Here is a 72,089-nt window from a genome sequence, read left to right on the forward strand (position 1 = left end):
GCGTTGGCCTGGCGGCCTGGGGCACTGGAAGCATCCGAAGGTCCCGGCAAAGCATGAGAAGACTGGTAACAAAACAACTTGTTTATTCTAACATAGCAAAGGAGCGGCCGGTCAGGTCGACCGAAGTGGAGAGACGGGAGAGCACGTAACTCAACAGTACAAATCGGAGCCTCTCCTCTGGCGTCCGGGGGCAGCTGCTCTTATACTCCCGGCGTCGCGGTCCAAAAGGGAAGGAGGGAAGGTCACGGGATGAAGGTCACGGGACGGCGCAGCAGGGGCCCACGACGGCGCGAGCGGTTGAGCCGAGAGACCTCCAGGCCCCTCATTCGGGGAACTCCGCTCCCCGGCTGCCGCGCTTTGACAAGCGAGGGCACACACACACACACGCACACACGAAGACACGTGGCACTGAAACACGCCTGGACACGCTTGGCGGGTAGGCGTTGCGGCGTCGTTGAACGGGCCAAAATGTCCGCCGCTTTGAACAAAGCCCCGGCGTCCGTTGCATCCGCGCCGGCATTACCGCGCGTTGTAGGCGAAACGTAACAGCCCCTTGCAATCGAAATGCCCTGTGCGAGGAATAGTACGGTGATCTTCCCAGTTATCGCATCACCATGATAAGGCCTCTCACTAGATACAGACACAAGGCAGAAGGTTCGCTGCGGTATCGTCACGTCGTACGCTAGTCGTAAACGCTCGCGCTGTCCATCATTGTCGCCGTCTTTGAGCGGACTCTAAATGTTAACCAATGTTTCGATGAGGAAGTTGAATTGGTCCTGTGAAGGCAAAGAATTTAGGTGCGTCAATCGATGAGTGCTTCGTTGTCCTTACATACAGAAACAAGTCCAGGAATCCGGGACATCGACTACTGCGGCGAAGCCGACTCTGGGGCAATGCGGTCGGCGTAACTCTATGGGAAGCATTTTTATTTAAAGATCGATTGCTGAGCTATCCCTCATGTATCGCAAATTGCACTTTAGGCGCTTAATCCCGACAATGGTCTCACGCTATATGGGGTGTCTAGTTGAATTTCACTGGCTGGATTTCTTTCCTTGGACACTTTTGTACACTCGTTGAATATACATAGGCTGATTTTTTAAATGCTTATTACAGCGCAGCGAGATTCTAGTAACACATACTCTAGGTCTTCCTCTATATGTAGGTCCAGTTTTGTTTCATTTCGCTGACCAAATGTTTTTCCTGAGGAGCTTTTGTATGACTACCGTTCGGCGAAGCAGCACTGCAGGGGCAAAATAGTCGTCCGTCGTTGTATTGGAGGGAAAGCGTTCGTCGATGATGTCAAAACTCATAAACTAGAATGTGCAGCGTTGACGCGCATTCGTACCCAGATGTACAAGGAAAGATGACACTACCGGACTCTGCGACAAGCGGTGGGCCGAATGGCTTTATGGAATGACATCCAAGCATTAAGCCTGGCTACGCGAGCTATTTCTTTCTCAAATGTGGGTGCACGGCAAACTGTGTTATTCGGTATTTAGAAAGATAAACATTACGTTCTTGCTTAACTTATGAAAACCAATGAGTAACTACACTGAAATAACGCGCATATAATTAAGTAATTACATAATACAGGTAATTAAAAACGCTATAGTCACTAGTGTACCTTAGTCATTAACATGCTAAGTTCTCTCAGTTTTACCCACCTGTAATGCCATGGATATCAAATTAAATATCGTAAAACGATTAATTCAACAATTAGGCCTGCTGGGAACTGGTATGACGATGTCAATAGTGATAATGAATCATTTATTCTACTGGTACAAAGGTTGCTTTGACTCGTCACTTCATCATTTGGGTCATGACACGTTAATTAAAAAAAAAACAGTGCTAACTGATAACGCTGAGTCTACCTTTCATACAGCATTTCGTCATGGATATCAAATGAAAAGTCACTACAAAAGTGACGCAATTATGATAACTAGGAGTGGCAGTCCTCAGTTACCAGTGATCACGAACCACTTTCTTTAGTATGACAGGGGTAGCCTTTGTTCATATACATCGTCATTGATATCAGTCCGAAAGTCGTTAAATAAGTATTCCTTTGGTTGCCGCTGCTGATCGACTACGCCCGGTAATTAGTAACCACTAGTGATACGCTGAGTTTGATGTTCTCGTATTTTAGATAGTATAGGTTAAAGGATATCAAATGAAAATTCATATGAACACTGATTCAATTATAACAACCAGGAGATGGTAGAACGGAATCACTGGCAATCACCAATCACTTTATTTATTATGACAGTGGTAGCCTTGATTTGTGCACGTCGTCATAGGCATCAATCAAAAAGGGATTACTCCAGCATTTTTGGCTGCCACTATTAATTGATGCCGAATCATTAGTGATCACTAAAGGGAAAATCAGACATCCACCCGTTTGTGGCAATGATCGCCACAAACGGGTGGATGTCTGATTTTCCCTTTATTCATTACTTCTCTCCACCTTGCGGATTCCCGCAGTACTACGGCAAACACTTGCCTTTGCTTCGTGTTCTCGCCAAATTCGACTTTGCCCTGCCATCTGCTAGCCGCCTGGTTAGCTCAGATGGTAAAGCGGCTGCCACGGAAAGGCGGTGGTCCCGGGTTCGAGTCCCGGACAAGGACGAATTTTTCTTCAACTGTGAGGCTTTTCTTTCTAGGAATCCGTATGGTTTCCTTTGTAGCAATTGCCACAAACGGGTGGATGTCTGATTTTCCCTTTATTCATTACTTCTCTCCACCTTGCGGATTTCCGCAGAACTACTACGGCAAACACTTGCCTTTGCTTCGTGTTCTCGCCAAATTCGACTTTGCCCTGCCATCTGCTAGCCGCCTGGTTAGCTCAGATGGTAAAGCGGCTGCCACGGAAAGGCGGTGGTCCCGGGTTCGAGTCCCGGACAAGGACGAATTTTTCTTCAACTGTGAGGCTTTTCTTTCTAGGAATCCGTATGGTTTCCTTTGTAGCAATTGCCACATACGGGTGGGTGTCTGCTTTTCCTTTTATTCATTAGTGATCACTCGTAACACGTTTCGTTTGATGTACTCGTTATGGATATCATACGAAAAGTTATAAAAATGGTAATTCAAACAATATAACTAGGAGATGATAGGCGTGAGTCACTATTGATCACTAATCACTTTGCTTTGCGTGACAGTGTTAGTCTTCATTAATCCATTGTTACTTCTATGAATAAGTTTCATTAAACTTTGATTTTCTGACATGGCCGAAATACTGCTGATAACTACTTATTAATTCAGTGTTCTTAACTATTTAGAAACCTTAAATTTATAGATATAACATAAAAAGTTTTTTAAAGTGTGGTTCAACTGTGATAATTAAGAATAGAGAAGTCTGAGCCACCAGTGATTACAAATCTCTTTTTACTATGATTGCGTTTATTTTCCGCGTAGTCATTGGGTAGGATTAAAGTGTCAATAAACAAACAGTTAGGTGATCAATATGAAAAATACCTAGAATGACTAGTGATGGTGATCTTTCAAGGTTGGTGCAGTCGGGTACATACAACCCGTAACTATAAGAGTATCAATGGAAGAGTTATTGGCAGGGAAAGTCACATTTCTACTGTGGCGCCTATAGCCGTTATTGGTCCGCATCGCCAGCGGAAGATATTGAAGCGACAATGAACGAACGAGTAGCTGAAAAATACTGCTAACAACGCCGAGTAGCTAGTGATCACTAGTCATTTTGAGCACTTCAATATCCTTGGATTCTTACCCAACGTAGTTTATAGACATCATTTGAAAAGTCACTCAACGGCTGGTCCATTTCATATAAAAGGAAATGGCGTGAGGAGCAAGGATACGCAACCCGCTGGCTGCCTGCCGCTGGTTGACGTCACCGGAACGACGCCTCGAGAACCGCGGCTATGCGCACGCGGACGCCCCCCCCCCCCCCTCGCCAGTTTCGGTTTCGCACGCTCTGATAGCCCAATTCCGTCGTGCCACAGTTCCGCGAGCATTCGCATTTGTTCCGCACCCGGAAAATCAAATGGCTTGTACCTATGATTTATTTATTTATTTTACATACTTTCAAGGCCCGTATAGGCGCTACAGAAAGGAGTGGTACATACACATCAAAGGAATGCAGAACAAAAAAATAAAGGAATTGTTAGATGGTAATGAGAGCCACAGTCTTGAACCTCGATGCGTCCGTAACAGTCGCGACCGATGCGGGAAGGTGGTCCCAGTCATTGCACGTGCGAGGAAAAAACGAGTAACAGTACGCGTTCGTACGACAAGATGGCACGGAAACTTTATGAAGGTGATCGCTGCGGGATGAAAAGTAAGAAGGAGGTGTTAAAAGTTTCTCTTTTAATACCGGGTTGTGGTAAATCTTGTGAAAAAGGCAGAGGTGATTGTATGCGCGACGTACTGAAGGATCATGTATGTTGTGGGTTTGCTTCATGAGTGTTACTCTAGACTGACGAGAGTGATTATATAAAATGAAGCGGGGCGCGCGATTCTGAATGGCTTCGAGGGAGAGGGTTAGTGATGCTTGAGAGGGGTCCCAGATGGCCCAGGCATATTCTAATTTTGAGCGAACAAGTGTTTTGTAGGGCGTCAGCTTTAAAGATGCAGGAACAGCGTAAAAGTTTCTGTGCAGATAGCCTGGCATGCGACTAGCGTTAGAGGCTATATGTTCAGCATGCTTGTGCCACGATAGATCGTCAGTGATATAAAGGCCGAGATACTTGTAGAAGTCAACTTGACAGGGTGGAGCGCTATTCAGAAAAGACATGTCTGTGTCAGTAATGCGAGTGCGGCGTGAAATGCGCATATATTTAAATTTATTCACGTTTAATTTCATGTTCCATGTCTTGCACCATATGGATAAATTGGATAAATACGGATATGGATAAATACGTAGATATGGCTCCAATGACCCATGTCAATGAAAACGCTGAAGTTGAAGAAAAGTTTAAATGGTATATATTACAGTTTTGTTCAATAGTGACTAATTACCTCGTATCGGAAGCACCGTAAGGGGTGTCTGTTAGGATGTGAATGAAGTAGCCGAATTATACCTCGTCAGACGACATGTGTAGGCGGCATCAGTTTGTAACTTCATTGGGAGGCGACCTGATAGCGTGGACGGGGCGATGTCACAAATAACATCGCCAAGCCTTCCTAAAACCTTGCAGGGGCCGATGTAGCACGAAAAGAGTTTCTCGGGACAGGCCAGCGCGGTCAGTGAGAGTATAGAAAAACGACAGTTGGAACAAAGAAGGGAACGTTTTGATGGTGACTGTCATATTGGCTCTTTTGCTTGTCGTATTGGGTCTTTTGCTTACCGCATTGGATCTTTTGCAGTCCTTGCGGCTTTATAGCAGTGTTATGGTCAGGATTAAAATACTGCTATAAAGCAGCAGGAATATTGCTAATAAGCACCGTAAATACGCATGTTATTATTAACGTATAACCTCTCGGCGTTGCTAACTCATAACTGCTGAAATATGACTCTTAAAAATGCGGCCCGTTGAGTTACGCTCGTGCATTGTGGGGATCGCATTCAAGATTCCTGGGTATCTCAATCAATCAATCAATCAATCAATCAATCAATCAATCAATCAATCAATCAATCAATCAATCAATCAATCAATCAATCAATCAATCAATCAATCAATCAATCAATCAATCAATAACGCATTAATTAATTAATTAATTAATTATTAACTAATTGCTTAATATAATGAAACTTTGATTTACCAGAACACCTTGTTGCTTATCTTCGTAACAGAGCATCCAAAGATGGTTGAACTCATTCCCCACTTTCCCCCCCCCTATTCTTCACATTTATGATCACTAGTGACTCAACGATTTCATTTCCTAGTTATTATAGCTGAATCATCCTTCAAAAATATTTCACTTCATATCCGTAACGCTCAGGTTTGTAAATAGTCGATAACACGGAAATGAACACAAGTAGTAGTGATTACCAGTATTTCGGCCCTGCCACCTATATAGTCAGAAAAAATAACTTTATAATGACACTCATTCACAGAAGTGATAATTAGGAATCGAAGACTACCGCTGACATACTAAACAAAGCGATTAGTGATCACTGATGATTCAACGCTCTCATTGAGTTGAGTTGAGTTGAGTTGAGTGGTTGTAGGCTACTGGTGGGATTAGCCTTGCAGTAGCTGCCGGCAATTGCTCCACCGTAGCGACACTTAAAATACATAAATCATATAAATCAGACACAGACCTCACAACTACACTACACATAGTCACACCTAAGGTCACCATGTGGAGGCCAAATCCGTGTCCTGCAGGTAATTTAAAAGAAGGCGAGAAACCTCCTTCCTATCTAACCGGTTCCCGCGCGGGAAAACAATGTCCTGTATAGAACTGTGGGGAATTCCTGTCCTCTTGAGGGACCCGAATAACACGCTCCTTTCCGCGTCATACAGAGTACAGCACATAAGGTAAGGTTCTATGTCACCGCACACACCACACGTTGAACATAATGGTGACAACGCCAGGCCAGTCTTACACATCCACGCAGGGGTACGAGCAGAGCCCGTGCGAATGCGGAGCAGTAAAGTGGCTTGGTTTCTTTTGAGACCCTTAGTCACACATGGCTTGTGAGGTGAGCTCCACAGAGAGTGGAAGTGGCACGACACCGTTTCTCTGAAGAGTCTCTTGTCCTCTTGAGGCACTTTTCTCAAAGGATTCCCAGACAGCGCTCTATGGGCAAGGCTGTCCGCCATCTCGTTGCCTATGATACCTATGTGCGAGGGCACCCATTGGAATCGTATGGAGAAGCCTTTGATAAGGAGAGTGTGCACCGAGCGTAGGGAGCTTAGACATAAAGCATCAGTAGGGAACCCATACTCTAACCTTTGAAGGGCGGATTTCGAATCTGTAAGAATGACTACGGGTTGAGGCGTACAAAGCCGTAGCTTATTTAGGGCTGCCTCAATGGCAACGCTTTCGGCCGTTGTGGAGGACACGACTGTAGTGAAGCGAACCGACCAATCATACTTTAAAGCGGGAATATGAAAAGCAGCTGCACTAGATCCTCTGACCTTGTCCACAGAGCCATCAGTAAAAATTTGAAGATGACGTGCATATTCAGTTTCAAGATGTTCCAGTACGAGCGAACGTGTTGCCGCCAAAGGAGAACTCCGCTTAGCACGAACGTGAGGAATTGTCAACGAACAATCGAGGCTCGCGAAAGACCAAGGTGGATTCAACCTCTTAGTTCGACCTCTAGCGTCAAGACCCAGGTAACCAATAGTATTAAGGGCCAAGTACGCTCGGGACTCGGATCTCTTTCGAAGGCTCTGTAGAAGGGCTCGACCGGCTATCGTCTGTTTGAGGCGGCCAATTTGCATCAATAGCCTTTGTGAAGCGACTAGGCTAAGAGGTCTCGATAGAGACTCATAAAGTACTGCATTATTAGGAGCAGACTGCGGAACGCCAAGAGCCCTCCTTAGGCCCTTTCTGTGCAAAACCTCAAGTCGTTCCAGCTGTGATAGTGAGGGGGAAATTAAAGGGAGCTGGTACATTATTCGACTCGTCACTAGTGCATCGTGCAGCCTGATCATTGAAGAAGGGTGATTTCCCCATTGCTCACTTGCAACTCTACGGATCACATTGAGACGCGGAGATAGTGATGTCACAATAGAGTCCACAGCTCGTCGCCACTGTAGACGGTAGTCAATAATTACGCCCAAAAAGCGTTTGTACTTCAATTGACGAAGGCAAGATTGATCAATGTCTATCTTCAGCCGCGCATACCGTCTTCCTCTACCTGGAAACATGATGAAGCCAGATTTTTCCACCGAGAGAGTCAACCCTACACCTTGAAGGTAATTTTGAACTGAAAGTAAGGCCTGTCGAGCTATCAGAGCTAAACGCTTGTGTTGATATCCGCTTAACCAAATACAAATGTCGTCCGCGTATATCGACATATGGATATGCCTGCAATGTTTTTGCACTTCAGCGGGAAGACCAGCCATTACAACATTAAACAGCGTCGGGGAAAGAACACTTCCCTGAGGTACACCTCGCGATACCGCCCTTTCGGTGCTTATGGTACTTCCTAACCGCACTTGGATTTTACGATCACTGATAAGTGAGTGAATGAAGCGCAGAAGATAGCCCTGTACGCCTATGTCCATCAAGCTATTTAGTACTGAACTTTGAAGTACGTTATCATAAGCCTTTGATACGTCTAGGAAAATAGCTAGTGTTGAGAGGCCGAAAGCTCTTTGATGTTCAATGTGGCTTATCAAGTCCAAGACGCTATCTTGCGCGCTTAGACCTGTGCGGAATCCAGTCATGCATGTTGGCAGAGCCCTTCTATCTTCAAGCCACCATGATAAACGCTTACTTGCCAGCTTCTCCATGAGCTTAGCCACACACGACGTCAATGATACAGGTCGATACGAGGCCAAGTCTGTCATTTCTTTGCCGGGTTTCAGCACTGGGACAACACAAGCCACCTTCCATGAAGGAGGGACGTCGCCAGTCTCCCATACTCGATTGAGAAAGCTTAGGAGCATCTTCCGGTGTTCTAGAGGTAGGTTCTGCATCATCTGGTTGCTAATGTCGTCAGGACCTGGTGCACATCGACGCCGCAGGCTGCTGAGTGCTGTCTGTAGCTCTCGAAGTGTGAACGGGGCGTCCATAACAGACGTAGATGTTGCAGGCCGAGCGCACTGATGAATTCCTGAGCTTGCACGTACAAATGCATCTGCAAATTCCTCTGCCAAGCAAGCGAGAGGTTTCTGCTTTAGCAGTGCAAGCGCTTCGAAAGGCTTACGAGGACGAGAATCACCAGCAAGGCTGCCAATGACTCGCCAAATTCTCGTCATTGGTGAAAAAACAGACAAGCTGGCGCAGAAGGACGCCCACTGCGACCTACAGAGCTTGTTCGTATGGCGACGAATGGCAGAGTTAAGCCTGTTATAGGTCGTCTTCAAGGATCTGTCGTCCTTCTTCCGCATCATTTGTCGCTCCGCCCTTCTGCGCGCTGCGCAAAGGTTCCTGAGTTTTAAATCTGGAGTCGGAAAATGATTAGGCAACTTGACCGCCGTGGTAGCTGCCATCTTGCCATAAATCATTTTTTCTATCACATCTCCAGAAACACGTGCAAGTTGCTCCCTGTATTTGTCCCAATTAACAACATGGCTTCTTTTAGTGCCGCGCGTATTGAAGTCGGCAGTAAACACAAAAATTGGGTAGTGATCACTTCCCATGCGGTCAGGTGCAGTTGACCACTTCACACGAATGTCAGGTGAATGCAGAGTGAGGTCTATAGATGTGGCTGAGGCGGGAGGCCGGAAGAAAGTGGGACTTCCGTCATTGGCCACGCACAGGTCCAAACTGTCGATAACTTCTACCAGTTCGCGTCCGCGGGAGTCTGTGTTCCTGTCACCCCAGACCGAGTGATGGGCGTTGAAGTCACCGCAGATAATTCGGGGCGCTGGGCAACGGTCACAAAGCTGCTGGAGAAACAAATCCATTGCTACCTTCTTCCGCGGAGACACGTATACGGATGCAACTGAAAGAGTTCGAAAGCCGAGCCGTATCTTCACAGCCGCTACCTCAATGCTATCGGTGCAAAGATCGGTAACGTTCACAGCCACATGAGGAATCTCTCTTCGTACGTAAAGGGCGGCACTTCCTGTGGGAAATGACTTTATGCTGCAATTCTTGTGCGCAACATATCCAGTCAAAGATCTCCCCCTTGGTAGGCCAGCCTCCGAGAGCGCCAATACTGGAACACAAGTTTCTTTCAAAAATAATTTCAGTTCTGCTAATCGACTTAAAATCCCAGCGCAGTTCCATTGCATAATAAACGGCACTTTTCGGTGATTTTTGGTTGCACGAGGTTGAAGAAAACTAGCCATATTATAAGGCAAAGTTCGCTGCGAAGGCGGTAATCATGGACTCAAACGAAAGAACGAGCTGTAGAAAGGTCTTCAGGGTGCCAGCCTGCATCGCTTGAACATAGGAGCGGAGGACTTCAAACAGAACTCGCAGAAGGTCGGACAGATCCCGATTTTTGAGCTCCTTATTTTGTTGAACGCACTGCCTCACCACTTCAACAAAAGATGCGGACTGGGACTCACTCTTCGTCGCTGCAGCTGGTTTCTTCGTCTCTTTTGAGGCAAGGGAATGTCCTCCTTGTCTTCGAGTCTGGTTGTGATCTGGTCGCTGAGGAACTTGGACAGTTTTGGTTGAAGCAGATCGAACAACCGACTCACTCACAGAGGACTTTGCCGTCTTGCTAGGGTCAGGTCGCTCACTGACGTCGCTTGTTACCAAGCCACGAACTTCCGACTCTAACGCAGGGAACTCAACTTCCGACTCTAACGCAGGGAACTTGTCACTTCCAGGTGTCGGCTTCTCAGTAGGTCGTGGTTTGGGACCACTAATGAAGGACACTCGACGGTGTAAGGCGCTTACACGGAAGGGGCAGCCACCGAAACTCGCTGGATGGTCGCCCCCACAATTAGCGCAAGCAAAATCTGCCTTGCAGGCTTTGTAATCGTGGGCGCCACCACATCGTTTGCAACGTTGATCTTTGATGCAAACTTTGGCTACATGCCCAAAGCGTTGGCACTTAAAGCATCGGGGAGGAGTTTCAACGAATTCTTTGACTGCATGCTTGGTGAAACCGAGGTTAATTTTCTCTGGGCGCTCGGTGTTGGGAGCAAACGTTAGCACAACAGAGGTAGTAGGCTTCGCTGCCCATTCTTTTTCTTGAGTTTCCACCCGGCGCATCATACGTTTCACGTGCAATACACCTTGCGGTTTCAAGTAGTCAAGAAGGTCGCTTTCTGAATACCACACTGGTACTCCCCTAATAACACATGTGTTCGTCATGTAGGAGTGGGGCAACCGGGCTTTAACTCTTATGTCACAAAGCTGAGAGCACCGGAGAAGAATGTCAACTTGCTCTTCCGTTGCGATATCTAGATGAAGAGCACCTTGCGTAGTGAAGCGACTGCGAATCGGAGCAGATCCCAGCAGCACTTTAATGGCTTCGAAGAGCCTGATAGGGTTCTGCTCTCTAAAATCAGCACCTTTCTCTGTTGGTAAAACTATCACTGGGATTCCGACCGTTCTTTGCTTCCGATGACTCACCACCTTGAAGCCGTCGCTGTCCACTTCTGCCATATCAGCCACTTCCTCGTCAGGGCCGACGATAGTGGAGTCGTCCCCACTGAGCGATAATGACGTACTGGACTGCTGATCGTCCCTGATGACTGGCAGCTCCACGCCTTGCGAGGCCATGGCCGCCTCCGCCACGCTGGCTTCCTTCGGATGGCGCTGTCCCTTTAAAGATGTCGGCGCCGGAGCAGCCGTACCCTTTCCATAGGGACAGTACCGCCTTAAAGATGCGGCCGTCTTCCCAGGATATAAATAACTCACTCAATGAATAGCAAAACTTAGGGAAAATTACAGAGCTGAGGTGACAACAGATCGAACAGCGTCGTCGTCTTCTTCTTCCACCCCAACGCTCTCATCTCCTAGTTATCATATTTGAATCACTACTTTTATGACTTTTCATTTTATATATAAGACACCATGCCGTTAAAAATATGAGTACATCGAACTAAATGTATCATTAGTGATCACCAATGACTCAGCATCATCAATTAGAAATCGCAACGAAAATACTCATTTAATGACTGCATGATTGATACCAATGACAACGGGAACAAATGAACGCTACCACAGTGATAATAAACAATGCGATTCGGGATCGCTAGTGATTCAGTACTACCATTTCCTAGCTATAATTCAATCACTGATTATGTGACTTTTCATTTGATATCCATGACGCTAAATTGTACAATACACGAGAACATCCAGCCGAGCGTATCACTAAAGATCACTCATAAATTGGCGCTGTCAGTTAGCAATGGTAACAAAAAATACTCGTGCAACCACTTTCTTTATTGATACCAGTGATGACGTGCACGAATGAAGGACGGTGTTATCTTGCTGAACAGAGTGATTTATGATAACTAGTAAGTCAACGTTACGATCTCCTAGTTATTATAATTGAATCATCGTTTGTATGACTTTCCTTTTATATCCATTACGTTGGGTCATATGATAGTGCTAGAGTTAACATGTGGCTGGGCGCAGCACTGGGGAACACTAATGACCGAAAGTAATCAGTCAGCAGCAGTAGCCAAAGTAATATTCATTTAATCACTTTTTGATTGATATAAGTGGTGACTCGCCCGAAGGAAAACTAGAACGGTACCAGTAAAATAAATAAATAATTATCGCTCTTGACTTAATCATGCCAGTTCCTATTTAGCATAGTAGAATTACGCATTTTATATTTCGTTTGATATCCATGCCAATAGGCGTGTAAAACAGAGAGAACTTAGCATAGTATGTTTGTAACTAGTGATAATTAGCGAGTACAGTCCCATTAGCTGTAAGGCGCAGTTGCTTAGTTAATTGCTCAGTAATTCACAGTGTTATTACTGATTGATTTTCATGACGACGTGTTCGCTTACCACCTACCGATAGGTTAGTAGAAAAAATTCGTACACTCTGAGAAAGATTACACCCTTCCGGTTGCATTTTGTACCCAAACAATAATCGTCATCTGCCTTGTCCGCATTTCCGTTCTTTAACGCTGCGAGCCGGCCCGGTACTTCCAAGTCACGAACGGCTTGCGCGTTATCAGCTTGACACAGCATGCTCGACAGGAAAGTAGCGAGCGCCGAGTTTTCAAGAGAGGAAACATGAAAGGCAGATGACGATTACTGTTTGGGGATGAGATAAGCCTCAAAAGGTGTAAACGTTCTTTAGAGGGTATGGCTTAGTGACGGCAGCGTGCTAGTGATAATTAAATCACATTAAAATGTTTTTGTTCTGAGACACGGCAAAATTGCGCGTGCGTCATATATGTATATATATCTACAACAAGAGTGGCCTCTAAACTTTGTTGTTAGCCACGTGAGACGAAAGCTGTTGGTGTTCCAGTCTGCTCTTTAATTTTCAACGATGGTTTTGAACTCGTAATGTTTTGAGAACATTCTGCTTACCTCGGCATTCAAAGTCTTGAACGACGTTCTGCTTGTAATTAACTCACTGGCGCTGGTAATAAGCCGGTCTTCATAAAAAAAAAAAAAAACGCGCTAGAGACGAAGACGAACACATACATACACATAATTTTTTTCGTGTGTTGCGAAGTGGATAAATTACAGCTGATCGGTTTCTCAGTCAGCCAAGACTCAATACAAGTAAAAGTTGAACGCTTTTGTTTTTATTCAGACATTTCGTGCTGGAAAAATACTGATCTCCACGCAGTGCGAAAGTGTCAGTCTGCAGAAGCAATTTGCATTCACAACTGAAATTTGTACATAATAAGGGAACACAGATTCCAGAAAATCCAAACAAACGCGAAAATTACTCACCATAATGAGCTGGTCACACGGAACGCGACACTGTCATGTCTGTTATGACGCTGCACATATTTTGTGTCTTATAGAAGATTCAGTACAATACACATGCATTTCACTGACAATATCGGAAGCAAAGGCGCAGATAATTTTATTTAAACAGGCTAAATGCATCTGCATAAACATACAGTAGCCTATAATTGATATCATCGTTCGAACTGCATGCCGAATGAAGGAGCACGTTTTAATTACCTTTGTGTTCAATTTCTATAGCGCTCACACGCGCATATAAGCTGCCGGATGTTACACTTTGGGCCATATTGCTATATACAGAAAAGCACTGCAACTATTAATACACTATTTTGACGCAACAGCAACGCAACAAACCAACAATTCATAAAAAAAGACTAATCCCGCCCTGCATAACATGGGCTATTACCAGTTCGTACCTAATTAGCATTGGATACCCTATACTTGTATTACTGGTATTATTAAAGATTTATCCTAAGTCAACAAACAATGATATGGTATGATATTCTTATGATATTATTAATAAAAATTGGGCCCCTCGGTTAACCCCCTTTCTTCTCATAGGTATTATTAAACGTATCTTGTGGGCAAAACAAATAACATCGCGCCTCGTGTGTGATATAGGCGCTTAAATGCGTACACACACCGAACCTGAGCATGAAGTAAGTTAACTGAGCAATATAAACAGACGCGCGCTCAAGCCCTTCATGGCAAGAATTTCACCAGGCAGCATACGGGCTACCGTCATGACCAATGAGTAGAGCGACATTGCTCTTATGCAAGTCCACTCAGGCTTGCACAGAACTGGTTTAATCATGCAAAATGAATACCTGCTGAGAAAGTAGAGTGAGATACTTGTACTTACCTGTTGTCATTAGGAAACGTGAAATACTTTGCAGAACTGGATATCCCGGTGAGAGAACAGCACAGCCGCACAACACATGCGATGCCCCGATTTAGCCATCTTCGTCTAATGCTTGGTTGACCTGGTTTCCTGCGTCTTTCTTTCGTCGCACGCCTGATCGAGCTTCTCAGTCTTATCTTTGCCATCTTCATACTTGGCACTGCAACGGAAGCACATGACCGAGCGCGATCCGATTTGCGATATCGCCGAGCGAGTGACAAGGGTGAGCGGTGGCAAGCTCGACGGATGCGTGAAGTCAACCCCTTCCCGCGCTTCGCCCGATTTAAAATTCACAAAAATAGAAAAAGAAATTCAGAGTGATACCACTTTTTGAACATGGATAACTAGCGGAGCTGTAGCATGGTGATAAATATGTTGATAAAAAGTATGTCGATTGCAAATAAAAGACATTCCACGATGAATTTAGCTTTTTTCAATAACTTTTTTGTTGCTTTACTAAATTGCATACTCAGTGATTTTTTTTTTAAATTTGTAACTTTGTTTTTTTTTTATTTATTGTTTGGCCACCAATGTGTCGGTCGCTTTATAATCACTATGATATACGACCAGTGGCTCTGTGGCGACACTGGAAAGGCCAATGTGAGGTCCATAGACAACCAATGAGGCGTCGTGGGCACACTGATGCCGAACCGAATTGAATGCCGAACCGTAAAGAAAAATTCAACAAGACGGGTACTCGGCGAAAACTGGCCGCAGGAAATGCGTCACGCTAGTAATGATGCCGTCCCTTAGCTGCCGCGAGCATCGGAAAATTATGTGAAATGAAGTTAACAGACATTGGTTCTATTCTCTTTATTCTTTCACGCTTAAACTGAAAGGTTTTGCACATATATGAACTTCGCGACTTATTTTTCTTGCGTCACCTAGCAACAAGCTAACGGCACTCCAGAAGAGCGAGATGTATGCGTCATACGCCAGACGCGCCGCCGAAGCATCTATGGCCGAAGCGAGCGAGGCCGTCTGCGCTTGCGAAGTTCGTCTGTTCGGGGACGCGTCCCTCTTTCCTTTTTCTTTGTTTTATGGATGTAGCCTGGTTTGTTGGGCTCCCGCTGTATTCTTGCGGTACTTCTGCACGTCAACATGGCACAACTGCACTATTGGACGACCGCAAGGCGAGAAATTTTGTTTGACAGTCTGCGACGCATTTCAATGCTAGGCTAAAGGCATAGAACCGAGGCTTGCGACGCAGTTAGCGAAAAGCAGCTCAGCTGTCCTGTTGCAGGTTATTTGAGTTAATGACTCGTGCTGACAGATGTTTGTGACAATTTCCATGGGCCCCACATTATTGTAGCTGATTTCGGTAGTTTTCTGGGCGCGCTCGCCGCGCCTGGCGTTGTGACGCAGTTAGCGAAAAGCAGCTCGGCCGTGTGATGCAGTAGTTTCGCGCGTGCAGAATCTTACTGGGTCAAGTTCGTGACGCTTTATCTGACAATACCACTAGTGCAAATAATTTCCTTACTTTCTTGGGATACATTGAGGACGCAGTTAGCGAAAAGCAGCTCGGCCGTGGTGACAAAGTTGGTTTGGCGCGTACCGAGTCTTAGTGGGACAAGTTTGCGACGATTTTTATGGCCCCACAACAACATATACCTTCTTTCGGTGCTCCCGCTTGTTGAAAACGTGACGAGCGTTTGCCAAGAGTGATAACACGGGGGTGTGTTGCTTGCGCCGGGAGAACGCGCCAAAGATAATGTCGAGGAGCTCAGAAACCAGGAACTAGAAAATTCTGTCTTCTGAACGACTGAAAACAAGCTTTGCCCCCACGCATTTGTCTTAGAGTGCGAGTAGAAGGAATTCTGCGAGCGTCTAGCATGGTCTGGTTGAGAGCCTGTGTTGGGGCCACCTCCCTGTATGTAGCGTACTATCGCGTCGGTTGAGGCAATGTTGTTTTGGAAACGTGCAGTCCCTCGCATACTTGTTCTCTTAATGTGTAGGAGATAAGGCCCGTGAATGTGGGAATGCTTGGAAATCAGATGCTTTTGTCATATTTCATGTAGGGTATTGTTTGGGATGAGTCGGGCATCTTCCACGCCATGTTACGTAAAAGCGAATTGTTTTTTGTTTGTACTGCCGCCCATTCCCCACTTTCGCGCGTTTCGCTTCTACACGCAGTATTCCTATAAGGTGTTAATTCCAAAATGACACATGCTTGTTTTTTACTTTTTCCAGTTGGAGTCGTCCGCTCGAGCTCCGTACGAGAACTATGGCTGCATACCTGGTGCCACACCGCTGGGTGAATGCACACAAGGCCGGAACGAGCATTTATATAGAGCAAAATAAACATTTCCCCATTTAACATGGCGTCTCGTCTATTTTATGAAATTGCACGCGGCACAGATTCTATGGCGGCTTGTAAAGATTGTTCGTAATCATTTTTACTTAGTAAAGCCATTCCGCACTAAGAACGCACAGGGTTGAGCAGTAGAAGAAAAAAACAAAAACAAAGATGCCGCGCCGATGTGCGCAGCCGGCGTAAAACGTTCCAGCTAGCGTTCAAAACGGGCGCGCCCAAAACCGAACCCGGATGTGTGATTCAGGTATTAATGCCGGCGGCTTGGAGCGTTACAGTCGATTCGGTCGCTGGGCTCTATGGTAGTGTCCACTCTTGTTGAATTTCTTTCTCTATAGTCGAACCTTTCCAAGAAGAATACCACGAACGACGACTTTCCGTCTGGCCGAGACACGTCTATGTTGAAATCACGCACAATTACAATGGGAGTGGAGTCGGTAGGGGTGATCCAACCAAAGGTGCGTACGCCTGGCGTTTGCGGCACGATCTTCGTCCGTATTACGTGCCGCCCGCCGTCTCATGTGCGTATTGCCGCTGCTGTTCACGACGGCGTTCTTCGTAGGCGCGCTGTTCTTCCGCAGTCCTCACCGCACGCGGCTATACTCATTGCACGGGTGGAAGGGAACTGAGATAAGGTTACGTGGTTTTCCTATAGAGCCCCAGGACGTGAAGCCGCAATCTATCCTATACAATGTCTATTCAAGTAAATTTTATTTTTACAGCGTGTTTTTAATAAAGTTCTTCCTCCTCCTCCTCCTCCAGCGAAGCTGTCTATGGCTAGGATCTGGTGGATCACGCCCGCGCATAGACCAACAATTTTTCATGCATGGGCCGATCCCAAAAGTAGAGCAATGCCGGGTCGACCGGCGGTGGAGGTGCAGTTCGCCATTACAGGGCCCCCATACCCAGCTTCGCTGGTCATCCTTTTTCACAGAGTAGAAGGGCACTGAGTTTTCTATTACGATATTATTTTCTTATTTGTTCTGACACTTCTCGCTATTAAACACAGCTGGGGCATGCATACCCGGTGATACGCTTTTGCTTTACGCCTTATCGCTTTTAGCTCAGGGCCGCTCAACGCCCTGGCGCAGGATCCGGCTCTGGCTCCGGCTCTGGCTCCGGCTCTGGCTCCGGCGCTCGCTACGTCTCTGGCTCCGGCGCTCGCTACGAGACGACGCTGTCGCTCCTATTATGGTTCGCTCCTGACACATTTAAAAGAAGTTATTGCGAATCATTGCTTATTTATACATTGGCACATTCTCCTCGTTAAGGCAACTAAGTCCGCATTGCCGGAAATGGCGAGTGTCCCTGTTTTGTTAAAACGGAGTGTGTGGGCCTTCTAGGACAGGCTTAGCCCGGTGTGTTAAGGCACAGCGCGATGCTATGTTTGTGTTTATTTACTGAGCATGTTGAAAAATTAGAATCGTAAGACGAGGAACTATGAAATCGATTATACGAAAAACAAGCTTACTCTCACAGAATGACTGAATCATGAGGGATGCTTATCTGTTAAGCACTAAAACACTAAAACGCAAGGAAGAATACCAGTTGAGGGGGAGGGAGGTCACCAGAAGAAATGAGGACAAGAGTAATTTCTCTGTGGTGAGACAATTTATTTCAGCGAACCTAATTTCAACTAAGTGGCCATTGAGTCTTTTGCCGTTGACCATGTGCATTGTTTAATGTCATACATTTTATCAATTTCGCAATGTCTTTTTTTATTTCCCTTTTAGCTTTGTCTCGCTACACGAATGCTGCGATTCATCGCATTTTGTGAAACCATTTCATAATGTTTTCTTAGTTTTGTTATTTTCATGAGCGAAAATTAAGTTTACTGCTATATGTTGCAAAATATGATGTATTTATTGCATAAGAGGCACGAACAAACGAGCGCAGTGACCCGCTTCAGCGCCCATCGGCCCCAGCGCATCACTTGCGCTACACTCTTAAACAATTTTACACCCTTTGGGGTGTATATTTGCCACACAACAATAATCGTCTTCTGTCTTTCTTGGGTTTCCTTTTCTTGAAAACACTGCGCTCGATGCTTCCCTGTCGAGAATACTCTGACATGCTGATAACGCCCATGCCGTTCGCGTCTTGGAAGTACCTGCCTTGCAGCGTTAAAGAAAGGAAATGAGGGCAAGACTGATGACAATTATCGTTGTGTGGCAAATACACACCCCAAAGGGTGCAACTTTTTTTAGAGTGTACAGTGTAAATATGTTTACACCCTTAACTGTGTTTGTCACACGGGTAACGTCCCTGCCGTTACGGCCTTATAAAAATTTATAGAGGACGACAACGGAGACCTAAGTAGACGTGCGATGACAAAAGAAGTAGTCGAAAACCATGTAATCATTCTGACAGCTTGGGCGCACGGAAATACCCGATGGGAGAATTTCACAGAGATGGATATGAAACTTTATTTAATGCACTTTTCATTTCACCTGTCACAGGTGTCATCATTTTTACTCGCAAGAAAAAGTCCGCCAACAAGGTGCCATCGTTAGTTCCAACTAACAATGTAGTCTTACCGCTTAAACGTGAGGGCGTTAGCCATGCAACAATCAAACAGCCTTTATGCCCCCATAAAGCTGTAAAAAATGTTTGAGTGATATATACAGTTTGGTGCCCGTTGAGGAGACAGCGAAGTAGGCATGAAAAACTCGCGAGACGGACCTCCTGTAATAATACACCTTTAAATATAACCGTAAAATGCCGCCTTTTAAGCTTCTCGTTCGAAAGCTATGATCGCATTTGTGGCTTGTAAGCTTGCGCGTTCCCTTACAGGAATTTGTCTTATCAAAATTTAAGAATGCGTATTGGCAGTATGTTGCGTATGGGTATTCTTGCGGCCAGTGCACTCCACTCTGAAAATTTAAGAACTGGAAACTCTGAATGACATAGCAGGCAATGCAGCTACGCAAACACTGTAGTACATCTTAAGCACCGCTATACTTAATTTGGACGGCAACACTGGAAAAATCACCCCACTCCACAAGGGCTAGCGTGTCACTTTCCGCCTACGTGCAAAATAGTCCCTCCTTGACATCGTCGCAGCGTTGCATTGTGGGAGAAGATGGTAACGTTATAGCCTCCGCAAGGCTTTGCCCATGCAGAGCTGGCCCCGTTCCAAAAAAAAAATAAAAAATGCCGTGAGCTCTCGGAACAGATTAGCCACGGTTCTCATAACACATCACTTCGCGCTTTTGATTATACTTCGAACGTTGTGATCCGCTTCGAAAGACCTTGCGCGAGCGGAAGTGCAAACTTTGAGTGGGGAAATAGACAGCTTTAGTTGGCCGTCCGCAACCGCCCACGTACGCAGCGCGCGAGGCTGTGCGTACGTAGCGACAAGCGCGCGCGCACGAAACGGCAATAGCTGGCCAGACGCAAAAGTTGAGATGGGGATCGCTGACTTGCACGCACAGGAGCCGGTAGTCTGTGCTACTCAGCGCAGCCATATGCCACCTTCAGGAACTGTGTAGCCAATGTTAGCCGCCACTAAGCCAAGCCGCAAGTCGGAGTCATATCTTCGGCAAGAGCCGTATGGAAAAATGCGCTCTCGTGGACGCGCGAGAACACGCGAGAACGTCCCGCAAAGCCCCCAGGGCCCGCGGCGGACGCGACGCAGCTTTTGAAAAGCTGCGGCCGCACGCAAGAAAAGGTTGCGTGCTCCTGCGTACTGCGCATGCGCACTGTCACTTCCGCGGTTTTCCTGCGTATGCAGAGCTGCCGAGGACGCCCAACTGAAACTGTCTGATAACATATTGTAGGAAACGTCGCGCATTCACGATCCACTTTAGCCCGCACTATCTCGATGCAAGCGTTTTCCGCGTTCTACGTATATACATATAGTACATTCAAGGACCCTGGTGCGAGGAGTCTGTTGCTCTTCAGAAAATCGTCTCGTTTCCGTCGCAGCCCAAGCGGCTGGAATCGGCAGACGTTGTAGCAAACTAAAACAGCTGCAACGCCACCTGGGTGGCACCCAGTGCCCATAATTAGAACGCCGTCCTAGGACGGCGTTCTAGACGTGGCCTCGAGTTCGGTTCGTATCGATAGTCGTGAGTTGTCTTCGTTGCTGGAAAGTTTTGAACAACTTATGTTCCGCAAGTGTGCATCGTGAAATTCAAAGCACCTTATTAGCAAAATGAGTGGAAGGTGAACAAGTTGGTTTGCAATTCATAGCTATGCCTGTGCAGCGGGACGTAACACGGACGGCAGAGACGAATAAAAGGAACAGGAAAGGCACTTTATTCACATATACAGGATGTTTGTTTAGAGCGCAGTTCTTGGGCACCCCTTCCTGCGGCGAGCGTCGGCGTTGTCCCTCGTAACATAGGGAACGAACACAGCGAAGGATCAAAGCGAACGTGAAGCGCAGCGGAAGGTGTAGTGCCGCTCAAGACTGCTGTGCGGCGACGACGGCAATTCGTAGCTATGCCTGTGCAGCGGGACGTAACACGGACAGCAGAGACGAATAAAAGAGACAGGAAAGGCACTTTATTCACATATAGGTGGCGCCAGAGTAGCGCGTCAGACGTATGGAAACAAAACGCTGCATGCGAACAAGCACAGCGAAGGACGAAAGAGTGAATGCGGAGCACATCGGGTGCTGAAAGACAGCGACAGCGAAGAGGGATCGAGGAGGAAAGCGAGGGAGGAGAGTGCAGCGGAACCATGAGGCAAAAACGGAGGAGGAGGGTATGGGGAAATCGTAAGAAGAAAAGTGTAGTGCCGCGCAAGCGGGCTCTGCAGTGACGATGGCTACGAGATAATTTAATTTATAATTGCGATTGTTATAATTGCGATCTCTGCCAAAGGAAACGTTTTAAAATTTAAGCACCATCAAGCGGGTAATTTTTTTCTTAAAAGTGCGTATTGTCACTTCACGGCTTGTAAAAGGATTGCCCAATTCAGCACAAAAATATTCTCAATTCCTCAGACTCTGTTTCTGCGGCTGTGCACGAGGTCGCAGGTTCGACTCTTGACCGCGCAAAACGCATATCGATGAGGCAGAATGCTAGAAACAACTCGTTTACCGTTGTTTTGGACGTACAAGAACAAACCTGTAAAAAAAAAAAAACTCTTAACTCTTGACCGTTAACCCTTAACTGCTCAAGTCCTGAACGTTATAGGACCACAATTTACATAAAGACATTTGCCACCACTGCTATCGTGGCCACAATATCGAACCTGGTTTTCAAGACATTCCGATTCATCGAACGCTATTTGTGCTTGTAATTGATTGCAATCGAAGCGAATAATACGTGCCGGGAGCTAGAGCCATTCCCTTCCTGTGCGGTCTAGGTGTCGACCAAGTGCAGGCGCGTAGAGCGCGCGCAGAACGATAACGCGCGATAACGACGTGTCCGGTTCAATCCATCGCTGCTAAACTCGTTTCCGACGTGCATAGCTAGTGGAAGGAACGCCGGGGTTACGCGCCCGTCCCAGAGGCAACGCAAGCGCTCGTGGTACCGCTCGAGTGTCGCGCAAGAGCTCTCCGGTTTTGGCAACGGTCCAGGAGGAGCAACCTTGGTTGTCCTAAAGATGCAGAGTCAGAAGGTTCAGAGTAGGTCCGGCGCTCCCCTCTCGGAAGATCTCGCCCGAGCGGGAGGGGCGGCGCCTTGTAAGGTTGCGTCGGCTTTAAGTGACGCGAGGGATCGTCGTAGCTCCGTAGCTTCATGAAGAGCGCGTTTGCCTGTTTTTTTTCTGTGTGTTCTTTGCTTTGAAACGAGCGCGATCTGGCGCCAGCAAGCTGACGCCTCGGCACGCATTGCGAAAGAAAGCGAGTGGGAGGAGAGATCCGGGGGACGGACTGGCCAAGGCAGGGCCTCGATGCAAAGAAGGGACTTTCCCGGGCGCTTCCGTGCTTTTGTCTGCTAGCGCGTGTAGCAGAATCTCCTTTCCAGAGCTCATTCGCTCTACCCTCCTTTCCCACGTGTACAGAGGTTCCGAAGAGTCGCGTCCGCAGTGACCATTGGCCATGCCTGCCTCTGGTCTTCTTTTTTTTTTACTGTTTGTTTCCCCTTCAACGATGTCGCTCTCTTCTCAGAATGATATTCAGGTATAAAAGCACCGAGCGTCCGTCGGCTGGGCGCAAGCTTCTCTGGTCTCCGTGATCATCGCCTCGGCGTCGCAATCACCTTTAAGAGTGCCGCCATGAACGCAGTTGTGAGTATATCAGGAGAGGCCGGGACAAATGCTGGACTTTGGCCGTACTGCACGTGGATTATTCTTCGGGACTTCGCTCCTCTCCCGATGCTCCTTCTACCACTTGGTTTAAGCAAGATCACTGGAGAAATTAGGCGCTGACCGCATGCGTACAGATAGGTCCATGCAATGGCTTATTTAGACGGTCTGTGACAGGTCCAATAGTGTTTTTTTTTACCATAAGATCCACATGCATTTAGAGGCAAGCTGAAGGCTTACTGTTACGTATTTTTGGTAGATAACGCATTGCAGCTGTACAGCAACTAGTGTGTGGAGAGCGAGAGAGAAATTTATTTGCGGGAAAGCAAACTGGTTAGCCTGAGCTAAACATCCTCTAGTGAAGTGCTTGGCAGCGGATAGAACAACTATATGCTAAGTAGGCTCTTTAAGACTGCTGTTCACTACACAATGCATATGTTTTCTATAAACAAAAGGAAATGTATATAGAATGGCAAAATATTCGATTAGGGGTTTTTAGGCAGACTTGCGAGTAAATAAGTTTTGATAGTGCATAGGCCTGCGGACAGCAGCGGCTGGATTCCTTACGGCATGGCTTATGAATCCATACTCTACTGATTTGTTTTGAATTGTCCAAGAGGAACCGGAAACACAACTCCTTTTTTATAAAGAGCGACCTATGGTGGCGTTGTTACTTTGTGGCTGCTCAAGGAACAAGGAAAATAGCGGACACTAGAGCACTAGCACAGGGGTGTCAAGTGCACCTTTAGTACAACCACGGTCCTAGTCGCACTAATTCATCTTCACGGTCTAAAATTACCTTTGTTGGTTTGCCTATTTTACTTAAGTACGCTGACAGGCTTGTTCATTCATTCCAGCCTGTTAAAGTAAGGCAAGGAAATGAACTTGAAACCACCCTTTCTACAGCCGGTCGCTGCAAACGCACTTGAATCCTCTTTCTTCAATTACAGTGGTTTAGGCGGTTATGCAGTTTGTACAGCACACTATAGAACAGCTTCATCCTTTATACAAGGGCATTATGGCGGTTATTGACCACACGTCCTTTTGGTCGCCTGTGTGTACCACTCCGACAATTTCAGTTTTTCTTCCTGCTTTGAACTCCTCGTGGCATTTCTTCCAGCACTAGGGAAGAAGGCAAATGCCTGAAATTATTTCCCCAGCTTTATCTTAACTCGTTTATCTAAGAAAGATTAACCAGCAAACATTGCAAGCATATAGTGGTAGGTTTCGCGTAACTCGGCTACGTGTAGTCAACTGCTCTGAACACTCTCTTGCAGTTCACCACCGTTCTCCTCGGCTTGGTCTCTGCCGCCTCCACCGGCTTCATCGGCGGTTACGGTGGTGGCTACGGCGCAGGAATCGGCGCCGGCTACGGCGCTGGCTACGGCGCTGGCTACGGGTCCGGTTATGGCGCAGGCTCAGGCTCCGGCTACGGTGCCGGTTTCGGCGCAGGCTCCGGCGCAGGCTCCGGCGCTGGCTATGGCTCTGCCGTCGCCGGTATAGCCGTCGCTGCCGCTCCTGCCGCGGTAGTGAGACCTGCCGCCGTTGCAGCAGTACCAGCTCGCAGCACAACCTCTTATGGCACCACCACTACCACCGTGACCACCTTGCATGGAGCGGGAGCTGGTGGTCTCGGTGGCGCTGGTCTCGGTTACGGTGCCGGCAGCAGCCTCGGCTATGGAGCTGGTGTCGGCTTCGGAGGAGCTGCTCTTGGTTCCGGTGCCGGCTATGGCGTCGGCGTCGCCGCCGTTCCGGCCGTTAGCGTAGCTCGCCCTGCTGTCGCTGTGGCTGCTTCCCCCGCTGTCGCTGTGGCTGCTTCTCCAGCCGTTGCTGTAGCTCGTCCCGTTGCTGTCGCCGCACCTGCTGTGTCTGTGGCTCGCCCCATCGCTGTCGCCGCACCGGCTCTGGCTGTGGCTCGCCCCGTGGCTCTGGCTCGTCCCGTCGCCATTGCTACTCCAGCTGTGGCCACCGTTGCCGTGGCTCCGGCCGTAGCTGTCGGGGGTGGTCTTGGTGGTGGTTACGGAGGTGTCGGAGCTCTCGCTGGTGGATACGGTGTCGGCTACGGTAACGGATATGGTGCGGGTTATGGTCGTGGCTATAGCGCCAACTACGGTGCTGGCTATGGTCATGGCTACGGTACTGGCGTCGCCAAGCTCGGCGTTACTTACGGCCACGGAGCCAAGTGGTAGTAAGTTGCCCTTCTGTTTGAAAAATAATTAATTTGTCGCTCCTATTCAATACTGTATTGCTTACTGCCGTGCAGGAGCGAATGAATTGTATAAAGTTCGTTAACTTGCTTTCCCATGATTTCTCGTGCCCTCCTGCAAGATGTAATAATGCGCTTGTGGCGGAATTAAGCGCCTTCTTCTTGTGAATGATTATGAAAGTAGATTTTTTTAAAGGGCTTCAATACACGCTGTGAAGGTAGTTAGCCAGCGAAGCTGTGGTATCAGCTGATGCAATGTACCAATGTCGCGTAGCCTTGAACTGGGACCTGCTGAAGCTGAGCACGACGCCATTGTGCATATTTACGTTACTGTTCCCGTCGCCGCTCAACGTGTTCCCGCTTTTCTTTTGGAGTTTTAACTATGCGTGGCATTTGCATAGCGCTATCAGAACACAAATGAAGTTGTTAGGTGAGTTGTTCTTTTACCTACGAAAGTGTAGTGACGTCCTCCCTGCCTCGTATGCTACAGTTGCCGCTTCGCGACAGCTGCAGCTTATGCAACCGTAATCGTTACTGGGAAACGCTTGCGAGACCCGCCGCGGTGGCTTAGCGGCTGTGGTGTTGCGCTGCTAAGCACGAGGTCACATATCGATGAGGATGAAATGCAAAAAATGCCCGTGTCCCGCGCATCGGGGGCACGTTAATGATCCCCTGGTGGTCAAAATTAATCTGGAGTCTCCCACTAGGGCGTGCCTCATCATCGAATCTTTGTTTTGACACGCAAAACCTCTTAATTCAGTTCGAACGCTTGCGGCAAACGTTGTGCGTGAAGGGAAGCTTTCTGGATTGGTTTCTATTCGTTCCCTCGCACGGCCGGTGCCGCCGCTGCCGCGTATGCGCGGAGGCGAGCGCCATCTCGTGGTGCTGAAATAAACCCGGCGGTGGACGGGGAGCGTGCCTGCCGATGTGATTGGTGGAGATTTTGCCCACGGACACGACAGATGCAGTGGTGGCTAGAGGCATAGAGTGTTGCTGTATATATGATTGGTTCAACTCAGAAAAATATGCGCGTTAGCAGTTAGAAAGACATTTCCTAAAGAAATGCGTCACACGCTCTAAATAGTGTCTCTTGCTGTTTTATGGAACAAGAGGAGTTCACTATGTACCTACCATACATTGTAGATTGGCATTTTCTGCAATAGATGTTCTACTATTGCTTTATAACTTTGTTATACCCTCGTTGAATCTTGCTAGTACGGAAGCAGGCCGCACTAAAGTGTACCAACTCCCCTGTAAGGCTGCTTTGTAATGCCCCAGTTAACTGACTTTGCAAGGTAGACACCGTAAAATTTATTTGCGATAATCACGTAAGCTTGCTCGCGTTATATAAGAAGCGAAACCTTCGCCAGTAAGAAAAATTTGCAGGTTTTGACATAGCAGATCCACTGCTGCGTTAATTGCAAATTTCCAGTCATTCTCACTGCATTCCTTATTTGTCCGCAATCTCAATGATTCCACTTTATTTCGTTATTACGAGGAGACTGTCATTACTTTTGTCTGGATAACGCATCTAATTATTTACAATTCTTTTCTCTTCCAGAACACATACGGAACGTTTTTTACATCTTAGACCATCACCAAATCTGGATTCACGCTGACTGAAGTGGCCATTTCTAATTTATTTTTGTGTGCGTCATCAGGAATGTGTTAACGTCTGAATATTACCATAAGGCTCACATCTTGTGACATGGGCACGTCCAAATATGGCACCATTATAAAAAAAAATGCTTTCCTAAGAACACGCGTTTACTTGGCTGTGAGCGTTGTTAATAAATAAAGAAAAGTAGTTATTACGCATCATTGCTTGCTTATATATTGGCATACTCTGCTGGTTACGGCAAGTAAGTAGCCATGGCCAGAAATGGCGAGTGTCCTTGTTTTGTTAAGACGGAGAGTTTTGAGCGTTCTCTGACAACCTTAGCCTGGTATATCAAGGTACAGCGCGATGCTGTGTTTGCGATTATTTACTGAGCATGATGGAAAATTAGAATCGTAAGAAGATGAGCCATGAAGAAAATTATACGAAAGAGAAGGTTACTCTGAACAGAGTTTACTGAAGGATGAGGGCTGCTTCTCTGTTATGTGTGAAGACACACGGATAAAGACCAGCTGGGGTCGCTAGTAGAAATAAAGACGAGAGTAATTTATTTCAGCGAAGTTTATTTCAGCGCGGTTGCATTTGAGGCTTTTACCGTAGACCACGTTTTTCTTTTAATGTTTTCCATTTTAGCGGTTTTGCAATCTGTATATTTGTTTCCCTTTAAGCTTTGTCTCGCTTCACCTGTGCTGCGGCTCATCGAATTTTATATGAAACCATATCTAGAACATTTATCTGTGCCGGTTATTGATAGTACGTTGTGTCAGGCTTTGCATGTTTGGGTTTGTCTCACGTGGTTTTTTTCATAGAGAAACATGTTTTGAGCTTACCTTTTTTGAAAAATATCCTTATATCTTGTCAGAAGTGAGAGGACGGCGCTTATGAAAGGCTGTGTTCACGAATAAAATTTCGGTTGGCAGTTCAGCGCTTGTCTTCTCTGTGCTTGTCTCTCCGTCTTCGTCATTTCATGCTGTATAAAGCTTTTATTTTTGTTTTTCATTTAAGACCTACAGCAGTAGGAAGACCGAGCAGGGGGGCAGGCGGAAAAATGAACAATGCTGAACGAAAGTGAACAATTTATACAAAAGCACATAGCAAGGAAAAAGCAATAACAAGTTAGTTCATATACTTTCGGGGCAAAAATTGCGCAGCTCTGTAAAATGACTTTTATGCGCACAAAGGAATAGCGTTCACTAGTTCATGAGTTGTAAAGATATAGAGAAGAGTATGGCATTGTCGATAATGGTGTTTAGCCGACAATGATATATGCAATTTTCGAAATCAGGAAGGCCACGTTCTGAAAAAAAAAAAAGAAGTGTTTGGAGGGAGTGCGTTCCGTTCGCTCATGGTTCGCGAAAAAGAAAAAAAGAAAGAACGAGTGATTGAAAAGGTTAGTACATGCGAAGTACGGTGTCAGGTCGCGATTGTGACTATGTCTGATCTGCCGGGGAAAAAAGTGGGAGAAAGGTATTTAACAGGATTGATATTAGACGGCCGAGTATGGAGCAAGAAAAGAAACTTCAGCCTTTGCGATAGTACACTCAACGTACACGTCGGACCAACTTGTCCAACAAGGGTATACTCCTATGCGGACACATTGGTTGCATTATCGATATTATGCGACATGCGGACCAGGTATAATTTTTATTTACCAGTTATTTACCAGGAAACAAAGAAAAAGAAACATTATTTGCCAGCCTCGGATTCACAGACGACAACCCCGGGTCGAACACCAACAGGCAGTTGTTACTCAGGCGAGCGTAAATTTCGCACATCAGAAGCAGCAGAAGCTTGATGTGGGCGAGTTGGTTTTGCATACTTGATGAAAAGAGCGCTACGAATACGAGGACTAAAAGAACAACATGCGCCTTGTCCGTCGTACATGTTGTTCTTTTAGACCTCGTCTTCGTAGAGCTCTTTTCATCAAGTTCACACATCACTCTGGCCGTAGGAGAATTTTCTGCTTCGAGATACGGTTAAGTACTGCGCTGACCAGCGGCGAAGAAACTCGTCTTCACTCCGTCTGAACGGTTGTTCTTCTAGACGACCCCACACACAGAGACGTTGCCCGATGATTCGGCGGCCTGCAACACTGCAACACCCAAGAAGCAGTGCAGTAACAATGGGCGTAATTGTACTACAGCAGGGAAGGCAGAACGAGTACTGCACATCATCTCCACACAGATCAGAGGAAAGCAATGGAGAATACTTGTACGCCCTGTTCCACACATAGCAGGCAAACCTACGAAGACTAGGGAGACTCCTGTAACGGCCCTCATCCGCGACCCGAAAATAGTGCGCCACGTATTAAAGATAGTTATATAGGCACGTGCCATGTAGTTCGATGTAAAATTAAGTTTCCTGCTTCTATGACGCAAAATATGACGTATTTCTTGTATAAGAAGCGCGGGACACCTGAACCTATTTACCCAGAAGCGGACTGACATGTTTCTGCGCCAATCGACCACAGCGCATCACCGGCGCTCGCGACCGAAATAAAAAAAAAAAATATGGGGTTTTACGTGCCAAAACCACTTTCTGATTATGAGGCACGCCGTAGTGGAAGACTCCGGAAATTTCGACCACCTGGGGTTCTTTAACGTGCACCTAAATCAACGTACACGGGTGTTTTCGCATTTCGCCCCCATCGAAATGCGGCCGCCGTGGCCGGGATTCGATCCCGCGACCTCGTGCTCAGCAGCCTAACACCATAGCCACTGAGCAACCACGGCGGGTGCGACCGAAATAGAGTACGGTGCCTATACAGGGTGTCCCAGCTAACTTTATCCAGAGTTTAAAAATACGCCAATGCCACGTAGCTGCGCAGAACATGAGGTAATGTTGTTTGCCTTCGCTTGCAAAATCTCATTTTTTTTATTCTACCTAATAAGATACTTAGTCTTAATTAATTATTAAATGTCTAAAATATTATAGTTAGATTAAAATTGTCAGTGAGAAAATTGTAGAGGGACATGAAAAACTCCCCGCTACAACTTTCTGTTCCTCAATACGTGCTACATAAACGTATTTTTCCGAGCGTGAAAGTAGCTCGCGAATACACGCAAAGCGCCTCGAGCGGCCAGTCGCGCGGCAATTTCACGTCACCAATGCTTGACGGGTATTCGACCAGAGGTGGAGACTGGCAGTGAAAAACGAGCAGTGTGCGCCCTTCCACATTGCCTAGAAGGCCGCGACTACATGAGCTTAGCATTTATGCACAGTTCGGATTTATCTCGGAAATAAAATAGCTATGCAAATAGTGTCACCCTTGCTTAACTGACGCAACGTTCAGCATATGCCAATAACGTGTCATAAAGGGGTAACTCTTGGCACTACCCAACGCCGCAGATTACTTAAGTGTCACTTTTCGCCCATGTGAATACGCGTATCCGCGACATTGTCTCAGCGTAGCACTGTGGGAAAAGACAACAATCTTACAGCCTCCTTAAGGCATCGCACATGCACAGCGGGCCCTGTTCCAATAAACTGCCTCGTGTTCCTTGAACGGATTGGCCGCGGTACTCGTAATCCATCACCTTGCGCTTTTGACTTACACTTCGAACGTCGTGATACGCTTCGAGAGACCTTGGGCAAGCGGAGATGCAAACTTGGAGAGCGCCGACTTTTAAGTGGGCGGATCGAATGCACGTGAGTCACGCATATTGAGCAGTACGAGCTTTAATGACTCACGCGCAAGTGGGCTTTCAGCCGCAGCACATTAGTGATACGCAGTAGCCGGAAGTCGGCCACTTGAAATCACTTCAATCAGACCCTCCCAGTAAAAATTACCATGCCATTACATTTGCTCCCGGCGGTTAACATTATCGCAAAGCACGCTTTTATTAGGCAGCTGGGGAACATGTACTACTGGTCACAGTTGGCGCTCGCGCCATGTGACGTTTAACAAAACGGCAACGAAAAAGGCCGGCATGACATGCAACGTCCACTCGTGTAGGCTGTGCATGACCGTATTTTTTTTTTTTAGATTCTCAATGATGTAGACCGCAGCCTGGTTAGCATACCTCCTATAAGCGGTTTTTCTTAGTCTTTCTTTCTTTCTGCTTAAAGGCCGCAGACTGGTGGAGTGTGCTTTTGAACTTGAACTAGAATTCAAATGTTGTTTCTCGTTCATTCAAGCGAGGGTAGGCAGAGACTAAAGGCATGAAGCCTGACAAAGGTCTCAGGCCCCGAAAACAACAGGTTTGACAGCAGATTAGGTACATATGCACAATCTTGCAAACTACAACTGCGTTGATTACAGTGAAATACATGGTAACAACGTCTTTCATTATAATATCCAAGTATCTTCAAATTTGTAGAGCAATATACAGCAACAGCATACGTGCAACTAAATGTTCTGACATCCTAATGGTGTGATAAAATTATGCGGAATAAAATTGAAAAAACTTCATCAAATTTGTATAGCATTATAAATGAGCAGCATGTACACGCACAAAAAGAATCTAACATCAAAGTGTGTGCTAAAGTAATCCAAGACAATAGGAAAATAACAACTTGAAACAGGACATGGATGCAATAAATATGTTTCTCTTAATGCAAGAATTCAAACACAAAAATAATAAATAAAGTAATATCATGTGGATTCTGAAAAGAAGATATATGTAATACTTCTCAGTCTCTGATGATCGTTTTGGAAGGGGATCGTACATTCGTGTGATACTATTTCATCAGAATTTAATGTCATAATTTTTCTGTCGCAGTAGCTGTGCGTTTTATTGTGAACAGAACTATTACACCACGAGCAGACAGCACACATGCCTGTCACAGGTCATGCGATGACTGCGCATGCGCATAATATGTATCTATTTGCAAGTTCATGTGAAGCTTTCATTATAGCGCAAATTTATTTCGCCTCGATACGATGTTGAGATTTTGATTATCTCCATTCATTTTTATCTCTATCGTTCTTTCGTTTAGTGTTGTTTGTCTTTAGTTACGATTTTCGGATAGTGAATTCTTCCGCAGCCAGAAGTGCCTTACTGTGCAGTATTAAAAAAGAAGACAGAAGGCAAGAACACACATACACACACACACACACACACACGCACACACACACACGCACACACACACACACACACACACACACACACACACACACACACACACACACACACACACACACACACGCACACACACACACACACCCACACACACACACACACACACCCACACACACACACACACGCGCGCGCGCGCGCGCGCGCTCACAAACACAAACAAACAAACAAACAAACACAAACAAAAGAAACTACACCTAGTTGGCCGCACTGGAAGCTCCGAAAACAAATAGCTATAGCTTGAATGCAAACACGTGACCTGGTTGCTTGTCGGCTATCCACTCGAAGATAGAACGCGGCACCTTTTCCATCAGATAACGTTAACGAATTGGAAAGTTAATTCGCAGAGCGCTTCGTATGCAAAATTTCGCGCCGCATGATCAGCCTTGGATTGCAATCGCAAGTGTTACGGCAAACACAACTTAAAGAAACTGGCGACATGTTTGTTATGTTTGTTAGCTTGCTTGCTTGTTTGCCTACAGAACGTCTCTACGGAATGCACAAAGGAGACGATTTCGAAGCTCCCCCCGCCCAATCCGTTACGCTGCCGTGAGCCATTAAATATCACTTCAGTATCCGCACTGACGATTGAAAGATTAGATTTTGCATGCAGTGCGCAGGCCGATACACTCCCCGAATGAATTCAAGCAGAGGCTTAAAGACTTGCCAGTGTGCCACGATAAGTAGGGGGGGGGGGGAGGGCAGCATAACTAACAGGCGTTCAGCAAGCGTGCAAAAGGCCCGCGGGAACCGCCGCGTTTACGCACCCACCCCACGGTCTCCGTTCATCACGAGCGACCGTGCGTCCTGGTTTGGCAGCGATCTCGGTCTCGCAACCTTGGCTACGCGGGGCAAGATTCAGGACGGACGAACGGACGGACGGTCCCGCGGCGGACCTCTCCCGCCTTCTCGGACCATCCCGTAGAGAGCGAGAGCGCGCGAGAGGAGTAGGTTGTAGTATCCGGGCGCTGTTTATGCGTGAGGTTAAGCGCGATGCGATGGGGATGCTGTAGCTTTATTGCTCGTGTCTTTCTCTGCCCCGTTCGTTGTCTTTTTTCTTTTCTTTCTGACAGAAGCGGACGCGTTGGGCCCGCCCTATGCAGACGAAGGGGAGGAGGAGATTCTCGATAGCCCTGCGCAGGACCTCAGGCGGGGATTTCCGGGGAGTGCTTACTCTTCGGTGCGGTCACCATGCGGCCTGTGGAACGCATAACCTCTCCGTACACCATTCGCTGAAACCTCCTCTCGCGTGGATAGCTAACGAAGCGACGTCCGCGAAGACCATTGGCTGCGTCTTCTTTTTATGTTTTAGCGCATCGCCGATCTGTCACTGCGGAGCATGCGGCCGGATTCGAGTATAAAAGCATCGCGGGGAATCGGCTAACCAGTCTTAGTCGCTCTGGTTCTTGTGATCTTCGAGCTCTGTACTGGATCTAAACCGCCACCGAACACCATGAACGCCGTTGTGAGTATATCCGGGGCTCGTGTGGAGTCGTCGTCGATATCACTGTCGGCAATTGTCATCCCCCCCCTCCCCCCCGCCTGCCTAGCTGGACTAAATACCTGCACAAGAAGGGCGTTGCCTCAGCGCTCTCCTGTCACCCTTGTTCTGTCCCAGCCTTACTGAGCTTAATCCGTTTCCTTGCGATTCAACTACATAACCCACGTCAAACGTACTGTAAAACGAACCACTATGCTCGGTAGACTGATAGTTCAAAAGAGGCGCGCAAGTGGTAGCACGCCTCCTAGAAGAATCAAACACGCCCATTTCTTTGGGTCATGCGATGGAAACCGTCGTCATGGAAGCAAGTCGGCTGGAGAATAAAAATAGGTTACAGTGCATTTCGCGCAAAATTCTAAGTCACGAAGGTCAATCTACAGAGGTCGGGAAAGAGAAAAGCATGTTCTAGTTTCATTCGGTCAGTACACTGTTATCTGTGCGTATTTGAAGCTCGCAAGGAAAGTTGAGAGAAGTTTGAGACCAACCAACGAGCGCCCTGAAAAAAAAAATGATGGGAGAACCCTGATGGGTTAGGCAGACGAGTGTATGGATCGCGGCCTAAAAGCGTCGATTGATATTTTAGATCACGAGACGGTGTCAGTGTTAGGCTAGGTAATGTAACTGGTGGTGTCTTAGAGTTCAACCATGTGTGCTAAGGGGTATAAATTTGAGTCCAGGGCGTCAGAGGCCAAGGAGTTGTACCGAGATCAGAAAATTTTCGCTGAAAGGAAATGTTTCGTTCCCGAAAAAAAAAAAGAGGTATAACTGAAGATCTCTGGTACAGGTCCTTGTCTCTAAGTGCAGTTAATTGGCTTGTCATTGCGACAAAAACAATTCTGATGAATAAATCAATTCGTACTGACCCTGACTAGGATAGCAACGGCTTATTATTAGACAGACCGCATGTTCAGATCCGAGCGCATTCTTCTTTATTCAGCTAATAACCTGAGATTTCCAGCATAATGCGGTGGGAATGTCTGCTCTCATTGGTGGTTTTACGAAATTACTTCCAAAGAAAGTAAAGAAGGGGGGGGGGGGGGAGCTATAACGTAAATCTAGTCTAAAGTTTTCCATTCCAATTCTGCAATCAGCCCTCCGCGACTGGTAAAAGATTTTTTGGGCCACCCCCACTTTCCCTGTCTGTCACGCGACGTCACGAAAGCCGCAATAGCTCCCCATTTGATACGGCGTGTACACACTGATTATACATGATTGATATGAACAAAACGAAAGTAGTTATTTCTGATTCGACAGCTTTTTGTGATTAGCCCTCGGCTATTTGCATGGTCAAAAATCTTCGGACTGCCCCCACTTCACCTGCCTGTCACGCGATGTCACAAAACCGCGAAAGCTCACCGCGTCAAAGTGACGTTCACGCGTTAAAGATGCATTAACAAGCCGTACAAAACTGAATTTTTTTTTCTTCTGAATAGCCGCAGGCTGTCCCGTTCCGAAAGGAACAAAATATGGCTGCCGCCGATCGCTCAGGCACTGAATACTCGCAGCTGCCGGATAGTTTGGGTGTATTTGCGTATCATAAAGCTTTTTTTTTTGCGTGACCGTGTAACGTTTTTGAGCCCTTTCGGCAGGTTTACGGCCTCTCTTCTTTGCTGAAGATTCGTTTTAGCGGCATTCTTAAGCTTCCTTTGCACGCCGCCGTGATTTTCGACCAGCCACCGCAAGCTAAGTAAGGGAAAGCGGACCAATCGCATATGCCAATACCCCCGCTCTTCATCTGGTTATCTATATTCAGTGCGATGGCTCGGCCCCATCGAGCCCCTCTCTGGTTGGGCGTGCTCCTCGCCTCCTGACAGCCAATTACAAACGGAAAAAAGCTCAATGTGAGCAATATTATTCATTTTCAAAGCAGAGTCACCTCTTGTTAACTACGAGGGCGTTTGATTGGGCTGTTCAGACAACCCTGCGGGTCACCGCGAGATGCCTGCGTCAGCAGTTAGGCAAGTTTGACGTCAGGAGATTGGAATAAAAACATATTGGAATATTTTTACGTTATAGAGCACTAGATCAACTTAGGAATTAGCCTAATATAGGCGCGAAGATGTTCTGAGTGTTCTTTTTTATAATATAGTGGCATCTTATCATTCAATAAGTTCATTGACTGAAGTAGCCAGAAACTGTGAGCAAGCTGCCTGAAACACCGAGAGGTCGTATCCGGTGCCAAGAACCGGAGAGATGATGGAGCAAGAAGGCTGTTCTTAGCAAAAACACTTGGACATAAATGTGGGTAACGAAGAAAATGTGGTGTCTAGCTATAGCGCAAAATTGCATACGAGAACGTGTATTGAACTCAAGACGGCTAAGGGCTTTTGTCCAGGTTATTGTGTAGGCTCTGGCAGTCAATGCCCCGAAGAGTAATCGAATTAAAAAAAAATTGACATTCGAAATCACCTTTGGTCACTTTGAGTTCCGCCACATATGCCCTACGTAACCAAAAGATTTAATTCTGAAGGAAGCCTCACTTCTATATCGAATAAGGACAGGACCCTCTAGTACTCCAGCATGGTTATTTAAGACGGGGCGTATGAACTCTCCCAACTGTACGGCATGCGATGAGACCGGAGACATTGAACACTTTCTGTGGTCATGCTCGGAATTCCATGATACAATTCCAAGATGCTCTCCTGCAGAATTTGCAAAAAAAAAAAAAGCCCTTCTTTATGTGCGGCTGCGACAACTTGTGTTCCTCGAAGGATCAGTTATAGCCCTCAAAGAAACTTCACGTCTCCTTAAGAGAGTCTGGTTTGGAGGACGTGGGGTGAAACACCACAGTGATATTGTAAGAGATTCTCGGGCGGCGAAATTGCCCCGGCCTTGATCGCCAGGCTAAACTCCGCCTGTTGCTACAACCCACCAACACCACCACCACAGCCTTTGTTTGGCAGAGCGGTCCTCTTGAGTGGCTAAATTAGTTGTTTTGCGGCTTTACGGTTAGTGCTTGATTTCGTCAAGCATCGAGAGCACTGACTGGGTGGTAGGGTAAAAAAAATAGAGCGTTTATGAGTAGCAATTGCACGGAACACCACGAAAATATGCGCATTAGACTGACAACAGCAATGCCCTCCCAATGTAAAGTGCGCGAGCTGTGGGGGTGGAGGAACAATGTCGGTATTATTTCCCCACCTTCACATGATACAGGCCCTTTTTTTTGGGTAGCTGCGGAATGACGGAAAGACAGAATGGCAGTGGAAAGAAAATCAAGATTTAGTGAAATATTTCCAGATGGTGAAATGACTCCAAGGAAGACGCACGGTCGAATCGCATGGAGGACATGCATCAGTAACATGCAAGATAAAAATAATATTTAGCTGGCTTAAATGAAATTTTGTCCTGTTCTCATCTGAAGTCAGTCAAAACCCCGCAGAATGCGAACGGTGTGATCAGGTAATGAGACAAGTAACCAGTCAAAAATGGTCTGTTACCTTTCTATAACTGGTACAGCGCAACCTACAAAGGAAGAAACAAGCCGAGCCGGACAGATAAAGGAACAGAGCGCCGACTTCCAACTGGTTTATTGGCAAGTTGCACGAAATGTATACCTACAAGAAAGCATCAGGACAAGTCGTCACAATACTTCACAAAACGTCACACCGATGGAAGGCTACACCATCATGAGTCACAGAACGCGCAATTCTGTCATGCAAGGTTAAATTGATCAAGAAATCTTGCTTCCTGTACAGTCAGCGCTCTGTTCCTTTATCTGGCCGGCTCGGCTTGTTTCTTCCTTTGTATGTTGCGCTGTACCAGTTCTAGAATGCAATACCAACTCGCCCAATCCTCAACCGTACTGTTACCTTTCACCGGGCATATCAAGCATTTGCCATACTTTTCTGCCTCTTCACATATGTGTCCACAGTAGATTAAAAACCAGTGTTCCTACGCTCGTGGACCGACAATGTCTCATGTGCTGTTTCACAACACTGCATTTTTTTTAAAACTTGGGTCTCCTGTCAACGCCTGGTTGTCTGTCTCGCAGCTCTCCACCGTTCTATTCGCCCTCTTCTCGGCGGCTTCCGCGGGCTTCATCGGCGGCTACAGTGGCTACGGGGCAGGCCTCGGTGCCGTAGGTAGTGGCGCTGGACTAGGAGGTGGATATGGCGCCGGCTACGGCGCTGGTCTCGGAGGCGCTGGCGTCGGTGGTGCCGGTTACTCGGTTGCTGCTGCTCCTGTAGCTGTCGCCGCCGCCCCGGCCGTTCGCAGCACTTCCTACAGCAGTAGCGCAGGAGGCGCGGCGATCCTTCACGGAGGCGCAGCTGGTGGTCTCGGAGGCGCTAGTCTCGGTCTGTTCTCGGGTGCCGGCCTCGGATACGGAGGCGGCCTTGGCTACGGAGGTGGTCTCGCCTACGGAGGCGGCCTCGGCGGTGGTCTCGGATACGGCGCTGGAGTCGCCGTCGCTCGTCCCGCCGTCGCCGTAGCCGCTGCTCCCGCCGTGGCCGTGGCTCGTCCCGTGGTCGTAGCTCGGCCGGTGGCTGTAGCTCGTCCAGTGGCTGTCGTTCGACCGGTCGCCATTGCTGCTCCCGCTGTGGCTACCGTGGCTGCCGTTCCGGCGGTCACCGTCGGAGGTGGTCTCGGCAGTTACGGTGGTTTCGGTGGCCTGGGTGCTGTCGGCGGTGGCTACGGTGCCGGATACGGTCTCGGTCACGGTGCTGGTCTCGCTAGGCTTGCTGTCGGTGGCGGCTACGGTGGCGGCTACGGTGGTGGATATGGTGGTGGATACGGCTACGGCCACGGCGCCGGCCTTGGCAAGCTGGGAGTTACTTACGGCCATGTCGCTAAGTGGTGGTAAGTACTCCCATGTTGTGATGAGTGGCATGAAATCGTAAGGACTTACTTGTTCGGTGATGCATGCTAATGAGCAGGCCCGCGATCTCGAATATGCATTCGTTGTTAAATGATTCGCAGCTGCTGTACGCGTTACAAAAACTGCCACATGTAAGCGTCACTGGGCCCTGTATAGAACGATTGGTGCATTGAACCTTAAGACATTGCTAATACGTTTGTTTCCTTTCTTATTTTAATTTTTGGATTATTAACAATGATTCAGAAGTTTAACCACCGGACCAAACAAAATCACTTGCCAATCTCGATATGGCGTCAATAGTTTTGGGTGGGATCTTAAGGCTTCAGGGGCCTAGTTTTTTTCCAATCACGAACACTCCGTTCTTCGCGTACGCTTGATTAGATATGCGTGAATGCCAGCAACAACGCTCGCGTAATTGTTCGAATATCTGCTAATAGCCGGCGAAAACAGCAACAGATAGCTATCAATATGTGGCTAGCCCGTTCAGGCATGGAGAACTCAAGCTAGAGAATTTTCTAACGTCCATTTGTATTTCAAGCAAAGAAGCAATGGGATTTGCTGATGCGCTGAGTTGGGGCTTCCAAACAGGTGCACACTGTGCCATGAAGGTTGAGAAAAAAAATGGTGACTCTCCCGTAATTGAGAGTGGATGTAAGCATGAAATAGCTACCGGCAAAGCAGATTGGTGGGAGATGATACTGGCCACGATGTTATAATGGGTAGAGTGCATGCTCGCAAGGGCACCCTCCACATTAAACCACACAACCTTACGCGGCGGGCCGGATGCTGCCGGCCTGGTCACGCAACGTGGCGCCATCTCTCGAGGCGGTGCGAAACCCGCGCCGCGGAACTCACGGACCACTGGCGTTGAAAAGAGCACAGGCAACGCTGTCTCTTCGTCGAAACATGACAATCACGTGCCTTCAGTGACGTTGTAAAGAAACATTAGGAAGAACTCAGAAGCGATATTTTTGAAAACTAGTTTGGGCAGTAACTAGCGTATGTAATGCGGTCCTGTACAAAGTGTTGGGGGCCAGAGTGCGCTTTTGCTGATGTTTTGATTGGTTGCCCGAATGATCTCGTTTTGTTCTCGCAACGATGCCCGTATGTTCTCGCTTGAGTGCCCGGATAACAGCTCTAGCTTTTAGCTCAAGGTCACTTGAAGGCCGCCGACAAAGGGAGCTAAAGCCATTGCATGCTTCAAAGCGTTTCAAGTACCCCATCAGTGAGTGAAAAGCTTGTCATGCTTTTCTTTCTTTGTGAAAACTTTCGTAATTATCCTTCAGAAAATCAGTGACCCATAATAAATTATTAACCTGCTTTAGAAATGCAGCGCGTTGGACTCGTGAAACTGAGATGAGAATTTAAGGCGCCTTCGTGGGCTTCGAGAATCCAAGATTTGTGCTATAATCGTATTGATCGGTTAGGCCACGGTAGTGAAGTCTCAACAAAACAGAATTGAGATTTCTCCGTAACATCAAGTAACTGGTTTCCCATGGCGAGGTCCTAAACGTAGTGCGAAATTAAGATGCAGTAAATCCCTCTGCCACAACCAAAAGTGTTTTCCAACGTCATTCGACTTGCCGAAAGCACATATTGCACAGCGCTGGCACCTGAGCACAACATTCATGGAGTGATTTCTTTCTCTGCGTTTTGTTCCGTTTACTCCGACGAAGCAGCGGCCAATAACTATGTGAAAGGCTATACTTCTACAGTTTAAATTTAAATGGCATGCCCCTTTAGTTAGTCTTCGTGTCTTCTCTACGTAGATCTTGAGCATGCAGTTGTACAAAGCCACTAATCTTATCTTGTACTTTGGTTTTCAGAATATGCACCCTTCGGAATGTTCTTGGATGCAGTGACATCATCGCCAAATCAACGCAGTGAACAGGCGCGGTTTCCCTTGGGCTGAACAAGGAGCTTTAATTTATATTTATTTTAATTTTTCATAAACCCTCACTGCCTGAACTTCTTTACGCATGAGCTTTCATTATACGCATGGGTCTGGTTCAAAATTGGGAACTACAATTGAGAAAAGTTTGCTACTAGCCGGCAGACAAGTTCGGTTTTGAGGTTTGTTACTAAATAAAAGAATTTGTTACAAAACGATTCGTGGATTTTCTTTGCGACAACCGATGCAGATTTTAGCTCCCAGTTTTTCTCTGCAAACGGACGTCACGTCAGAGAACTACTGTCAGTCAAATCCATCAACCACACGCCACCGGCAAAAAAAAAAAAAAAAGAGCTAGCATCGAATATTGATGTAGCTTTGAAGTCACTTACAGTAAAAGCAGCCGACTCTTACAACGAACACCACCATCTTACACCCCGAAAAACTTCCACTTTGCTATTATTCGAGGCTATCCTAATTTCTTGAGGTATTGCGTTGCCAAATGCATGCCTATGTACGACAGTGATAACAGTGGCCGAAAAGGACACGGGCTCAGGATGGAGTGAAAGTTTGGACAAGTGTGTTCGACACGTTCACCTCGTCGAAACGTTGGTTCCAGGTTAAGACAACTCTTTGACGGCTACTCTTTATTCAATAATGTAACCAACTTTCTGTGAACCTCTGTCTTGTTTGGATGCACACGACCGCCGATTCCTGATCTGTGTGGGAGACACAAATTAGGAAGCCCCTGAGCTCAGAGGTAGCGCCGTGGTCAGTGGGTACAGCTCCCGACTGCAGATTGCGGCCGTAGCATGGATTTGAATCTCTCTAGCGGGGGATGGGTAAGTCCCGTTTCGCTCCGTTTATGGCGAAGGTAAGGAGCTTGACACGATGGCACGGTAACACGATAACTGTGTCAACGAGTGCCATATTCGAGTGCACATATTCGGCGTGACGGGAAAGATGGTCGGAAAGAGTGAACTAGTGCCCCATATTCACAAAGCCTTCTTTTTTTTCGTAAGTACTCTCGGACATTAGTGGTCCGCCTTCGCTAATGATATCTCCAGCGTCAAGATTGCCTGTAATCTTCAATTACGAACAGTTTTATCGCTACAGCTTTTTGTGAACACAGGGGCTGGATTTCGATTTCTTAACCCCTCAACTCCCAAGTTTGTTCCCCCCGATATAACTGCACAATGTTAACTTTTCTAATACCGGCAAATTATTGCACATTGTATCTGGGTTTGAAAAATATACTATGTAACCTAGCCGAAGAAGAAGGAGCGAGGAAGGGGCTTCTGGAGACAAAGAAGTAGCGTGATTTCATGAGCAGAAATAGACAGTGATGACCGCCTTGCCACCTGTTCTGTTACATTGTACATGTTCGGCTTGTCTCTCGCAATAAGCCGAAATATTGATATGACTTCTGCTCTGACTTCAGCAGACGTGCAAAGTTTGAACGTAACTATATGAAGGTATCTTAACGCACCGAACGGAATCGAGTGCATCGGTGAATGTGTTCACGTGCCGAAAGGACCATGTGCGACGTGAACTGAGATCACGAGCGCGACTTACGTGACAAAAAAAATAGAAAGTAGTAAAAGCAGTGGCCTTAATGATTGCAGATTGCATTGGGGATACTGGTACAGGCCGTAAGGACGAGTGAAGTTGTGGCTTGGCGCTAAAAGGTTTACTCGCAGTCACAGTAAGAAGGATGCCGTAGTAAAGTTTTATCGCTGAAGAACTGTAGTATGTAGACGATGACACGTAAGATTAGACGACGATACTTTTTTTTAGAACGTTTCTTTTCTTCAGACAGGTCAAAGTTGTTGAGCGGGAACCGGAAGTGGAGTCATGCTACTTGAGAAATCTCGTTCCCTCTGAGATTGGAGTCGCAAAACTGAAAAAAAAGGGAGAATAAGAAACACAGATATTAAAGATGAAGTAGAAGGTAAGCGGGTCGGAAATAAGAAAGGCACGAACGAACGAAGGCTAAAACTTGGGCGTTGTCTTCGACTTTACGAGAATGATGCAAAAGAACAAATGGCCATTTGCGGTTGGGGAGGTTCACCGGGCCTGTCCGTTGCTTCGGAGACACGACGCGTAACGATGGCATTGATACTGAATGCAACGTTACAGACATCAACGTGGGACCTCATTGTGGACGCTTCGTTTGTAGAGCACGGGCCGCTGCTGCATAAACGTTGCTCAATGCGCCGGTGCGCGCTATGTAGAGGGCGCTCTGGTATGAGCACACCAGTTGCGTTTTGCATGGGCGCCGTCTAGAAAAACACAAAGACCTTAGACTCGCATTAAGAATTCTTGTCCGCGTTCACGAATGTATGAATATTGTTTCATGTACGTTTAGGTGATCCACAGCGTGCGAAAGAAAATGCCTCAGGCGAGAGCCCAAGTTTTCACAAAGGGACTTGTTTTCGCGAGATCCCATTTCTAGGTCGACAGCTGCCCTATAGTCCAAACGTTGGTACTAGCCTGGGGCTTTGCTTGCTAGCACAGTGTTGAAATCTTTATATTCCCGCGAGCGTTTCGCTTTACTTGGATGCTGGCTCCAAGTTTTTGTTCGTAGTTATTCCTTATATAGTGTTATGTATTTATGTGAAGTTGGGTTCGTCCATACGCGAACAACTGTCCTTATATTTTGTTAGGCTTCCTTGCTTGAGAGCTTTACTTTTTTCCCGGTGGCAAAAAGTAGCCAGTGCTGCCCACAGGGGCCCAACTCCCCATTTAAATTAACGCTATATACAAAAAAAAAAAGAAAGAAACGAAAGATGCATGGATTTGAAGCACACCCCAGTGATCGGGTTGGCCGCTCTGACAACGCTTGCACGATAACCTGGAAGCGGCTCACTGAAGACCGCGGACATGAACTTTGGTATGATCTCATCATAAAATAATTAATCGCTTACATCACTAGTGTACCGAGGGCGCCTTCACGGAAGTTTACGGTAATGTGAGCTAGGCCGGGCGTAAAGCAGACCATAATATGACATAACTTACAGAATTTAGAGATACCAAGCCAGATTATAACCTTGTGGCAAACGCGGGCTTTAAACTCGAGTGCCACAGGCAAGCATGGCGACCACTTTACCACTACATGGTGTCACCAACATTTGTCTGTTACAGGCAAACAAAAAGAAAACTAATTTATAGAGAAAGAAATGCTAGAACTTGCACCACGCGCAATCGAAATTCGGGCAAACATGCAAAAGATAGATCTCACCCCAATACGGTCTCTAACGCCCAGGCTTGGCTGGCCCCACGATGGCACTTGCCCAACTCACTTCCTGTGTAACTTGGAACCAAGTCAGCCTGGAAGGGAATGGCGTGGAGAAGGCCATTAAGAAATTTTGTTTTCGATGGTATTACTAGGTGATGGCGTAGCAGGGGGTGGCAGGAAGTTAGGTTGGCGGAGTTGATTAAGAAGTTTGCAGGAACAACGTGGCCACAATTAGCAGATGACCGGGGTAGCCAAAGAAGTATGGGAGAGGCCTTTGCCCTGCAGTGGGTGTGGCCAGGCTGATGATGTTGATGGTGATGATGATGATTACTAGGTGATGTGTGCCGGTGCGTCCCTTAAACCCCACTCTCAGTGTAAACTAGACAGGTGGTTCTCAGGGACATGTAGACTCGAAGAGATCAGCAGTGACAAAACAAGGTACGCCGCAAGGGTCGGTGTCGGCAGTGACAAGCGCCCGTGTCGAAATGTTGGTACTGACAGAGGCTGCGGTTTTATACTCGCCGCAGACAGCAAAGTAGACAGCTGAGCGGATGGCGGTGACATAAAGGCTCGTCGCGATTCCGACGAAGCCGTCAAAGAAGGCAGCTTCGCAAAGACAGCGACGAAATCAGAAACGATGTAGGCTACGTTGTTGCCAAAACAAGACGGCGGGTGAGCAGAACGTTCGGACACTCGGCGGAGTGGTCGCCTGCGCCGAAAACAACGTATTCGTGATTTCATATGTGTTTAATGGGTTTTCATAGGTTCCCATTCGCTACGTTTGGGTTTTCATAGGTTCCTACGCGCAGAGTTAGAATACAGATATTACGTGGACTTTGCCTAGGTTTTTCTTGACACCGCTAGGTGGCGCACACGTTCTAAAGGCGCTTTATCTGCGTCTTTCAAACAGTTCTAGACGCGTTCCATTACTTGGGCTCGAAGCTGCCTCTTAAGCTGCCTACGCAGACTGTCTCCGATGGTGGCCAGATTTGCAACACAGCCCCACAGATGGGTCGCCTCGTCAAAACGCAGGCTTGAGCCAGAACCTTCCCTTGTTCAACCATCGTTGAGCGTTCCTATCACTTCGTCTTCATTTTTTTCAGCCTCCTCACCTCGAGGGCCCAGCCTACTTGCCACGGTAAGCAAACTACGTGTTTCTTATCACCGTTGCCGTTACGTCCACTAAGAACTGTATGCATGGGGTTCAGTTCAATGGTTCTGCACGAGTCGCATATGGTCTACTCGCGTAAGACGATGATTCACGAAACAGCAATCCAGTGTTTCGCGCTGTTTCAGTCCCATGCCTCTCACATTTCAGAATTCGCAATAGGGGCCCCATAGTTTTAAGGTTGTTTAAACCAAGGAGTTCGTTGCAAAAAAAAAATATAATAAATAAACGACTTAGTTTTCATCAGGTCTTGGGGAAAAGTAAGCTGCGCAGCAGCAGATTGCAGCGATAAAAAAAGCCCCAGAAAGGGAGATAAAGAGAGGGGGGGGATGATGCACACTGCCGGTGCAGCTCGTAATACTCTGTTATTCTGCGTAAGCTCATAATTCTCGTAATTCTGTCTAATCATTTACGCATTTTCTTCCTTCACTTATAATCACTAATCCTTGCATATTCACTTACCTTTCCTGTTTTCTGATAACACATATGATACTTGTTCATTCAGCATAAAGAATTTGGCTTCTTTTTGCAGTTTACTAACAGCGTCGACGAAAACAGCAGCAACAACGACAGGAGCAGCGATGACAACGTTATCGTCATGATCACTGTGATTATAAACAACAGCCACTGCGATGAAGACAACAAGAGCAACTACCACGTCACCTTCGACAACATCAAAGGGGCAGCTGCAACCATAGATAGCAACAGTACCGTTTAATCAACGCCTCTGGACCAAGAAAAGGAAGCCCGTGAAAAAAACCTAGAGTTTCGGCTTCAGTGATAAGATATTGAAGACCACTCAAGCTCAACAGAGGACACGAACTAAGAAAGCGGACTGAGCCACACAAGCACTCGTGTCAGTGGCTACCCGCTTCGTCCGTGCTTCAACTTTGCTCATTACGAAGAAAATAAACTCAGGCACCAGATCTAAAAGTCTCCGACATCTTTCGTTTCAGTTTTCCTTTATAAATGGATTATATATAACTCTCGGTAGCACTGCTTAGCACTTCATACTTTATTTGAAATGAGTTGCATTTGCCGCGTGCATCTTGACAGATAGGCACAGCCCTATCACCAATTCGGTCCATAGCGGCGAGGGATACAGGTGGTGTAAGCGAACCACAAAAACACAACTAAAACAGGCTGCTTCCTCGTCCACACCCGTTCTCATTGTCAACTTACACTTTTGCGGGTTTTTAAGGGCGCAAATTAGTCTATAACTCACACCCATACGCCTTTAAGGGTTATGAACAAAAACGCTTTTAAGGGTGTACGGTTTACGGCGCACCTCTGGCCGGCCTTCCCGCGATGCCGACCGGATGAAAGTGTGACGGTAGGATTAGCAAGTCACAATTCCTTTTTTTTATTTCATTGGAGCACGCAGCCGTCTTTTTGTCACCGTTTGGCTGAGACGAGCCTCATAAGATTCGCTGCCAAGCACGGAGTCAGCGAGACAAACACGGTATACGCAGTGCGGTTGAAATTGTGGTTTACTTCTTATTTGCGTTGCATGCGTGCAGAGAACACGCATGCAGAATTTCACACGCCGTCTCGCAAAACGCAAGCCCCGCTTCTGCAGCATGAACCAACGCTTGCATCGGAGAGTCGGTGCCACAAAGGTGACACAACTCTTAGAACACTCAGGGCCACTGCATTTACTGACTCACCCCTTTGGCGCACCCAAATATACGATGTTTGTATTTCGTGATCTCATGCGAAGGTCCTTGGACTGCCCGACTGCAGTGTTTCGCATGCAATACAGAAGAAAGAAGCGAGAGGGAAACGAACAAACCGACAAAAAAAAAATAGAATGAATTGAACAGTCATTCCCGAGTCACGCATATTTAGCCGCGCTCCTTTAAACGGCTCTCGCTGAGGAATGCCTCTGGCTGACACCGCCCACGAGTAGAACGATCTACCGGAAGTCGGTAGCCGCTAGCCAGTTCATTCGAAATGCCGTTATGATTGCCTTGACCTACTTTTAGCCACTTTGCTTGTAAGATAAGGACTATATGCATCTTTATTGGTTTCTTCTTGCTTTACTTGTTGAACACCAAGTTTTAAAAGGCATGATAACTAAATAAGACAAATACGGCGCGCCGGACAGAATTACTTATTTGCCGCTTATTATTGACGGAAAACAAGTTCGTTTGTTACGCATGGTAACGCAGAAGCAGGACGCTGAGAATTAAAAAAAAAGCAGGCAACACCAGATCAAGTTTGTCTAGACTTTTGCAGCAAGCGTATTTTCTTTTTCTCTCAAAACTCCACGCGGAGCAAAGCGCAAGGGAACAGGAGGTCACGTGTTCCATAGAGGTTGCATTGGATGATTGTGTGGATTTCATGAGCGCATGCTCCTTGAAAACTTGCTTTTTGCTGGGGCCGCGGATTTTCAGCACCACAACACAGTGCCACCTGTGTGTAGGACACCTAGACGGATTGAATCTGAACCCCCGAGAGAGAAACTGGTAACATCAGAGTACCTCAGCTCAGAGGCACATATACGCACCACGGCAACCCAGGGGCTATTATGACGTTGTGCTTCTGAGCCTCGAGGTCGCGGGTTCAATCCTCGTCCTTGCAGAATGCAAAAACGCTCGCGTGCGATCCATTGGGTGCCCGAGGAAGAACATCCAACGACAAAAATTTAATCTTAGAATTACGGCGTCCCGCATTATCAGATCGTTGTTTTGGCGCGTAAAACTCCAGAACTTATCTAGAGGCACAGTTCTTATGGCCATCGTATTTTGGGGCATTCTTACAGTACTTACACTCTAAAACAAAAATTACACATTTTGGGTCGCATCTTGCCACACAACGATAAACGTCATCTGTTTTGTCTGCAGTTCCTTTTTTAACGCTGCGAGCCCGGTACTTTCCAGTAACAAACGGCATGCGCGTTATCAGCATGACATAGCATTCCCGACCGAAAAGTAGCGGGCGCGGCGTTTTCAAAAAAGGAAACGCATGCAAGCCCGATGACGATTATCGTTATGTGGCAGATATACACCCCAAGGGGTGTGCATTTGTCTAAGAGTGAACGAAATTTCTGGGATGGGCCGTTTACAGATGGAGTACGATCGGTTGACGTTCTTAAACAGCCCTTACAGAATGGTATCATTTGTACTGCTACGTGCTACTCGAAGAAGATGACGTCGACCCTTGTGTTCTGTGGGACAAACCCACAAGCGGTCACTGCGGAATCTGATGATGATGACGGCGTACCTTGCTTGATGCTGGCTGGCTTCCATATTGGCCAGCGCTTACTACCCTAGTAAATGCACACTGTGAATAGTTTCACTACTGTGCTTCCACGTGACAATGTTAACCTAATCTGCGCTGATGACACGCGCATGTGTGGGAAAATTAGAGTCCAAACAAACAGATCAGTTAGAGTCTAGCACTCACTTCTAAACGTGGTTTCTAGGTAATAATAAAGGTAATAATAATGAAGATTCATTGCTACTGGCTGCTCCGTGATTTCACGAGAGGACAGCTGATTATCCAACCGTGGTTTAATCAATAAGTATACCAACTGAAACTGTATAAATATAGATTAGTCTTGAGGAAGAAGCAGCAGGCAGTGTACGTAAACTGGGTTTGAGACACGAGGTAAAAGTGGGGGCTAGGCTGTTAAAGAGTTGTATGAGAAATTCCTCTTGTTGCCTGCCTTAGCGTCATCGAAGTAACACGTGAAGTGGGGAAAGGACACTTGATATCCGAAGTAAATTACATCCAAGATGCCAAGTAACAATCGCATGCCTTAACTACAGCACAAGAATACAGACGACCACTTCGAATTAGTTCAAATGCCTTGCCATTTACTTTTATTGAAGCTTTTCCGTAGAGGTAACAAGCTGCTTAACATGTCACATACATTTCAATTTTGAAAATGGGAATTACCGTAACACAGTCACTGCAGAAATAGTCCTCGTGGTTTTCGGCTCCGATTTGACACTTATATTTTGGCATTGGGATAAAACTGTGGTTACGTTTCGACCCAATCCACTTAGTGTTGTGAAAATTATTTGTCTTTCTAGCTCTCTTTCCGTTGCAGGAAACGAAGCTGCTGAGCAGAAGAGGAACTTTGTTTCAGTTCTCGGCTATTTCTTTATTTTTATTTCGCGCAGATAAGTGCGGAAGGCTGACTGTGTTGCGCTACGTTTAAGGTTTCAAGCGCATGGCTGTGACATTCGCGCGAAATTCTGCATGTTTTTCTAAAGAACAAACAAAGAAATTTGACGATTCTGGTGATAACGGGGAGAGATTATACGTAGAGTGCGGAGAGAAGAAGTTCAGACTAATGACAAGAGGATCCACTGTGCTCTGTCGCAGGAAGTTTCTACAGCCCCGTGAGTGACGTTGAGCTGCGTAAAGCGCCGTGCACATTTAAGTAATAACGCCTTTCACATCAAACAACATGCTCGAAAGATCGAAAACGAATATGCGCAGTGCTTCTCCAAGACACTTCACGCAACCGACGGTGCATGATTGCGATCAAGGGATGGGAAGCCACCTTCATTGAGAATACGGTGGTTGGCGACGCTTGTCTCTCCGTAGGGCTGACCATATAGGCAAAGCAGCAAAGACAGTCGAGGGTGCTCGTGTTCGCTTCGTCCCACCGACGTGCCCCAGCACAGCACCCCCCCCCCTCCCCCCGAATATCGTTAATTTCTATCGAAGGATTGATTAGGCATGCAGTGACTGGTCCGATGCACTTCCCCAGCGAACACGACCAAACCCTCAAGATCCAAGACCAGCGTTGTCAGGACCAAGACGAGGCCATCTTAACTACAACCGCCGGCAAACCAGCGTTCCTGTAAGCTCAAGCTCGGCGCGCCTCGTCCGTCACTCTCAGCCCGCGCGATCTCATGATGTGGCAGAGATCTCGGTCTCTCTGCTTTCGAAGGCTGCAGCTCGAGATTCGGGACGAACGGACGAACTATCCTCTCCTGGCCTTCTCGGACGATCCCGTCGAGAGCGATAAGGCGGCGAGAGAGTGGAAGGCGGGGCGCCTACCCTGCCGTACCTCCCCTCCATTGCACGCGCTCCCCTCCTCGGTGATGCGTTACATTTGGTTAGGCGCGACGCGAAGAGGATGTCGTAACCTTGGTGTCCAGCTTCTCGCTCTTTCGTCCTCCGTGCCGGACGACGCCGTTGACGCTCAAGTCCGTTCTAACGACGAGGAGGAGGAGAAGGAGACGCACGCTATAAGCTAGGACCCTTTAGCGAGGGGATTCCCGCGTATCGTGCTTGTGTGCCGTGGCCGTGGAAGGCACGGCCCTCTCTCCTCGCACCGTTCAAACTTGCGTCCTCCTCCGCTGTGGAGCGTCGCATTCAAAACGGCGTCCATCGCTGCCAATGGTCGCGTCATCTTGCCCCCTTTTCAACATTTGCATTTGAAGGGGCTGTCACTGGCTCGCTTGCATCCGGCGCGAGTATATAAGCTGCGCGACGCCCATCGAGAGACCTGTCCTCTCATCGACCTGGTCTCTTGGATACTCGTACCAGTCACAACTGAGTAACGACGCTGTCACTATGAACGCCGCTGTAAGTATAACAATAACCATGTGGACTTAGTATGATCGTCATGTGAACGATGATAAGACGAGCTCTACTAAAACTTCAGATATTTTGCTAGATGTTTCACTGCCATTTCGCCCTATTCTTATAGAAAAGGAATAAGAAGCATATACGGAACCTTTGCTAATTTGGGTATGAATAGTAAACAGTCATTATTGCGTCAAAAATGTCGCATAATTAGCGCGTTCCTTTTATACGTTACCTTTTTCTTCCACTGGATGAAGAAGTCTCCCAAATCTGTTTAGTTATTCTTATCCTTCTTCGAGTTCAGTAATGTTATGCCTGCATTCATTAGCTTGCCTCGTGCATCCAAGTACGCTGTGTCACCCCCGATTACACTTTTCTGTCATTGCAATCGTACGGCGTGCCCCGATTTCGCGCGAGACACGTGCTATTCAAACGCCGTTCTTGGTCATCATATTGAGTGGCATGTCGCTTAACCAGTTTTTGTGACGTCAGCTTTTGCAGCAGTTACACTAACTGGACAGGCTATCTACGTCGGGCTGTTATAACCATTGAAAAGGTTTATGCCCTGTTACAAACTGGGTGGAGAGCGGCTGGATTTTGTGCCCAGGAGACCTCCATGCACAGGGCGCTTGGGTACAACACAGCTTTGTGATTGACAGCAACATCCGGAAGGTATGCTGTGAGTTCGAGTATAAATAATCAGCATCAAGATAACTTACATCCACTGCAGGACGAAGGCTTCTCGCGATGATCTCGAACTGCCCATGTCTTGCGTCAGATAGCTGACCCTACCATACGTCAACAGATTTCGTAATTTAACTCCGTCACATATTCCTCTGTCATTTGAAACTATGTTTCCCACTCTATTTCACAAGTTCCGTTACTCCAGCATATCGTCGATCATCCGCCCTACGCGTTACGTCGTCTGCCCAACTCAGTTTCTTCATATTATTATGAACTGGAATACTGGCGTCCGCTTTGGCTCTATGATCCCCCATACGATCCCCCCTCTGCTAGTACTGGCAGAATGAAAGGATATGCAAATAGGCAACGCATGGGACCACGAGGGGGTACATTAAGAGATTAAAATCGCTTCAAGAACAGAGCAGTGAGAGGAAGGGTTAGTAAACGTCCTGCAAGGGAGAAGTTTCCTCACAATCGACCTGGAATGCGCAAATTGCATATTAAACCTCGATATAACGAATACATATATAACAAATTATCACACAGAACGAATAAAAATGTGTAGCCACTTTTACAGTGTAACGTAAATATTTTTATAATATATATCCGATATAAGGAAGTAAATAAAATTGTATCCCGATTATTACATTGTAACATATATGATTATACCGAATTTTCAGTATAACAAAGCAATTTTTACGGTTATATGCGTCTTCGTTATAACGAGGTTCAAGTTATTAGAACCGGTAGCTCAACCTGGCATCTTTCGTACACCCACGTATGAATAGATAATTTTAGCTCATGCTAAACCGGCCCGGCTCAGTGCTATGATAATTTGCTGCTGAGAACGAGTGCACATGCTCTCTGAGTCCTTACGCTAGAACTGTTCAGAGGAATAGATGCCGGCCAATCGTGAGGTTGAACATAATATTACCGAAGGCGGCCGGGTAACGGCAAATGGTCCTCACGAGCGAAAACGTCTGTGAATTCAGCCCGACATTCGCAAGTTCAAGGCGGCGGCCGCGTTACAACGAAACTGGAATGTAAAAACGCTTGCGTACTACGAATTCAGAGTACGTTCAAATAATTAACCCTGATCACGACATTGTGCCGTCCTTCGAAGCTATACTGTCCTTTAGACTCTATAACTCACATATATTGTATTACTTCCGTCTTCTGAAACACAAAATAATTACCCCAATACTTGTACACTACGTTAAACTTGCACTAATTATTATCTGAATTGCGAAATTACTAAACTACACTAAGAGTGCAATGCCAAATGAAACCTTTCGAACGGATGACGCCGGGCGGCGACCCTTAGTCGACGTTGATTGCAATCTGTGTTTGAGAGAGAGAGAGAGAAATCAAGAAGAGGAAAGGCAGGGAGGTCAACCAGACGAGCATACGGTTTGCTACCCTACACGGGGGTTAAGGAAAATGGAGAATAAATTGAGGAAAAGTGAAAGAGAGTGAACACTGAGTGGGATGATGTAAATTTAACTGCTGTATTAAGGCTACAGCCTAAAAGGTGCCTCTTTTTGCTTACCTGCAGCTCACAACCGTTCTACTAGGACTCGCCTCCGTCGCCTCTGCCGGCTTTATTGGCGGAGGCTATGGCGGTGGCTACGGCAGTGGCTTCGGTGCAGGCTACGGTGGCGGCCTTGGAGCTGGTGTTGGCGGTGGCCTCAGCGGTGGCCATGGCGGCGGCTTCGGCGCAGGTGGTAGCGGCGGCGGGTTTGGTGCCGGCTATGGCGGTGGTCTCGGTGGTGGCGCCGGGGGCGCTGGCCTCACTGTGGCGGCTGTTCCGGTTGCTGTCGCTACTCCCGTTGTTGCGGCCAGGCCCACTGTCGCCGCACCTGGCCGCTCCACCACATCCTACGGCACCAGCACAACTACCGTGACCACCCTGCACGGTGGAGGAGGAGCTGGTGGATTCGGTGGCGCTGGTCTCGGTTACGGCTCTGGCAGCCTCGGCTACGGAGGAGCCGGTCTCGGATCGGGAGGAGCCGGATACGGACTTGGGGGAGCCGGTCTCGGATCTGGAGCCGGTTTTAGCGTTGCTGCAGTACCAACCGTCGCAGTAGCTCGTCCCACTGTCACAGTGGCCATTGCCCGTCCTGTCGCCGTTGCTGTTCCGACCGTGGTTGTTGGTGGTGGTCTTGGTGGCGGCCTCGGCGGAGGTCTTGGTGCTGGTTTCGGTGCAGGTCATGGTGCAGGCTTTGGCGGTGGTCTGGGTGGCGGACACGGTGGCCTTGTGGGTGTCAGTCTTTTCGGTGGTCTCGGTGGCGGCTATGGCAGCGGCTATGGCGGCGGCTATGGTGGTGGCTACGGCGGCGGCTACGGTGGCGGATACAGTGGCGGCCTCGGAAAGCATGGCGTCAGCTATAGCTACGCATCAAAGTGGTGGTAAGCAGTGTGCAGCCGATGAGAAGCAGTGATTTCACGGTCTATGAAGTCTCGCGGCGACTAGAGAGCAAAACAGCCGTCAAAAATTATGGACCCGATGCGCAATTCTGGAGTTTTATTTTTCTGTAACTTTGATGATCATTAGGTGGTCGCGATACATCTCTGAGGTTGGTTCTCCAGAAGTAACCATGTACTGCAGATGTTTTCATGTTTTGGTGAATTATCAGTCTATTACTGAAAGAATTAGCCCTTTCTTCATTACCAAGTTACTAGGGAATTTGCAAGCAGAACTTCTCTGCGCGGTGGGCGATGAACTTGCACCATGGAGGGTTAGGATACTCTTGATTTGTACTCAATTAGCCCAGTTTTCTTCATCGCAAACTTGATAGACTTCACTACAGGGCAGATTGGGGAAGAACATGGACGTCACCCCTTTCAACATTGAAGATTTGCCTTTTTTAAAGCAAGTTTATGCAATGGGTTCGTGAATAGTATGAAGATTTACTCCTTCTACAACTTCGTGAAACAGACATTCGTTCTTTATTTTATAACGAGCTTACAACATGAACATTGTGTTAAAAGGTTCTGTAAAAGATGCTAGGGAGTAAGTTATCAGCGAGCCTCCTTAAAATCTACGTCAGCTACAGGACAATAAAATACGCTGATTAGTACTCAAGTGCAGACGACGTTTCCGTTTGTCTCTTTAGCACGCCTGCGGCGCTAATGTGTTGGTTATGCAATTAAACGGTGCGTTTATTTCTTTGCAGAGCACAACTGAACCGGGATCTTTGTGGAATGTGCGCCACATTGTCTGGAAATCAACGCCGTGCATGAGTACAGATCCATCATGAAGTTAGAATTTCTTTTGGGACTTCGTCAATTCAAGCGGAACCAGTGTCGAGGAGCATGCATCGGAAAGTGGAACCGCCGCGACAAAATTCAAGATCGCGCTTTGCAGCGCGAGCGACGTTTCGTTGCTGAGATTTGTGGCGCTTAACATGTAAATTAAATAAAAAAATGAGATCTGTATCATCAAACTTGACTCCTTTCATTCAATACTTTTGGTTAGAAAGCTCTGAAAAGTTTTGAGCGTCTGTGGCTGCCGAAAAATGATGGTCTTACTTCCTCAAACTGGTATCTCAGCTGCAGCCTATCTGAAGCCCCTCACGTGTTGCATAAATGAAACAAATGCTCCTAACGTGGATTTCTGCCCCCGAAGCCTGCGTGTCTAGACAACGGGGTGCTTAGAAAACATTTAAAAAGTGCATGCGCTCATAAACGCTTCCGCAAAATACAAACATTCTAGCAAAACTCATCTACGGCGATTATCCAAGCATGCGAATAGCCCAAAGCGAGCCGTTCATGAGGCCGTGCCTGGCTCCTCGCTGCATTTCCTTCTGGACAATCAGCGCCTTCTGGTGTCGTCAGCGCACACCCTCTGGTGAAGTCTGCGCACACCTAGTCAAAGAGGCTGAAGAACGGCACATACCTAGCTGTGCTTACCAAGTAGCACATGACCAGTGGATGCAGAGGCACACACACCCAAGTTGGCCTTACAGAGGCTGAATAGCGGCACATACGCAAGGACACTATTCTCAGTGTCCGCAACACCGCAAACCCGGGTTGACGCCAAAGATGATCATTTAAGAGTGACACATGCCCAGTGGAACATGCCCACGTGAAGGGCCCACATTTATGAGATTGAACTACCGTCGGGATCGACCTGATATTTTAGACGGCACTACCCATGGGACCTGCCCACGTTTTAGAAAGCTGGTTTGACTGTGCTAAGAATGATATTCACATTAGGAATTATTTGGGCCTATTTCTCTTTTATTAGCTCAGGATGGGTCCATTTTAAACACGTTTTGCTACAAAGAGAAATATTTATTGGTAGATAGCATGCTACAGTCCTTGTAGTCTCTCGCGTGAACCAGAATTCCGTTCATGCTATACAGAAGTCCGGACTTCATATTAATACTTGCAGAGTTTTGTTTACTGGCAAAGCGATGTTTTGAAATTGTGTAAAAGTTTTTATTCCTACTGCCATAAATGCTTCATGCGTTCGAAGTTCTAGATTAAGGCTTTTAATTCTGGGACGTGACTGTCACCCAGCGCATTTCTTTTGATTAACTTTTTTTTTCAGCGTATATAGAAGTTTCCAGGATACGCCAAATTAGAACGCATTCGTCCGGTTCCATTAGAACCTGGAGTTTACATTATATATATATATATATATATATATATATATATATATATAAAGGACGTTGGTCACATATCACACCAGTTACCTGCTGATAGCATCTGAGGGAATTCAAATGTACTTGAGCAGCAAAAAAAGTTAAAAGAGCAGAAATATAGCAAGACGAACGAGAGAGTCCTCTAGGGAACATTTATGGATCGGGATTGAAATGAGGAGTTGCGTGAGCCTGGATGCAATGGCTATGAGATAGCATAGAGTGAGCATAGGTATTGCATCACTAATATTCAGTAAAAGTGGCTCTTCTTCCGGCCAGGGCTACACGTGAGAGGTTGAGCATTTATTATTCATGTTGCACGGGCACTGCCATGTCTCTGGAGAGCTACAGGTTTCCTACCGCGGTTGCAAATCGCGCAAGTCTTATAAAAAGCTCAATGGGGCGCTCAATGGCGCTACATCCTTCAACCTCCCCAACCTAAACAAAGCCACAAAATTACGGCAGAAGTCGTGTCACGACGATTGTCGACGGTAATGCGAGTAGGAATGGAGCAATGCAGCGACAGACCATATTCCTGAAGGGAGGAGGAATAAACTTTATTAGTAGAAATGAGCCGATGGTAAAATCGTCCGAGGTGGGCGGCGTCCCTAGTCCAGGATGCCGTGGGCCTGAGCCGATAGCTTAGCCCTGCTCACCAGGCGATGCTGGTCTTCAGGGCTAGAGCGTGTCAGCTGGGCCTCCCACTGGTCGACGGTTGGTCCGGTGATGGGCAGTGTCGATGGGTTTTGTTGACATTCCCATACCATGTCGTAGAGGGTGCCGCTTATTTAAAACGTGTGGTGATGGCTCTGCGACTTTTGTTGATGGGGCTATATGACACGCACTCCGATGTCATCCCACCTCGCTATGGCACTAGTTGGCCAAGGCCGCCCATGAGCACGAAGTCATGACGACGACTGTGACGCTGGCGCAGTGATGATAGAATGAGGAAAGAAGGAACGATATCGGTGGCACGGCAAAAGCGTGCAATTCCAATGGCACGACGACAATGCGAAATTGGCCCTTAAATCACAGCGATGATATGACGTGGACAACGTGACGGGGATGACACGCGGAGAATGAGATGAGGAAGGTGGTGAGACGACCACTGTAAGACGAGAACAGGAAGAAGAAGCGAGTATGACGGCGATCGGATGACCTAGACGGCCTCACGACGACAGTAAGACAACGGACGCATGATAGCGTCTGTGTGGCGACGAAGCAATGACGACAATGGAATGACAACGACGGCATAATCACGATTGAATTAGGACAGCATAATTACGATAGTATGACGAACAAAGAAATTACGTCGATTGACGGACGGAAGCTTTACGACGACGACGGAATGACGACAAAGGGATGACGTTTCTAAAGTGATGACGATGGTGAAACAACACCATGACGATGACGGCATGGCGACAAGTGCATGGCGACAAATGCATGACGGCGACTGCGGGACGACGACGGTACGAAGACGATGCAGTGACGTCGACGGCAAGACAACGGCATGAAGACAATTGGATGAGGACGAGTGTTCGATGACAGTGTCGTGACGATGAGTGTATCACGAAACCTGTATGATGGCGATGGCGTGATGATGACGGCATGACGAGAGTCGGAGGATGTAGCTGGAGTGACCATGATGGTACGGCCACGATGACATCACGACGACTGTCTGACAATGGGTGCATGATAGCGACTGACGATGACGGCATGACAAGTACGCCATAATCACGATTGAATGATGACAACCTGATTACAACAAAATGGCACAGAAAGATTGATGTCACTGGAACGACAAAGGCGGAATGATGATGATGGCATGACGGCAACGGAAGGACGTTACTGAAGTGATGACAGTGATAAAACCACATCGTGATAACGACGACTGTGGGACAACAACCACTGACACCAAGGACAACATAGGGGAAATTACTTGTACTTATTAAGCGAAATAAAGAAACGATAAATTAACGGAAAATGAACGTTGATGAAAAAACAGCTTGCCGCAGGTGGGGAACGATCCCACAACCTTCGCATTTCGCGAAGGTTGTGGGATAACGCGCAAGCCGTTCGTGACTGCGTGCAACGTTAAAGAAAGGAAACGCGGGCAAGACAGAATACGATTATTGTTGTAGGACAAGCTAAGCCCCAAAGCGTGCAATTTTTTTAAGGGTGCGAGCCCGGTACACCCTTAAACAAATGTACACCTTTTGGAGTGTATATTTGCCACACAACGATAATCGTCATCTGCCTTGCTTGCATTTCCTTTCTTTAAAACGCTGCGCTCGCTGCTTTCGTGTCGAGAATGCTATGTCATGCTAATAAAGCGCATGCCGTTCGTTATTGGGAAGTACCGGGCTCACCGCGTTAAAGAAAGGAAATGCGGACGAGACAGATGACGATTATTGTTGTGTGGCAAGATGCGACGTGAAAGGTGCAATTTCGCTCAAGGTGCACACTTGAAAGGCCGATATCGCGAATTTTTTTTGTGTGTGTGTGTATTTGTAGAGACGGCCGGGTCGTTGTGAGTAGTGAGTCCTTGGTTGCAGCTCCCGCGCCACGGGTATCGCCCATGACATCGCCCTGCGGCGATATTGTGCAAGTTCGACCATTCGCGCGTCTTATTCTGACGTCCACACTATTGAGGAGGAACTTAAACAAGAGGGTACATTTGGCGAAATCTGGCAACAGGAAACACATTACGCCTATAGTGTTCGCCCCGTCCGCTAGCTGACGCGAGCATCAAAAAAGAAGAGAGAGAGAGAGAGAAAATGATAAATGAAAGGTAGGGAGGTTAACCAGGACTGAGCCCGGTTGGCTACCCTACACTGGGGAAAAGGAAAGGGGGACGGAAAGATTAAAAAAAAAAAGAGAGAGAGAAAGTCCACTGGAGATATCAGTCGGTCACTCAGTCCGGATCATAGACGCTGACTCAATCCGGTCGCTTTCAAATATCGCAGCAGCGCTTTTGTGGCCTTTTGTAGCTGTGATATGCGAGGCCATCAAAAAAGAAAAATAAAGTAGGAGAAATGAACTTACAGACAATGCTTTAATTTTTATATTCTCTCCCGCTAAAACTAAAATGTTTCGCGTATAAATAAACTTAAAGATTGCGACTTTTTTTTTTGCGTTACCTAGCAACAAGCTGACGGTACGCCAGACGCGCCAGATGCATGCGTCATGCGCCAGACACAGCAGCGAAGCGAGCGAGGCCGGCTGCGCAGGCGAGCGTTCGGCAGTTCGGCGATGTTCTTGTCTTTTTTTTTATGTAGCCTGGTTTTCGGCTGCCTGCGTATTCTTGCGTTCCAACTGTGCTTCAACACCGCACCACTGCACTACTGGACTACGGTAAGGTGAGCAATTTTGTGTACTGTCAGCAACACATTTCAAGCAATTTGGGATTTTACGGCATGGAACCGAGGCTTTGACGCAGTGGGCGTTAAAACAGCTCGGCTGTCCTGGCGCAGTTAATTTGAGTTAATGATTCGTACTGGGAGATGTTGGCGACGCTTTCTATGGGTCTTAACATTATAGGAACCTATATTCGGTAGTTTATGGGCAGGCTCGCCGCACCCGGCTTTGTGACGCGGTTAGCAAAAAGCAGTTCGGTCGCGTGACGCAGTTAGTTTCGCGTGTGCTTAATCTTCCTGGGAAAAGGTCGTGATGCGTTCTCTCGCCCCCATCATAATAGTAATTTCGTTACATTTTGCGATAGTTTTGAGGCATGCTCACCGCACCCGGCTTTGTGATGCAGTTAGGGAAAAACAGCTTGGCTGTGGTGGCAATGTTTCGCCTGTACTGAATCTTGGCGGGACAAGTTTGTGACGCTTTTTATGGCCCCACCACATATACCTTCTTTCGGTACTCACGCTTGTCGAAAACGAGACGAGCCATTGCCAAGAGTGATAACACGGGAGTGTGTTACTTGCGCTGGCAGAGCGCGCAAAGATAACGCCGAGGAGCTCAAAAACCAGGAACTTGAAAATTGTGTTTTCTGAACGAATGAAAATAGGCTTTCTATCTACGCATTTAACTGAAGTGCGAGTAGAAGGCATTCTGCGAGCCTCTCGCGTGGTCTGGCTGAGAGCCTGTGTTGTGGCCACTTCTGTGTACGCAGCATACCATCGCGTCGACTGAGGCCAATTTGTTTTGGAAACCCGCAGTCGCCCATGTATTCGTGTTCATAAAGGGTAGGAAATAATGTCCGGGATTGGGGCAATGCTCGGAAATGAGATGTCTTCTTCATATTTTATGGTATTGTTTGGGATGAGTAAGGTATTTTCTACGCCCTGTGCGTAAAAGCGGATTGCTTTTGTTTGTAATGCCACCCATTCACCAGTTTCGCACGTTTCGCCTATTCACGCACTATTCCTATGGGGTCTAAATACCGGAATCCGTGTCGAGCTGATGCCGTTCTGTGGAGCTTCGTACGGGAGCTACTGCTGCTTATCTGCTGCCACAACGTTGAATGAACGCACAAAAATCCCGGAACGAGCATTTATATCGCGAACTCGAGATTGAACCGCGTTCGCCGGCTCATCCTCACATGCCTTCACTCACTCGGAACCTCACGGCGACGGCGACGGCGGAAATGCGCCTGGAGTGTCCATATAATTGCTATCGCAATAATAATAAAAAAAGAAGTGCCACGTAAATTAGCGCAGCTTGCGTAATGCGTGCCAGCTAGCATTCAACATGCCCGCGGCGAAAACCGAAACCGAAAGTGTGGTTCAGGTGTTAATTCCATCCGCTCGGTGCGCTACATTCGATTCGGCGGCTGGGCCCTATTGGAGTGTCCGCTCTTGTTGTATGTCTTTATGTCCGCACAGTGAGAGCTTCGGATGACACGCAATATATAGAAACGCGGTCGACGTGGCCCCGATTGCCGCCGGCGTTTGTCTGCGACCACCGTGATGTCACTGGCTTGCTCGGCCCGTGAATACATTAAATTTAATTCAGGGGTTTTACGAGCCAAACCGCGATATGATTATCAGGCACGCCGTAGTTGGAGAATCGAGATTTATTTCAACAGTCTGGAATTCTTTAACGTGCACCTAATGCATGGTACACGGGCGTTCTTTTTCATTTCGCCTATAATAACCAATTTGGGAACCGTCTGCTGCATGGTTACGTGATTGCATAATGCTGTTTGTGATTTTGTTATCATGTGCAACATTGATTAACCATCGGAAATAATTACGAGTATGCAAGTTAAAAAAACATAATACAAGATGAAATAAACTTGCCCTCAGAGACGCGGAGGCGGTTTTACGACGGAGCTGTTGAGTGGAGTTGTGCAACAGTTTTTAGGGCAGCGAAGGACTTCGTGCGACGGAATGATAGTTATCAAGTGCAAATGCAACTCAGCGTTGGTCGGGGCCTGGAATTTGGGTCGGAACGTAAAGACCAACTAATAAAGATGAACAGTTACCGCGCGTATATCTTATTCGAACGGACAACCACTTACGTAATGTCTCGTTTTGCTGCGACAACCAGTTACGTGCTCAAAACTTTGCTTGCCTTCTCCGTCCGACCATTCCCTTGCATTGACGGCTACCATTGTCGCCATCCGACATTATTTTGAAGCCGTCAGGCCACCTCGTCATCCCCAGCTTCCCAATCGTCAATGACGAAGAAAAAAAAAACACTTTGTCGACAACAAGGAGGCTCTAAAGCAAAATTTGGTGTCATTACACTGTCTGAAGGTGGATGACCAACGAAGCTGTGTAGGTGGGTGGCTTAATGGCGAACTGGCATTGCCGTGCGTCAGACGCCGTTTACACATAAATGGAAGGCGAGGCGCGACTAGTGGCTCCTCCACGACGTTGAGCCTCGGAAGATGATGAGGCACCGGGGTGGGGTGGGGGGTGGGGGTTGGGGGGGATCGCATACATACTCTTCTATTGCAAAACGCGGCACACCTTTCACTAACGAATCCCAGCACGTAGAACACACATGCACCTCACTGCACTCTGAGGGCACACACTACTTCACCGTAGCCAAGGCGATTGTGCGATGGTCGACGTCCCGCAGTGCAGTAGTGGCTGAGAGGTCACTTGAAAACCACAAGCGGTCACACATAGCCCAAGCTACACAAAATTGGTTTCCCACAAACTCCCTCTGAAATCGGCGACCAAAGTTAGCTTGACCCGGGAGACCAGAACTCGCATCATTGTTGACCCCATGTCGCGAAACATTCACTCCGTGCATAACGAGATTCGTGAGAGCCAAGCCCATCCTTAAAAAGATCAATCAGCAGAGACTAGATGCCATCTTTGTCTGTGACGCTCCCAGATGTCAGGCGACAGCGCTCATTGCCTCCGAAGTCTCTCCCTTTATAACCAACCATTACTGACAAAAACTGCACGTGACGTCACTGCACTAACCCTTTAAAACTAACATGCCGAGGATGACGAGGCCGGCTTTGACGAAGATATGTCCTCCTATGGAAACGTTGGCCATCCTTTCTGAGGCACCTTATCCTTGTTTACAAACTTTATACCACAGTGTGCTATTCTATCTGTCAGCCCCATTCTTTATTTTGGACTTCAGTTGTAAATGAAGTTCAAGCCAGGCAGCAGAGTAACTATAGTTGAAAACGAATGAACATCGAGAATATTCAGCGGAGGCTTCAAGACGGCGCATCGAGCGCAAAGTGGAAGAAGCCTTTCACACAGCGATTGCCTACTCAACAGGGGCATTTACATTCATTTACACGAACACTCATTTTGGAAAATGGTGTAAAAACATTTATGTCAAAGATGATCTCAAAATTTCACGGCCCCGACACCGTGGGCCGGTAGGTGATCGTATGCTGTCCTACGGAGTGATGGGCACGGAAAACATAACTCTTTTACACACCATTTCAAAACTTGTTACCCCTGGCAAAAGTAGAGAGTGAATGGTAGAGCTTACAAAAACCTATATATAGACATGTGCATACCAGACGAAGGATTTTGCGCCAGACCCGTAGGTATAAAATCTACAAAATAAAAAATGGCGAACGTTATGACGTATGTTTTTACTGTCATTTCGGGTGGAGGACCTGCCTCCGAGGAAGGCCAGTCCTTCGGCCGAAACGTCAGTAAAAACATATGCCATAACGTTCGTCTTTCTTTTTATTTTGTGGATGTTATATACATAACCTCGGACTTAAATTGCTCAGCGAGGCGGCTATCACTTCTACGAGAAACCAAATTATAGACTACATATACTAACCTATTACATTCATTATAGTAGCAGATAGGCGTTGTCATGCGATACCTAGACATATACGTGAACACCACATTACGCCCACCCGCCGTGGTTGCTCAGTGGCTATGGTGTTAGGCTACTGAGCACGAGGTCGCGGGATCGAATCCCGGCCACGGCGGCCGCATTTCGATGGGGGCGAAAGGCGAAAACACCCGTGTACTTAGATTTAGGTGCACGTTAAAGAACCCCAGGTGGTCGAAATTTCCCGAGTCCTCCACTACGGCGTGCCTCATAATCAGAAAGTTGTTTTGGCACGTAAAACCCTATAATTATTATTATTATTATCACATTACGCCCCTAATGCTGGTTAACTTGTCGGTGAAGTCGTGCTCATTACGGAAGACACGTGAGCACCAGAGCGCAGCGCGAACGTTCCTTCTGGCGAAGTGTGTTTCACCCAGCGACTAAGAAGAATAATACATTTGTCACGCTTTACAAGAGCGTTGCAAGAGCATGCAAATACCCCTAGGGTATTTTGGACTAGCGGTAGAGAATATATATATGTTTGTGCAGGAAGCCTTTGGGTTTGTTTAGAGTTGATAGTCTATGGCTTACCAGCGCAGAAGTTTTCGTCGATAATTTTTATAGACTTCTTGAAGAAACCGGGGCCGGCCACGCCCCCCCGCCCCCCCCCCCCCCCTGAGAAAATAATTTTGCTAACTTCTGCATATAGAAAACTACATATACCGCGTGGACAAAAGTACAACGTAAAAGCACGAGAATTTTATCAAATTTATTTACAAGGTCAGGATAGGTTACTGTAAGGACTAGCTTGAACGACCAGGTGAGAGCTGGTCAGGAGGAAATTTATTGAAGCCCTATGTAGGAACCGCGCATAACCACCCTATTACGTACGTCTTGACACAAACAGGTCAGACATACATGTATGAGTCAGTGTGACGTGGAGTCCACAATGCTGGTTGTTAATTGGTCACTAGCGTGGCCCGTAGCACGAAGCACGCGTTACGAATTTAAAGGAGTGGAAATCTCCTCGAAGTAAGCAATAATGTGTGCACTCATAAGCTTTGTCGCGATAAAAAAAAAATACATTTGTTTCCTTTTACGGCTGTCTTCCCCAACAAAACTTATTTGATGATGATGATGATGATGATGATGATGATGATGATGATGATGATGATGATGATGACTGAGGTTTGTTGGCGCAAGGGTCAGAAGTGGCCAAAGAGCGCCAAGGCTCTTTGGCCACTTGACACAAAATTTATGTGAACAGTTCGTAGATAATTTGTTATTTATGCCGACGTGTTTTCAATAATGCTTAAAGGCTTAAAAGGCCTCCTCCCGGCACTCAGTCGGGAGAGGCCGTCATCCTAAAACAGATACAGACCGGGTCACTCCTCGCCCCGGCAGTACTAGACGTGCTTCAACCAGAACTCTATCCAAGTGGTGCGTGCGGTGTTTGTACAGTGGATCCGGCTGACCAATGGCACATCATGTGGGACTGTGCCAGGTTCCCGACCGAAGCTACCACCAGGGCTTAGCAGCCCTAAATTCAAAGTGCTGTGCAGTCCATAGACAACGACACTCAACTATGTGCCGTCAAGCAGGCCCGGGGTGCGCTCGAAAAGCACAAGCCTCACGACCCACCACAAACAGGCCGAACTGGGGTAGCGCAGAGTAGGGCATAACCCCGGGTCGACGCTTGGCCAACGTCATGGCGCGTTAAACCATCGGTTGCCGGCATTTTAAAAAAGTTATTCCTATCCTATCATATAGGCTGTTTTTTGTATACAGCTTGTGGAGGAATAACTTCGCACATTTTAGGAACTATTCTAAAAGGCATAGAAATAAACTGTCTGAAACTTCATGAGCTACATCTAGATCGGAATACATTTGTTAGCTATTTCTTTGAAATAAGTTTGTTAAAAAACATTTGTTCTCTGAAAGTCACAACATTTTGCACTACCAACTAGGTCTTCAAGAAGGCAAACCAAAGAGTACGGAACTTGGGCTCTCTTCCGACAGTCCAAATTAATTGGACGTGTGATCTGAAAAAAAAAAAAAAAAAATCAGAAGGGTTCCTAAGGTCGATATGATGAAAGGCTGCCTACCCACTGAGAAATGTATTCACAAAATATGTAGGACCCCCGCGTGAACAAACAGCGATAACCCGCATTCACATAGAGAGGCATGTACGCGTCACCCTGATGGCACGCTCATACAATGTCCGGCCTTTAAGTTTGCCGCCCGCTTCGTGCCTACAGCATGACGCCAGCGTGACACAAGTGACAAACTGAAATCCCCACCAAGGTAGCATTCTACGAAGTAAGCCAGTGTATACGTGCACTTGATATACATGTAGGCGTGGCATGTAACCTATGTTTTATAGCGCGTGATAGGGTACGTATAAATTCGCTCACGAAGGGGCATGTAGGGCACTGGTGCGACCAGACCGCCGAACTGCGATATACACGTGTTGCAAAGAGTAGAAACACTGGGAGACACATGCGTCACCGCGACCTCCACGCCCCTTATAAATAAATGCCCGGGCCGTTAATTTGCCGCTGGCGTCGCGACTGCGTGCCGCATGACGCCAGGCGTGACAACGAGCGAGTGAACTCAAATCGGGCGCAAAGGTCGCGTTCCACGAAGTAAGCCAACATTTGCGCACGTGTAGCCTCCGGTGCTTCGACGTTCTCCGAGCTCCATCCGACCAGCGCAACTCCCCCCCCCCCCGGCACTGCTCCCCCCCCACCCCCTCGCCAACAATCTCGGTCACCGCTCTAACCTGGTCCGTTAACTTTCTCCTTCGATCAACAGGCGAGAGGGGAGACAGCGGGATCCGATCTGAAGAACAAAAGAGACTATAAAGACCCGATGGCTAGAAATCACTTTCGCTGACCTGTCGCCGAGCAGCGTAGATTAAAAAAAGAAAAAAAGAGAGAACGGGTTGAGCTGCAGTGAGGGGCGTCGGTATTACTGCCTCCTCGACCGCACAGTCGTCGGAGACATCGCCGACGTCGCCGAGATATAGGTGGCACGCCGTGAATCACGCGGTCCGAGAAGCTGACCGCTAAATTAATGGCCAGTGCGAGATCGGTGGTTACAGGAAACCATGCGGAAGCGAGCGCTCCACGCAGGGCGGAGGACCTGGAGCGCGGCGGGGGACTTTCCGTTTGGGCGTGGGAAACGGTGTGTATAGAGAACGGAGACGAAACACAGTTCCTGAGCGAGCGAGTCTGCAAAATCTGTGCGAGGGACAAAACAACGTGGGCGTGGAATCTCGGATGCAAATTGAAGGCGTGATAACGTGTATGTAAAAACCGTAAGAAGGAAAAATGAAAATTAACGGCTAGCTGCACAAAAGACTTGTACAAAAAGCCAGTGCAGAAGCGCGGCCACCCGCCGGCTCATACGAATCCACCTGAAGACAAAGATTTCAAGTACATACTGAGGTCTGACATGCTAAAATCCGTGATCTCACTATCAGACACGAGATAGTGGGTTCACTAGGGTTACATCTTTGACCACCCGGGGGTTATTTAACGTGCACCTTGCTTTCTTGCTTTCCGCCCCACTCGACCCCTTCGAAATTTCGACGCCGCAAACGGGATTTAACCCACGTATTCTATCTCTGAATCCCAATCTCACTAAGCTGACTGTGGTGGCTCGAAGACGCAGATTTCAGGAGTTTCACAAAACCCGCTGCTTCTGGACCCCGTGCACGGGAGTGAGAGCCATTGCCTGGAAATAAACTGAAGCGCCAAAAATGCTTGCAGTAACATCCACGACGACTACAGTGACAGAATTTAGAAATAAACATTGAAAGAGGAGGGGTAGGGTTGCTCATCAACACACACACACACGCACACGCACACGCACACGCACACACACACACGCACACGCACACGCACACACGCACACACACACGCACACACACACGCACACACACACGCACACACACACGCACACACACACGCACACACACACACACACACACACACACTAAAAAAGCAGTTTCCGAAATTTGCGTCAAAATAGCAATTTTCAGGAATAAATATACTTTATTGAAGAAAATGTCCGGTCAAAGTTTAACAACTACATACCCGACGATGACACAGCCAGAGTGGAGAAATAAACTTTGAAAGAGCGAGAAGGGTTGCAAAGCAAGAAATGCATGAAAAGAAAAGCAGTTTTCAACGTTTCAGACAATGGGGCGACTTCTCAACAACAACAAAAAAGAAAGCTTATAGATGAAAATTTCCGGTGCAAAGTTTACTTGATAGTCTGTACCTTTTGTGAACGACCTCATGTTGTAACAGTCATCAAAGAGGTGGGGGGGAGAGAAGGGGGCAGGCAAGTAAGGTAACAAAAATACGTCTAATGAGCAAATGTCTGTTAGAAGTTATCAAGCGCGAAATGGACAGAGATAACAAGGAAGGGCAGAAATGGTACCCAGAAAGACGCCTCATTGGCTACCCCGTGCGCGAGTACACAGCAAAAATAATTTAGACCTTTAAAAATGAATATAAGCCTGTAGTACAAACCTGTGGATCGCACCCTTACACTCTTTTGAGTATTTACCGGTATTTACTGCTACAAGAGGCCACAAAAGCTCTGCTGCGATATTTGAAAGCTACTGGATTGAGTCAGCGTCTGTGATCCGCGCTGAGTGACAGAACCATATCCCCAGTGGACTTTCTATTCTTCTTTTAATCTTTCCGTCCCCTTTTCCCTTTCCTCAGTGTAGGATAGCCAACCGGGCTAAGTCCTGGTTATCCTCCCTACCTTTCCTTTATCATTTGCTCTATCTCTACCGGTATTTACATTTAAAGTCGTAAATTGTTTCACAGTGAATGGAAAGAGAGAAAAGGGAAAGAGAACGAACGCATAACCATATGTACAGCGCAGGACGTGGTGTCTCTACGGACGATCTTACTTTCGATTCACGCACATGGGGGACGCCAACTTGAGCTGCCGTACAAACAATTGCTCAGTTTTGTGGGCACTGGCGTTAAATCAACATGGTCATGAGATGCCAAACGCATCCGCAGAGCTATTGTCACACGTACAATTTGAGTTTTGTACCGCGCGCTTTTGGGTGCCACAGATTAAAAAAAAAATATGAAACGGTAGCGCTAACAGATTCAGATGGCAGCACTCAAAAGATTCCGTAAAACAGTCTCTAAGAGGTCTGGCATTTCATTTTGCGTTTATTTGCGCGAATCGACATATATCTCCCCTTCAAGTGCTTTACCTTGCTGTCGGAATAGCTCAATCAGCAATATTTCAATCAGTTGTTATCTGATATCTTGTCTAGCGTAGTGGTTTTCGTGGGAGTAATCATGTTTCCAGCAACTCAAAGATAACGAGAATTTTTTTTTTCAAAGTGAGCCTAATGCCGAAAATCAAAGTCAAAATTGGTTGTATTCGAAACTACACCTTGCTACGTTTCGTTTGGTCACTGAGGTATACGAATACGAGCCAATTTCAACTGTAAGAACGTGTCGCAAAAAAAGAGACGCGTTTGAGAATGACAATTAGCGGCTACACTGCACAATTTTTGCGGTTTTTCTCCAATTCACTTGTGATGGATTTGGCTCACATTAAAACAAACACTGCTCATACTAATTTTACCAAGAAAGAGAGAGAGATGAAGAGGAAAGGCAGAGAGGTTCACCAGATGTTAGTCTCTGGTTTGCTACCCTACACAGGGGTTGGGAGATAAGGGTTAGAAAGAGGACAGAGGAGAAAGGCTTTAAAAGAACTAAGAAAAACAAATGCACACATGGAGACACTCACAAAAAGGGCGTTCCAGTTAGAGACGTTCACAGAAGCCGGTAGGTCTCAAGAAGCGCAGTATAGCGCTTGCACAGCCTCCTTCGGTGACGTTAGGTCCTGTCGATGGTGTCCTTTTTTCCAATGCTGGTCAATCGTCCAGCTGGTCGAGTTCGTGGCGAAGGGATTCCCTCTGTGGACTGTACTGCGTGCAGTCGTACGGAATATGGCCTATCGATTCTTCAAAACGCGACCAACCGGAGGAGACCGATCGCAGGCAGATTAACGGTAATTGCCCGCCGTAAAATATCTGTTTTAGGCCTTTTTCATAAGTTGTTTCGGCACCATGATTTGCAAATAATTTTTCCCGCATGATACATCTCACAAAGATTTCATCACGTTCATGATCTTGTTCCGCGTTGCAGGACGGCATCATTTTATACATACCTGTCACGCACCCCCAGCGACTGATATCACCTTCCCGCCTCACTAGTCACCATGGAAAATTACGACGCTTTCATGAAAGTATTAGCTAACATTGTGGGATGGAAGCTACTTTGTATTCGTATGTAATCGTGTGTTTTTTTTTCGTATATAGGCAAACATTATGTAGTTACTGAGCTTGTCTAAGTATTTTTCGTGATAGTTGGGATTGTTTGCAACTTCTTAGAATAATTTTCATTCACCTATAACGAATTTTCGTTTAACATTTATAATACATTTTGTTATAAACATTTTCTGCAAACGCTCATGCTTCTTGACTTTTGGGATATTTCAAATAAACAAAAACAGTGACGGCAATAAAAATGTGTTTATTGAGGGATAAAGGCAAAATCAAGACAGAAAGATGGCGCAGTAAGGAATGCAAGGAAGGGGAAAGAACGAGGGCTACCTAAGCTGCTGATAGAGGCGATGTCATGCGAAATACCTTCAACACGCAAAACAACCTAGAACTCAACGATCAAGTTACATTGCAAGAGAGTGAAAAAAGATATAAAAAGAAAAGTAGATGAAAGCACCCACGATAATATGGGGCAGGAACAAAGGCAGGAACACACAGTGCCAGCTTCACGAAGTCATACGTAGGCATGCATAGACCAGGGATCAAATGCAATATGCAGTGAAAGGTCACTAATTCTTCAACCAACGCAATCGCACGCCAATTTTTCAAAGCGTGGCACGTGCGATGAGTCGCGTCCGTGTGCCTGCGGGAAGAACAGGCACACATTAAGGCAAATCCAAAGACAGAATCGCGCGGGCAAAAGCACGCGCGAAACGCGTTCACTCCAACACACACCTGTAGGACCCACTCACACGTTGCCCAGGGGCGGGGGCTTCTGGACAGGGTCGCAAAGCGACAAAAAGAAAATGCGATAGAATACACAACATCCTGTAAACTCTAGCAGCGAAGTCTAAAAATAAAACGCACTGTTTTGTGAACGTCTATCAGAAGGGCTTCGAGAGTTCCTTACCGGCATCCGATAGCGTCAAAAATTTCGAAAGTGGGTCATTTCCGCTGCGACATATCTGCGCAGTTAAACGAGATCTGGAGGGGGGTGGGGAGGACGGGGGGACGATATTCTCGGTGCAATAAATATACGACGGAAGAAGCGAAAGATGGAGGAAAAAAAAACTCCGCGGCTCTTCTCACATCTTCGAAAGGCGTTGCTTTATGCAACAGTAACGTCACTCCAAAAAAGAAAGAACAGAGAAGAAACAGAAAGAAACTGAAAAGAATAAGAAGCAGGGAAAAAGAAAATGGACCCGAAGGAAACGGACTTCGTATCTTCAACCTGGATTTCCGGTGGGGTGGCTTGGAATGTAAAAACAAAAGAAACTTCCACACACTCGGATCACGCAAGTTATCGGGCGGTGGGCGGAATGCCGCAATGAGTAGGGGACACATGTCCCGTGCGCGGCACTATAATTATCGGCGTCGACCGCTGTAGGCGTAGCACAAGCGTGACATGGCCGTACATCATATGATATCATATATCATATCATAGCATATCATATCATATCGCATCATGAAAAGTATGATATACCGCGTGTCCCACATAACGTTAGAGCCAAGCTATTAAAAAAATAATAAAAATAAAAAAACACATGGTGCCATATAAGATTGTGAGACGTATGGTGTACGGCCATTAGATTATGACGACCGAAGGTCTTAAAATCATATCTTGCACCGTGTATATTAAATCACCTTTGTTTGTCTTTGAAAAGCTTGGCTAACGTAGCGGGGACGCCTCATATTTCAAGTCAGTGGGGTATAGGCCAAACTCCGGTGTTATGTAGGCTTGTTTCAGGCATGCGCGTCACATCGATCTTCCTTTTCTTTCCTTCTTTTTTTGCCGTCGGCGATGCTGGGATGTAGCACATTACGAAAGTAGGCGAAAAATTATGCACCCATCCCTGAGTGTGGCAACGGCGTCGATTAACGTCTGCTCCCAGTGGGCGCAAAAACGCCAGAAGGCAAGACCGTGAGGTGCATCCGATGTTTGAACGGCCAGGAAATTGATTTTTCTTTCACGTTCATCTTATTCCGCCTGCGCTTAGTTGAGACGGTATGGAACATTGTGACGTCATAAACCGTTCACATTAAGGAGCTCGTGGTTCTAAATCAAACTATCGTCGGTCAGTCCCCCTTTCACCGAAAGGCTGCCTTTTAGACACCAGGGTGCCATAGCTTCTCGATACGGCAAGACACTATCTCTCACATTTGTCATCTTCGAATACCTTGATTCTTTGGTTGATAGTATCCAGAAACTGCATATTAGGTTATCAGGGACGCAGTAGAAAGGGCTCCAGATTATTTTTCACATCCCAGGGTTCTGTAGCGTGCACTAGAAGCATTGTACACGAGCGTCTTTTTTGCATACCGTACCCAATTGAAATGCGACCGCCGCGGCATGCAGACATTCGAACCCATGACCTTGCGCTCAGCGACGCAACGCGCCACAGCCACTAAGCGACCACCGTGTCTTCGTCATCTTGATCTTCACAGCTTCCTCGCGTGCCTCATGGGCGGTGTCTGAGAATCAGCATTTTTTCAAGGACGGCTGCGTTGAGTGGAACTGCCGCATTGATCACTAAGCACGGGAGGTTCTTAGAGTACAGGTCTAGCCAGATGTACGAGGTTCCACAGTGAGAACTTGTAGCTGGAAGCTCCCTGAACACTGTCCGTGAGCTGCCTCCCGCCCTACAAACAGGTTCCGGAAAGAACGCACGGCTGGACGGGTAGTGGGTGGAGCTGCGGCTACGCGTTCATCGCGGATACCTTCCACTATGGCAACTAGCAAAACTATCGCATGCATAGGCGGAGTCTGAATTGGCGCATGCAAATTTGCTTTTTAAAAATTGAGATATACATCACCCGGCTCCAAATCAAGTCTGCCTCTTTCGGTTCGCAGTTAGCATATTCGCTGCGACCCGCTTCGACCGTTAACGAAACCGTCGGTTTGTTTATTTATGTTCTTTTTTTCGAAGTTGTAGAAACTGTAGTGAACGTGTCTGGCAGAACTCATTACCATGTCTCGACGAGACAGTCTTGGGCCGTTAAGTTAACGCTATCGGTCTTTTTTCTTTAGAACTGGTAGAAACTGCACCAAGCGTGTGGCAAACGTGCTCGTCTGGCACTACATGGTCGGAAGACCGCGCCCTGCACTGTGCCAGTGTGCGAACGTACAGATGAATGCCGGTGGCTGGCAATGACTGCCTCTGGGGGGCCCCCCCTTCCGTGAGAGAAATGCGTTGCACGTATTCATCCGTCTGCCCATGTATGTGCATGGGCAATTTGAACCTCACGACTCCCCGCCTCGTCAGAGTCACGCCCTCTTGCTCTG

General features: G+C 47.1%; 3 protein-coding genes across 3 annotated transcripts; all 3 read left to right on the top strand.

The window, feature by feature from the left end:
* The first annotated feature begins 22,143 nt into the window (after positions 1-22,143).
* On the top strand, positions 22,144-27,597 carry LOC126526041 (uncharacterized). The gene is made up of 4 exons (XM_055067826.1): positions 22,144-22,229; positions 22,713-22,831; positions 24,127-25,037; positions 26,617-27,597. Coding segments are annotated over exons 2-4 (924 nt in total). The 5' UTR covers positions 22,144-22,229; positions 22,713-22,819; the 3' UTR covers positions 26,618-27,597.
* Positions 27,598-33,128: 5,531 nt separating this feature from the next.
* Positions 33,129-40,177, top strand: LOC129383366 (uncharacterized). The gene is made up of 3 exons (XM_055067827.2): positions 33,129-33,216; positions 37,247-38,052; positions 39,898-40,177. Coding segments are annotated over exons 1-3 (819 nt in total). The 5' UTR covers positions 33,129-33,204; the 3' UTR covers positions 39,899-40,177.
* An 8,903-nt stretch (positions 40,178-49,080) lies between these two features.
* On the top strand, positions 49,081-53,875 carry LOC129383408 (uncharacterized). The gene is made up of 4 exons (XM_055067973.2): positions 49,081-49,187; positions 49,774-49,918; positions 52,158-53,011; positions 53,779-53,875. Coding segments are annotated over exons 1-4 (1,107 nt in total). The 3' UTR covers positions 53,780-53,875.
* Positions 53,876-72,089: the final 18,214 nt, after the last annotated feature.

The sequence above is a fragment of the Dermacentor andersoni genome, chromosome 8 (assembly GCF_023375885.2).
Source record: "Dermacentor andersoni chromosome 8, qqDerAnde1_hic_scaffold, whole genome shotgun sequence".
Taxonomy (NCBI): Eukaryota; Metazoa; Arthropoda; class Arachnida; order Ixodida; family Ixodidae; genus Dermacentor; species Dermacentor andersoni.

Bases quoted from the DNA above. Each gene is read 5' to 3' on its own strand.
- LOC129383408 (XM_055067973.2), top strand. From the start codon at position 49,081: ATGCACTTCCCCAGCGAACACGACCAAACCCTCAAGATCCAAGACCAG. The intron at 49,188-49,773 runs GTAAGCTCAAGC...TTGCATTTGAAG, and splicing joins GCCGGCAAACCAGCGTTCCT to GGGCTGTCACTGGCTCGCTT. The intron at 49,919-52,157 runs GTAAGTATAACA...GCTTACCTGCAG, and splicing joins CTGTCACTATGAACGCCGCT to CTCACAACCGTTCTACTAGG.